At 51.4% G+C, this 65,699-nt stretch overlaps 26 protein-coding genes across 26 annotated transcripts; 12 read left to right on the top strand and 14 right to left on the bottom strand.

Moving 5' to 3' along the window:
- Positions 1–1,033: 1,033 nt before the first annotated feature.
- On the bottom strand, positions 1,034–3,023 carry KD926_009869 (cytochrome P450; the record flags this gene model as incomplete). Its single annotated transcript, XM_053102359.1, has 5 exons — positions 1,034–1,108; positions 1,188–2,167; positions 2,238–2,424; positions 2,543–2,796; positions 2,846–3,023. The coding sequence occupies 5 exons, from the start codon at positions 3,021–3,023 to the stop codon at positions 1,034–1,036; spliced, it is 1,674 nt and encodes a 557-aa protein (XP_052954101.1).
- A 787-nt stretch (positions 3,024–3,810) lies between these two features.
- On the top strand, positions 3,811–6,101 carry KD926_009870 (cytochrome P450; the record flags this gene model as incomplete). The annotated part of the gene is made up of 10 exons (XM_053102360.1): positions 3,811–3,936; positions 3,993–4,031; positions 4,084–4,173; positions 4,398–4,509; positions 4,589–4,713; positions 4,810–4,940; positions 5,026–5,134; positions 5,212–5,351; positions 5,410–5,882; positions 5,968–6,101. 10 exons carry the CDS (start codon positions 3,811–3,813, stop codon positions 6,099–6,101), a joined length of 1,479 nt encoding a protein of 492 aa, XP_052954102.1.
- A 2,047-nt stretch (positions 6,102–8,148) lies between these two features.
- On the bottom strand, positions 8,149–9,537 carry KD926_009871 (FAD-dependent oxidoreductase; the record flags this gene model as incomplete). The annotated part of the gene is made up of 4 exons (XM_053102361.1): positions 8,149–8,441; positions 8,485–8,647; positions 8,947–9,402; positions 9,445–9,537. The coding sequence occupies 4 exons, from the start codon at positions 9,535–9,537 to the stop codon at positions 8,149–8,151; spliced, it is 1,005 nt and encodes a 334-aa protein (XP_052954103.1).
- Positions 9,538–9,711: 174 nt separating this feature from the next.
- Positions 9,712–11,092, top strand: KD926_009872 (benzoate 4-monooxygenase cytochrome P450; the record flags this gene model as incomplete). Its single annotated transcript, XM_053102363.1, has 3 exons — positions 9,712–9,769; positions 9,829–10,101; positions 10,464–11,092. 3 exons carry the CDS (start codon positions 9,712–9,714, stop codon positions 11,090–11,092), a joined length of 960 nt encoding a protein of 319 aa, XP_052954104.1.
- A 3,506-nt stretch (positions 11,093–14,598) lies between these two features.
- KD926_009873 (uncharacterized protein) lies at positions 14,599–15,764 on the bottom strand (the record flags this gene model as incomplete). The annotated part of the gene is made up of 4 exons (XM_053102364.1): positions 14,599–14,890; positions 14,953–15,051; positions 15,117–15,297; positions 15,365–15,764. The coding sequence occupies 4 exons, from the start codon at positions 15,762–15,764 to the stop codon at positions 14,599–14,601; spliced, it is 972 nt and encodes a 323-aa protein (XP_052954105.1).
- Positions 15,765–16,114: 350 nt separating this feature from the next.
- KD926_009874 (uncharacterized protein) lies at positions 16,115–17,803 on the top strand (the record flags this gene model as incomplete). The annotated part of the gene is made up of 5 exons (XM_053102365.1): positions 16,115–16,201; positions 16,291–16,540; positions 16,631–17,048; positions 17,102–17,647; positions 17,704–17,803. 5 exons carry the CDS (start codon positions 16,115–16,117, stop codon positions 17,801–17,803), a joined length of 1,401 nt encoding a protein of 466 aa, XP_052954106.1.
- A 78-nt stretch (positions 17,804–17,881) lies between these two features.
- KD926_009875 (cytochrome oxidase assembly protein SHY1) lies at positions 17,882–19,086 on the bottom strand (the record flags this gene model as incomplete). The annotated part of the gene is made up of 4 exons (XM_053102366.1): positions 17,882–17,981; positions 18,034–18,139; positions 18,212–18,724; positions 18,831–19,086. The coding sequence occupies 4 exons, from the start codon at positions 19,084–19,086 to the stop codon at positions 17,882–17,884; spliced, it is 975 nt and encodes a 324-aa protein (XP_052954107.1).
- Positions 19,087–19,143: 57 nt separating this feature from the next.
- On the top strand, positions 19,144–21,079 carry KD926_009876 (UBX domain protein; the record flags this gene model as incomplete). The annotated part of the gene is made up of 5 exons (XM_053102367.1): positions 19,144–19,426; positions 19,572–19,624; positions 19,685–19,803; positions 19,892–20,969; positions 21,032–21,079. The coding sequence occupies 5 exons, from the start codon at positions 19,144–19,146 to the stop codon at positions 21,077–21,079; spliced, it is 1,581 nt and encodes a 526-aa protein (XP_052954108.1).
- Positions 21,080–22,019: 940 nt separating this feature from the next.
- On the bottom strand, positions 22,020–22,744 carry KD926_009877 (coiled-coil-helix-coiled-coil-helix domain-containing protein; the record flags this gene model as incomplete). The annotated part of the gene is made up of 3 exons (XM_053102368.1): positions 22,020–22,052; positions 22,166–22,421; positions 22,506–22,744. 3 exons carry the CDS (start codon positions 22,742–22,744, stop codon positions 22,020–22,022), a joined length of 528 nt encoding a protein of 175 aa, XP_052954109.1.
- Positions 22,745–23,400: 656 nt separating this feature from the next.
- KD926_009878 (Sas10/Utp3/C1D family protein) lies at positions 23,401–24,566 on the bottom strand (the record flags this gene model as incomplete). Its single annotated transcript, XM_053102369.1, has 5 exons — positions 23,401–23,568; positions 23,625–23,682; positions 23,732–24,102; positions 24,159–24,325; positions 24,386–24,566. 5 exons carry the CDS (start codon positions 24,564–24,566, stop codon positions 23,401–23,403), a joined length of 945 nt encoding a protein of 314 aa, XP_052954110.1.
- A 422-nt stretch (positions 24,567–24,988) lies between these two features.
- On the top strand, positions 24,989–26,209 carry KD926_009879 (ketopantoate reductase family protein; the record flags this gene model as incomplete). The annotated part of the gene is made up of 1 exon (XM_053102370.1): positions 24,989–26,209. The coding sequence occupies one exon, from the start codon at positions 24,989–24,991 to the stop codon at positions 26,207–26,209; it is 1,221 nt and encodes a 406-aa protein (XP_052954111.1).
- A 94-nt stretch (positions 26,210–26,303) lies between these two features.
- On the bottom strand, positions 26,304–27,865 carry KD926_009880 (uncharacterized protein; the record flags this gene model as incomplete). Its single annotated transcript, XM_053102371.1, has 6 exons — positions 26,304–26,613; positions 26,666–26,777; positions 26,825–26,887; positions 26,954–27,008; positions 27,092–27,664; positions 27,725–27,865. 6 exons carry the CDS (start codon positions 27,863–27,865, stop codon positions 26,304–26,306), a joined length of 1,254 nt encoding a protein of 417 aa, XP_052954112.1.
- An 88-nt stretch (positions 27,866–27,953) lies between these two features.
- coq4 (ubiquinone biosynthesis protein COQ4) lies at positions 27,954–29,175 on the top strand (the record flags this gene model as incomplete). Its single annotated transcript, XM_053102372.1, has 2 exons — positions 27,954–28,434; positions 28,535–29,175. The coding sequence occupies 2 exons, from the start codon at positions 27,954–27,956 to the stop codon at positions 29,173–29,175; spliced, it is 1,122 nt and encodes a 373-aa protein (XP_052954113.1).
- A 444-nt stretch (positions 29,176–29,619) lies between these two features.
- On the bottom strand, positions 29,620–30,293 carry KD926_009882 (DNA-binding protein; the record flags this gene model as incomplete). Its single annotated transcript, XM_053102374.1, has 4 exons — positions 29,620–29,906; positions 29,969–29,979; positions 30,045–30,130; positions 30,270–30,293. The coding sequence occupies 4 exons, from the start codon at positions 30,291–30,293 to the stop codon at positions 29,620–29,622; spliced, it is 408 nt and encodes a 135-aa protein (XP_052954114.1).
- Positions 30,294–32,136: 1,843 nt separating this feature from the next.
- KD926_009883 (guanine nucleotide exchange factor SEC2) lies at positions 32,137–34,269 on the top strand (the record flags this gene model as incomplete). The annotated part of the gene is made up of 2 exons (XM_053102375.1): positions 32,137–32,718; positions 32,779–34,269. The coding sequence occupies 2 exons, from the start codon at positions 32,137–32,139 to the stop codon at positions 34,267–34,269; spliced, it is 2,073 nt and encodes a 690-aa protein (XP_052954115.1).
- A 1,103-nt stretch (positions 34,270–35,372) lies between these two features.
- KD926_009884 (putative pre-mRNA splicing factor) lies at positions 35,373–37,091 on the bottom strand (the record flags this gene model as incomplete). The annotated part of the gene is made up of 3 exons (XM_053102376.1): positions 35,373–36,823; positions 36,886–36,939; positions 36,998–37,091. 3 exons carry the CDS (start codon positions 37,089–37,091, stop codon positions 35,373–35,375), a joined length of 1,599 nt encoding a protein of 532 aa, XP_052954116.1.
- Positions 37,092–38,653: 1,562 nt separating this feature from the next.
- On the bottom strand, positions 38,654–39,343 carry KD926_009885 (uncharacterized protein; the record flags this gene model as incomplete). Its single annotated transcript, XM_053102377.1, has 1 exon — positions 38,654–39,343. One exon carries the CDS (start codon positions 39,341–39,343, stop codon positions 38,654–38,656), a length of 690 nt encoding a protein of 229 aa, XP_052954117.1.
- A 786-nt stretch (positions 39,344–40,129) lies between these two features.
- Positions 40,130–43,230, top strand: pmt1 (protein mannosyltransferase 1; the record flags this gene model as incomplete). Its single annotated transcript, XM_053102378.1, has 5 exons — positions 40,130–40,392; positions 40,457–40,746; positions 40,800–41,083; positions 41,157–42,617; positions 42,694–43,230. The coding sequence occupies 5 exons, from the start codon at positions 40,130–40,132 to the stop codon at positions 43,228–43,230; spliced, it is 2,835 nt and encodes a 944-aa protein (XP_052954118.1).
- A 455-nt stretch (positions 43,231–43,685) lies between these two features.
- KD926_009887 (uncharacterized protein) lies at positions 43,686–44,481 on the bottom strand (the record flags this gene model as incomplete). The annotated part of the gene is made up of 4 exons (XM_053102379.1): positions 43,686–43,736; positions 43,849–44,047; positions 44,213–44,256; positions 44,314–44,481. The coding sequence occupies 4 exons, from the start codon at positions 44,479–44,481 to the stop codon at positions 43,686–43,688; spliced, it is 462 nt and encodes a 153-aa protein (XP_052954119.1).
- An 806-nt stretch (positions 44,482–45,287) lies between these two features.
- Positions 45,288–47,260, top strand: erf2 (palmitoyltransferase ERF2; the record flags this gene model as incomplete). Its single annotated transcript, XM_053102380.1, has 3 exons — positions 45,288–46,294; positions 46,348–46,456; positions 46,517–47,260. The coding sequence occupies 3 exons, from the start codon at positions 45,288–45,290 to the stop codon at positions 47,258–47,260; spliced, it is 1,860 nt and encodes a 619-aa protein (XP_052954120.1).
- Positions 47,261–48,395: 1,135 nt separating this feature from the next.
- Positions 48,396–51,056, top strand: KD926_009889 (putative histone-lysine N-methyltransferase (Ash1); the record flags this gene model as incomplete). Its single annotated transcript, XM_053102381.1, has 4 exons — positions 48,396–49,596; positions 49,653–50,026; positions 50,080–50,279; positions 50,336–51,056. The coding sequence occupies 4 exons, from the start codon at positions 48,396–48,398 to the stop codon at positions 51,054–51,056; spliced, it is 2,496 nt and encodes an 831-aa protein (XP_052954121.1).
- Positions 51,057–52,636: 1,580 nt separating this feature from the next.
- On the bottom strand, positions 52,637–54,130 carry KD926_009890 (uncharacterized protein; the record flags this gene model as incomplete). The annotated part of the gene is made up of 4 exons (XM_053102382.1): positions 52,637–52,972; positions 53,079–53,376; positions 53,425–53,606; positions 53,675–54,130. 4 exons carry the CDS (start codon positions 54,128–54,130, stop codon positions 52,637–52,639), a joined length of 1,272 nt encoding a protein of 423 aa, XP_052954122.1.
- A 953-nt stretch (positions 54,131–55,083) lies between these two features.
- KD926_009891 (uncharacterized protein) lies at positions 55,084–59,073 on the bottom strand (the record flags this gene model as incomplete). Its single annotated transcript, XM_053102383.1, has 6 exons — positions 55,084–57,786; positions 58,149–58,170; positions 58,486–58,535; positions 58,600–58,662; positions 58,764–58,928; positions 59,023–59,073. The coding sequence occupies 6 exons, from the start codon at positions 59,071–59,073 to the stop codon at positions 55,084–55,086; spliced, it is 3,054 nt and encodes a 1,017-aa protein (XP_052954123.1).
- A 634-nt stretch (positions 59,074–59,707) lies between these two features.
- Positions 59,708–60,613, top strand: KD926_009892 (uncharacterized protein; the record flags this gene model as incomplete). Its single annotated transcript, XM_053102385.1, has 3 exons — positions 59,708–59,911; positions 59,977–60,074; positions 60,151–60,613. 3 exons carry the CDS (start codon positions 59,708–59,710, stop codon positions 60,611–60,613), a joined length of 765 nt encoding a protein of 254 aa, XP_052954124.1.
- A 1,004-nt stretch (positions 60,614–61,617) lies between these two features.
- On the bottom strand, positions 61,618–63,297 carry KD926_009893 (putative MFS transporter; the record flags this gene model as incomplete). The annotated part of the gene is made up of 4 exons (XM_053102386.1): positions 61,618–62,250; positions 62,308–62,849; positions 62,912–63,020; positions 63,082–63,297. The coding sequence occupies 4 exons, from the start codon at positions 63,295–63,297 to the stop codon at positions 61,618–61,620; spliced, it is 1,500 nt and encodes a 499-aa protein (XP_052954125.1).
- Positions 63,298–64,104: 807 nt separating this feature from the next.
- KD926_009894 (uncharacterized protein) lies at positions 64,105–65,612 on the top strand (the record flags this gene model as incomplete). The annotated part of the gene is made up of 4 exons (XM_053102387.1): positions 64,105–64,281; positions 64,571–64,762; positions 64,820–65,119; positions 65,298–65,612. 4 exons carry the CDS (start codon positions 64,105–64,107, stop codon positions 65,610–65,612), a joined length of 984 nt encoding a protein of 327 aa, XP_052954126.1.
- Positions 65,613–65,699: the final 87 nt, after the last annotated feature.

Here is a 65,699-nt window from a genome sequence, read left to right on the forward strand (position 1 = left end):
AGTTTCTTCTTCGATTACTGTTAATTTATGACTATTGGCGCGTGTCTCCGATCGTGGTTGTATACCATTGATTCGCTCGCGTAGGGTAGTTTCTGTGACCTCCTGAAGTTAGGGAACTTCCCGGTGTGGAGGAACGTTCCAGAGGAACATTCCGGTTAGTTAGTATAGGATCTAGGGACCCTCCGGTAGGCATCCAGGAACCTTCCTGGATGCTCTGCAGGCCTTCCTGCCTGAGGCAGAGCCTCGGGCAGTATATAGAGCCCCTACATCCTCCCTTCTAGATAGCCTTTCTTCCCCATGGGAAAATTCCTTGACTACGAGTCATAAACAAACTTGTCTTTTACCAAGCTCCTTTGTAGACCGTCACAAATACTAGATCCAAACATATCGAACATATCGCTTCCGCTATGTCCGCTATGTCCGCTATGTTCGTTATGTTCGCTATGTCGTGCGGATTAACCTTCTCCATCATGATGCTGTGACCAGTCGTCATCTCACCTCTTCGTAAGGTAAGTCAGATCTATTGGTTGCATCCCGCGCTCAGCGTGATTTCCTGACAGTCGTGAACCCTGTTAGTGGCCATGTGACTAGAAAAGAGAGGGTTCAAACAAGCTAGGCTACAATGAGAAAGCGCCTATTTATACCCAATAACCCTATAGTCCATAAAGGTTTGATCTAGCGGTCGGGAAACTATTCGGCCAAGTGCCGAGGAGTCAGGTAGTTTCCAAGCTCCATTCCAGGAAACCCTACTTCAGTACAGGGACAGCGAGTCCGTTGTCGGTTTATAATTTATTATTTCGAGGCCTTAAACAAGCAATCAACCTCGGTAATGAATATGTTGCGTTATTGGTATCCTAGTGTTTCTAAATTATTGGCAAGATTATGCACCGCTTGCCCAGCACTGTGGGCAACTCTACCTGATATATATTTCGAACATCCAATTTATACCAGCCTGTTGGATACCTCCCTGGGCTGTAGAGACTCGTTAAGAATAGGCCACGCCTTATACCGGGAGACTTTGACCATAACACATTTACACTAAACCATCCCTAGCAAACGCAACCGTCATCCTCATCCCATCCACCGGCTTCGCTGTAACCTGCATAATCTATCCCGAACAAAGAATTAGCGTTCCAAGGTCGTTGAAAATCCCTCTTAGAACCTGAATACCATGATAGGTAACTCACATTAAACACCTCACTCTTAACCTTAAACTGTCCATGTTCACCCAAAACACCCTCCCTATCCTCACCACGCACGACCTCACCAAGCCCCACCTTGAAAAGCTCATACCGTCGCACCACACACGCAAGGATAACCCGGATCTGCAGGTTGGCGAGTTCCTGCCCAATGCAGCTTCGCGGGCCGCGCTCGAAGGGGCGCCATGCAGTCGCCGGGATCGAGGTTGAGTTCCCGGTCCCTTCGAGCCAGCGCTCGGGGGTAAATATGTTGCTGCTGGGACCGTAAACGGCCGAGTCCCGATGGATGATTGTTTCGCAATTATATATGACTAGCCCGTCGAGACATACGCTCTGTCCGTCGTCCATCTGCACGCAGAATCCCGTGCCGGGGGGCGTATACCGCGCGGTGCCCGAGGGCGGGTAGAGGCGGAGCGTCTCCCGGATTACAGCCGACGTGTAGACCATTTTACGTATGAGTTCCTCGCTGTGGGCTGAAAGGAGCTTTTCATGCACGGAATCAGACTCGGTCCCGAAGATACTATTGAGCTCATCCCGGATAGCTCTAAGCGCCCGTGGTGTGCGGCTCAGCTCGTAGATGGCCCACTGCAGCACCGTACTCGTTGTATCGTGTCCTGCGAAGAGGAATGTCTTAAGCTGGTCGCTGGTTTGTTGGAGGAGGTTGTTGTCTAATTTATCAAGGCCATGCAAGCTCAGGCCGAGGATACTCCGCGACGAAGCTGGCGAGGTCGGTATCTTGCGGGTCTGCTGCTGGGCCGCGAATGTTCGCTGGATATGCTCTTTTAATAAGGTATCCAGCTTCCGGGACAATCTCTCTCGTCGGTGCGAACGTGTTAGTCGCGAGAGCTCCCAGGTGTGATACTCGTCGCTGCGGTAGGAACGAATAAGCCCGCGGAAGGCTTTGACGATTTCGCTTTGTGTGTCTGGATTGGACTGTGCGTGGAGGTCCGCGTCCATTGTTACCGCCCCTAGACTAATATCAGCTCCTGTCTGTCGATCTAGCATAGAAGGTGGGGAAAGAGAAAAAGAATCAAATACCAATAACATCAAGAGTAAGACTAACGCACAAATCACCGAATGCAAACTCCTCCCCAGAGACCGCATACCCATCCAACGCGCGATGGAATTGCTCTACCTTTCCCAGAATCCGCGGGAGGAGGCTCACGAGGTGTCGGTGCGAGAACCCGGGGTTGAAGCGCTGCCGGAGGGTTTTCCATTGTTTGCTCTGGAGATTCATACAGGAATAAGATCAGCTACTATAATTTGCATTCGATTTGTTTATTACTTCTCGAACCAGACCTGTTCGGGCGCGCTGATCATGGTTACTCATGTAGCCAACGTACCTCGACTGAAACAATCGATGTGGCACCCAACAACGGCCGGAGAACATGGGATGCGCCTGGTGCCTTGGGTGTACTGAACGGAAATTTTGCGGATACCCCCGCGACCTGATCTGCGATGTCGTGCCGGCAGACGACGCAGAGAGCAGGCGATTGTACCGGGCGAGTGTCGAGCAGGAATAGTGGCGGGTGATTCAGCTCTTTGTTGATATCACTGAAAACAGAGTCTGATTCTTTGTTAATTTTACCCTGCCTTCCTGAGTGTGCATAAGTCCCTGGGGATTTCCTGACGAAATTGGAACGTACCGATGTGTCTATCCCGCTTGCCACGGAGCACAAATTCGTGAAGGGCTTTTAAATGACCCCATACAAGGCTTGGTGGGAGTTGTGGGAAGGCAGCGAACTGTTTTTTTCGATGATACACGAGTCGTGTGTAGAGGAGCCAGGCCAGTCCTGGCAGGAGACCCCAAACTACGATGAGCATGTCTTATCCGCAATGGCTGTTCGTAACTAACACTTGGGGATCTAGCTAAGTAATTTAGTGGTTGGTGCATATATATCATGACGGACCAGGACATTTTCGTTCACCCTTAGACTGATCGGAGTAACTTGGGACTGCAACCAGCATACCTGTCACTCGCCCCTCCCTAAAAAAAGAAACTAAGGTGAGGTGAGCTGGCAACCCGGTCATGCAGATCATCCGCAGATCATCCGCAGGTCTTCCGCAGATCATCTCGCGTTCCCGACTCTTGGGACAGTTGAAACTAGCACTGGTAAATGACGAATAGGATTAGGACAATCCTGACAAGGCAAAGTCATTCCTGACGGTCATATATGTATGACAGAAATCCTGTCACGTAAATAACAAACTTAAATAACAATAGTGCTAGTTGATATGCTAAAAATAAGGTGTCGAACACACTAGCGGGGTGACTCCTAGCCGTACGAAGTAAGGAGTTTGTAGGACGATCCATCGTACAATGAACGGGAAAATGAATGTGGACTATGCAACTTTGCTGATAGCCGCGTAGATCGAACTCAAATTTTGTTTCTTCTTTTTCCAGTGGGTTTCTATTTAGAAGCAGATACTCACCGTGGTTCGGCCGAAGATGTAATGAGAAGTGATATATATCCTTATCTCCTCTGGGCGTCAGTGTTGCTTGCGTATGAATCGCTTGTCCGATTGTTTGTGGGAAATTGGATTTGCAGATTTTGAGGCGTATAACCCACTGCCCTTCATTTTTTTCTGCAGACAACCTCTGTTCGGCGAGATGGCGCTCTACATGGGAACGGGTTTCCTGCCCAGCTACGGAATGAGCGCGACCCTTCAGCTGTTCGCTTTAATCTCGTTTATCACGGGGGGACTATTTTATATCCGTCGCTCCAAGTCATCCACTGTACGAGGGTCCTCACCCTAAAACTGCTCCCGAAGCCGCTAACCTTAACCGATAAGATTCCCAAATCGGCACTCCCAAAGTTTGTCGCATTCACAGTGAGCACCTGGATAAGAACGAGACTTTAATCTAGTGACTGACATGTCATAGGACGAGCAAATGCGAAAAGATCCATGGGAGGCGTATCGGCATGGTCTTGAGATCCACGGGGGAGTCATTGCCACGACTAGAGCGGGGAGGGTATGCATGCCTTGTCGCCTATCCTACTCCTTAGACGGTTTAAGACTAAAATATATCTAGACAGAATATATAACATCGAACGAATACACCGAACGGATCGTGAAAGAAAGTTCATCATTCAGTTTCGAGGCGGGACTTACATACGTACATACCATACCTCCCAACCCCATTTCCTCAAATTTACGCCGTACTTTAGCTCACTCTATTTATCTTTTTACTTGAAGCTCCTCAACCTCTACCTCCTCCCGATGATTTGCGGCGAGAGCGTATTCCGTGATCTTGCTACGACGACTTCCCAGCTCATGAGCAGGGACCTGCCGGCTGTTTTGCGGAAGAGTGAGTCCTACCTACCCTCCCGGGCTCCCTGGCCAGATCTGTGCATGGGTTGTCAAACTAAATCTACTCATGTATGAAGTAACTCCAATGTTCCAAGCAAACGCAAAGAACCTCATCTCCGCTGGGCCTGGCACCCCGGTAGACCCAGTGCCCATAACTAGACGATTAGTATGCAATGCGGCAATTACGGTGATGCTTGGGGAGGTACGTACACCCCACACAAGAGATCTCGGCGCACTCTGCCAAATCTATCGATCTATACCGAACCGGGTGTCAAGCTAAGGCCTGGGGGGAGAACAGGAGTTCCTCAGCGATGCAAACCACGAAGCCGTCATGAACACCGTTGAGGCGATTGCTGAGTTAACGGGTCTGGTAAATGAGCCACCGTTCCTTGCGAGGCTTTGTCCTGCGCTCTGGCGGGTTGTTGTCTCGTACGTACACCTAGCTAGTCAAACTTGAGATCTGCGCAGCAGTTGACTATGCGTCTAGCTAACCAGGGTTCATACTCTGATGTAGGTTTAAAGTTGCCGTGTTTCGAATTGGACTCGGGTTTGGCAGTACGCTGGGCGTTCACCTGTGGAGAGAGATGTCTGCTCTGCTACAGGAGCGTCCGGATAAGAAGAATGTATGTACCATCACGCTTACCACGCAAGCATTTCTGCGCCCGTCGCAGAGCAAGAATATGGCTAATCTTTCGCTTAGATACACAAAAGGACCGTCCTCTCCGGGTTAGTCCACCAGCAAATCCAGAGCCAAAACGGTGATTTGTCACTATCATTCAGGTCCCGGATCCGAATCATCATCCTCATAATTGGCATGTTCTTTGCAGCGATCCATCAGACGTACGCCACCTCTACTGATTATTATGAACAAATAGCGCTGACTTCTTAATAACCCCAGCGGAGCAATAATGGTCTGGATGCTCTACGGCCTCGCAATGCAACCTGAAAGCCAGGCGCAAATCCGCGCGGAGGCGTTGCGGACTATCAACCTAGACCCACATCCACATCTTAACCCAGATTCAGATGACAAGAATAACTTAAACGCAACAATCAACTACATCCTCAACCCATCCACATACCTCGACTCCTTCGTCCGCGAAGTCCTCCGCATGAAAGGCGACATCCTCTCCGTAGTCCGAATGACGACGAGGGACGTGCAGGTGGGACAGTATATCATCCCAAAAGGCAAACTCGTCCTTCCTGGCGTCCGCTTCTCCAATCTCTCCGCCAGCTACAACGGCGAGCTCCCCAACGAATTCCGGGCTGATCGCTGGTTCGGTGGGAAGCGGTCTGCCGTTACGACGGGTCCCGGGTTCCTTGTATTTGGAATGGGAAAGTGGGCGTGTCCGGGGAGGTTTCTGGCTGTTGCAGGTATGTGATCTTACATATACTGCGTACGGAGGGGTAAAGTAGGCCTTGACAGTAACGGAATTTACTGACCGCTTCGGTAAAATAGAAATGAAGCTGTTAATACTCACATTAATTAAGGCTGCGGCAGTTGGCGTTGCGGACGGGGTGAATGTGGTTTCGGATGATATGACTGCATCGTGGTCGCCACCGCAGGGGAAGTTGTGTTTGACGCCTCTTTAGAAGTAGATGCCAGTATGCATTATATACTGTTGCCCTAAGTTTACGAGGAGGTGGCGCGGTAATTGGTTGTGCGACTGGAGATATGCTGTGGGAGATGGACGGACGCGTCCATTTTGCTCCGAGATGCCATCAAACCAACTTCATCTAATCCCTTTGTTCCTCACTTTTCGCCGATTTGAAATTAATTAACCCTCAGACAAAATGCCCTGAGAGCCTTACTGTTTGTTCTCCTGCGGTTCTTTCATCTTCTCATCGTTCAGGCAATCGCACCTCGCAATTCAACCCACGACCATAACAGCAACCAAAACCTCCCTCTACCACCTAGGCAACCTCGTCATCGGCAAGCCCATAAACCCCTCTGACACAACCGTACCCCGCCACAAAATAACCACAACAGAGTAAGCCCTACACGCAGGCATTTACACCACCCGCCATCTCGTCCACGGCTTCGCCCCCCTCCTCGACACACCATGAGGGAAAACCGACATAACCTAACAACACCACCGTGTCCTATGAAGATAGTTATTTGATTGCTAGTACAATAGATACCAGTAATTTTCTCCGTCTCGTTAAAATCTTAATTAGTTATGTGGTTCTTGTAAAACAATGCGTTGAAATTGAGCATTTTTAGAGTAGATGGGCGAAATGATATCTAATTAGGCCGTCCGATTTTTGTCTTCAGAACTAAACCCTTTTTTATCAAAATCCTCAATTATATCTGGGGCTGGCTGGGGAGGGTGCTGTGGCTCAGTGGGAGAGACATCTCTACGTTTAAATAGTCAAAAGGATATTAGCCTCTAACACGCAATATCTGAGGTAAAAAGTTGCAGCCAATGAGCAGTGAGCACTCTTCCTGGTAATTATCTCAAGAACTAATTATAGTTTCCTAAGATCTATACATATCTGACTAGGTATGATTTAATGTCAGTAGACCCTGCACAATATTCGGCGTTCCATACATGTCACTTATTCCAATACATGTAGTTCATATTGGTTGGCAGGCTGCGTATTCCCGAGAGGTTTCCAGGCCACTCACTATCTTGTCCCTAATGAAAGACTGGTCAAATGCCCAATAGAGCTTCTGATATGAAGTTCATGCTGATAGACTCAATGCTCCCTTGTATACGCTATAGTTGTCAAGCCTAATTAGGAGTACCAGTTAACCACTGCACAGCATGTTTATTTCTCAGCCCTCTCTCTATTGCCAATTGATATTCCTGAATGCGAAAGTGAAACGAGCAATAAAAATCAACTTTAAGTGGCATTTCCCCATCTAGTCAACATACTGTAGCGGAACAGTGATATTATAGGTAACGTTAGTTTCACTTTGTGCTCTAAAGATTTCTGGTCCTACTCTTACGATACCCAGGGTTGTTCCTGTGAACTATGTGTCGCCCATGTAGATACTTACCCAGTCAGTGATGTGCGATCATCGCAGGATTTTCCGAACGGGGAAAATGAAGGGGTAATCGCATTTCATCCCTCTGGAGGGGTCATAACATGATTAACGTTTATTCGTCATTTCTGTGATGGGAGTGGCGGGCAAAAGTAGGCTACGAGTGGAGAGACAGTCATGAGATTCTTGTGACCTCCTGAAATCAGGGAGTTTACCGGTGCGGAGGAACGTTCCGGAGGAACGTTCTGGTTAGTTAGTATAGGATCGAGGGACCCTCCGGTAGGCATCCGGGAACCTTCCTGGATGCTCTGCAGGCATTCCTGCCTGAGGCAAAGCCTCGGGCAGTATATAGAGGCTCTAGATCCTCCCTCCTAGATAGCCTTTCCTCTCCATGGGAAAATTCCTTGACTACGAGTCATAAACAAACTTGTCTTATATCAAGCTCCTTTGTAGACCGTCACAGAGATTATATGGAATCTTTCAGCGCATGCTCTCTTTTAGCCGTGATTGTGCTTATATCGTTATCTACTGAGTTCTAATTCCGTTCTACTGTTGAACAACATTAAAAGATATTACTAGAAACCGAATAATATCCAGGCTTGATGTGCATGAAACATGAGATACAACAGGTATTCCTAAGCTACATTATATCTAAGCATCAGTAGCATCCCCCGGCTGCGTCCCCTCATGTCTTCCAGAATCATGTCCATCCATTGGTTTGAAACCTTTCGTAAATACCGCGCTCTCTCGCACTTTCTTCCAATCATGTAGCATGTACCCGTTCTCAACCGAGCAAGTGACCTCCTCCCTACCCCGTGGGACCATTTCTTTCTCATAGGCGGTGATCACATGGCTGAAGACCGACTTGCCATCAACTACATTCTGTAGACCTTCTAAAAGATTCGACACGTCACAGATACAGTGATTCAAGCCCTGTCCGCGGTCTACATTGTCAGGTTGGCACGCCTGGTCAATGGGGAGACTTACAAGGAGGCATTGGATGCGCCGCATCCCTAACCAGCGTTATTCTCCCATCTCTGTTATCCCACGGCTGGCTGACCCAGAAACTGATATCCGCTTTATTGGCTCGCGTATCATCCGGAAGCCAAGTGAATGCGGACCGAGCAGGCTCGGCTAAAGTCTGGGCTCTCTAACGGATTAGATGTAGTCTTTCCGCGTAGGACGACGGTTCGTCTACATCGGTAAACCAGGCTATGGCGAAATGGAAGACCTACGAGGCAGGGCTATCCGGCCCATCGGGAATGCTCGAGACTACTTGCATTAGACGATTGCCAAAAAGCCACGAAGAGATATACTAGACTGAAAAGCGTGAAACGACCGGTCGCTTAACGCTAAATAGCTCGTCGGAAACCGCTTCCGTAAGAACTGTGCTTTATCGGCGTCGAAAGATGCCGTCATATTGGTATAGAAGATAGGGAATCTGCTTACGGCCGCCTTTTTTACACTTTTCATGGCGAACTCGCGCACCGTCGACCGAGGTCCATCCGCGCCTATAAAAATCGTTCCGGATTCTATTGTGCCGTCTTCAAAGAAGGCCATCATGCCACCTCTCTCGGCAAATGCAACGTCGATCAATTTCTTCCCGTATTGAACTAGTATGCCCTCTGCGTATAGTGCGCGCATTCTACTGCGCGGAACTCTCAGCTCTTTTTCGTAGAGAACGGCGGCCAGAATGCTCCCGGTCTCTCCATGAATAACTGGATATCGCCCGCCTGCGTCGATGGGAATGGCAGGGTTGCAGGAGACCTCATTCAGAGCTCGATACCCCTCCTCAGGGAGCAAGGCCTGCAGACGATCCAGGGCCCAGTGGATGGCCATGGTCCACTCATTGCTGCGATAGTTCAGGGCGATTTCTTTCTCGAAGATGGAGTAGCGGATTCCGGCCTATTGCTTCTTAGTATGGCTCGCCATGTCAGAGAAACGTACCTTTCTGAGTGATTGTGCCAGAATTAGATCAGTAATTCCGGCGCCAATGATTAGTACATGGACTTCTGGATTTGTGACCATATTGAATCGCATGTCTGGATAAGGTAATCAAGCTCTGTCTGTCTCAATTCTGCCCTTATCTGCCATCTTTCGTGGTTGTCTGATTTTACTCGGGGCTCGGATTCCGAGCACGCGGCGCTCTAAACCCTACATCCTCCTATGCCGATATCTTTCCTTTTGCTACCGGGGAATTACCATCCACTCAATATGCAGATCGCCCAGATGGACCTCTGTCCGTGGACTCTAGTCATTGTCGCTACAGTACGTGTCTTTCTCTTTGTCAGACGTAGCTAACCTTCCAGCCATGCGCTCTACTGCTCTAAGGACTCTACAACATATACCTCTACCCGCTGCGAGGGTATCCCGGTCCGGCCTTCTGGGCAGCTAGTCGTCTTCCCTGGTACTGGTACCAGTTCCACGGGACCCTGAACCAGAGGCTTCTTCACTTGTACCGGCAATATAGTCAGACTATTCGAGTTATCCCGAATGAATTGTCATTCACGACTGCCGCTGCCTGGAAGGCTATCTACGGCTCACGCTTTGATGAGATATCCAAAGACCCGATATTCTCTCTGCTAATACCTACCGGTGCGCCAAGTAAGCTTCTTTCTCTTTTCTGCGCAGTACTATAGGACTGATTTAATTGTCTTCAGATATACTGACAGCCGATCGAGCCACCTATACCAGACAATGACGTCTCCTCTCGTACGCGTTCTCCGAGAAGGCCTTCCGCGAGCAGAGCGACATCATTGAAGGCTATATGAATCGGCTGATGGCGCATTTCTCAAGTCTCGCAGATATAGAATCTATCAATCTCTCCGCATGGTTTACCTATTTTGGTACGTTCACTCCATGCCAACCCAACCAGCCCCAGGTCCATTAAGGCTATACAGCATACGACGTAATCCGGGACCTCTCCTTCGGCAAACCCTGCAGGTGCACGGAAACTGGCATACCAGATACGTTCGTCTCTTCGCTGCCCGCGATATCCAAAGAGCTCATTTTATTCCAAATGCTCAAGTACTACAATTTCACCTGGCTATATCGTTTCTTCATGCCGCGACCCGTTTCCGGTGCGTGCGCCCGAAATATCAGCCGAGTAGTAGATACCGTTACCAGACGCATCGAGCGCCGTATAAATCGCAAGGATTTCCTAAATTATATTCTTGCAGCCATGCAGGGCGATAAAGGCATGACTCGCGACGAAATCAACGTGAACGCGTTCTCGTTCAGTATTGCCAGGTCAGAGGCTACAGCTACCGCGCTTGCCGTATTCGTGTTTTACATTTGCATTCATCCGCGCATATATCGGATTCTTGTGGCAGAGATTCGAAGCAGGTTTGAGGATAAGGGCCAGATTGGAATGAGTACTGTTAATTACCTTTCGTATTTTAATGCCGTCTTTACTGAAGTCTTCCGCATGCATCTCCCAGTCGCGATTACCCTTCCTCGTGTAGTTCCTTGTGCGGGCGTCTTCATTGATGGCCGATTCTTTCCGCCAGGTACTTCCGTCGGGGTCAACCATTTCTCGACATATCGTGACCCCTGTAATTTCTTTCGTCCGGATAACTTTGTTCCTGAGCGATAGTTATTCGGGAGGCCGATTGAGTATAAGACTGACTGTCGGGATACTTTTCAGCCGTTTTCGTTTGGGCCGAAGAATTGTCTAGGGAAAAACCTGGCATGGGCGGAAATGCGCATGGTTACTGTAAGACTGTTATTTCGGTTTGATTTGTCCTTGGTTAATTTTGAGCGGTGGGATGACCAGATGATTTGAGATTTTTGGGTTAAGAGGTCGTTGTGGGTGGAAATGTTTAGGGTTTCTAGTAAAGTGGAATGATCTGATATGCCAACTGTTTTCGACTGTATTCTAATTTCTTTACTGGTGGTTAACGACTTAACAATATGTAGGATATATATAGTTTAACAGCTAACTGCTCTTTCAAGTCAAAACCGAGTCTTTCCTCCGAAGTATGCTAAAGAATCATTACTTTCAGTGAAGTTAAATTTCTTTATCAGCATAGGATATAAAAGAAGAGCAAACTAATAAAACAAAATACAGAGGGAAAAAATATAAAACGTAAGGCATATACATTTAGAGTACAGACAGCAAAATAGAAATTACATCGTTTCGCTGCTCAGCCAAACCCCTCGCTAAGGTCAAATATATCGTTTCCTAGCTACTCTCGCCTCCCTGTGTGACCCTCACCTGACGAGCATACCAGACCCTAAAATCCTTAACTGCATAACCGACAAAGTTGACCAAGAAAACAATCCCACAAAACCAGTAAAACGAAATATTCCAGCATTTCTGATGCAGAGAAAGGTAACTGCATAAATGGTAGTAAAATATGCTCAAGGCGAGAGAAGAGAGCACAAATCTAATCGTTAGCAATTAATACAGGTAACTTTGGGATCTCTGTATCGATAAAATTACTTAATTGGATGCACAAAAATGGTCCAGCGCGTAACGAATCTGAGAATGCCGGTGCAGCATTGTCGAATTGGGTTTTGTTCTGGACGGCCAGGGCTCGGGCGAGATATAGACAAGGATATAGGACCATATTGGTTAAGATTTGGGTCCTGTTTCATTTCTTCCATTGTAGCTTTCATGGACAAATTATTGGAAATTAGCAGGGCAGTAAGAACAGACAAATAAGGCACGTAACGGAGAGATAGTTTTACTTTTAAGATCACGCTTCTTATTTTTCTAATCAAGTGGGTAATCGATCTTAGCTTCTAGGCTTAGCATCTTGGCATTCTGGCTATAAGGATGTTTATTGGCTTTAAATGGGCATATTTCCTGAACTAGCTCCGGGGCAAATTTTCGTTGCGAGCCGAATAGTATGGCGTAGCGCTAAAACAATTGAATGCAACGTATTGCCACTTTTTTCCTGCAACTAATATAAATATAATGCCGCCAAACTATTAAGGCTTCCAGGGTCGTATTCATTAATACCATACTCCGTAAGTTAGTAGTTCCATAGAAAGATGGTGCGTCTATTGCTTTCCTAGCTTACTTTCATAACGAGAATAAGCGAATGATTATATATAGACAAGTGGTGCCTGTCTCATTTGCAAGCTTACTATAGTTATACCACGAACGCAGCTAGATAGCAAGTACCATTCAGGGAAGAGAAAAAGCGTAATAGCTCTTATCAACGGAACGCTAACAGAGCTATATAGCATAGCGCAGCAACATCAGCTAAGTTTTTGCAGCCGCCGGGCAAAGGAATGGCTAGGAAACGAATCCAGGCACAAATGTTTTCATTAGCCTTTCCGAGGCTCAAAGTTGGCCCTAGTGAAGTGGTACATGTAAGATCTAGAAAACCGATATAGCGATAGTAGATACCTGAATATTGCCGTTAGATATAACACGTCAGCGCATTAATTCAGGCAAGCTACCAACTAATTAGGGTTATAATGATATAAGCGGTCACAGGTATCTGTTAAAGTAACCTTTTTGATTCAGAATACAGCTCCCAACTTGGAGCCACGGATATACCGGGCATTCTCCCGTACCGTCTATAAATTCTGTAAGAATGAATGAAACAAACAAAATAAAGATTTACTGCGTTTATACCGAATACACTTACCATATGTCACGAACCGTGACCTGCCTCCGAAGACGTCCCTTCGCGATGCCCTATGACCTAACTATCTGATCGGGACTAGCGTCAGAGCTGTCCCACACATATCGTGATCAGCTCCTGAATAGCTTCACAACCTAGCTTAGTTTCTTCGTTAAATGCCTATCCTACATTCTTGCGATTCCCTATCGTTTGCGTAGCCGTTCGTTACACCATACGCAATAAACACTAAAGGTTTGTCTAAAATAAAGGCCCGGAACTGGCACTAGAAGCGATAATCAAGTACAGTAAAGTATATCGAACTGCTAATTATATTCTAACATATTCCAAAAGATTTCTCTTCCGACAGGCCATTGATAAAAATTTTGAAAGTAACTGGAACTTTTCATTTGAGAGGGACTGATCGAGAATGCTAGATTAGAGTGCCCTTTGCGAGTTTAAATAGTCTCAATGCATTATCTTTCTATTTCAGAGGTTTTGTTTACAAATCAGTAAGTTCTGTTCAGGGAGTTCGAGGTTCTAGAGACTAACAAGGATCCCAAGAGCCAGTTTGGGTTTTCTAAGATCTACGATTCCTCTATAGTACCATATGTAAGCTATAATAACATTCAGTGCTTTCCGTGCGAATTTTTGGTATAACATCTACTGACACATGTACTACATATAGATTATTATGCCAGCAATATCTACAGATTGCTTAGACAGAAAAGAATAGGGCCCTATATATGGAATTTAATTCGATTAGAATGAATCTGTTATAACTTTATACTATAGATATCAGATCAGGATACCTACAGAAAATCAACACAACGTCCTATTCTTTGAATTTTATTCTTTTAATCAGTATTATAAATCTTCAGTATTATACATTTTAATAGGGGAACATTGGCATGTCATTCTACCGCATAAGTAATCAGGATCCAAATCCAGAGAATATCTATAATAGACTAATACTAATTGGTATTCCGAGAATTTCTTGACTTTTAGGATATCTAGGGCCGCTCTTATAAATATCTAAGCTTGTACTGTCTTTCGACAGGAAAAACCCGGACAAATGTTAACTATATTGATGTAACGCAATAGTACAGCATTTCCTCCTGAAAAAAAGGCCGTAGGTATCAGAAGAAAAAATAGCTTCTCTGATTCGTTATTTTGTGATGGCAGTGCTGAGTTTTTCAGAGAATGTAACAAACAAAAGTGAACTTAGAATGAAAAAACGGGCAAAGGAAAGATCGCTAGTTAGGATACAGTTTATTGAGATTACTCATTTAGGGCACTCAGTTTTCCGTTTATCTCGTGTTTAGTGATTGCCTCAGGCTGCTCAGGGCGTGCTCAAGTCTACTCAGTGAGCAAAAAGCGGCGAGGGGTGAGCACTAAAACGGAAAGGGAAAGCCTTCGACCTGGCGAGAAAATCAAGTACGTATGTATATGGGTACTATAATAGCTACGAACCTCCCAACGCCAATACAAAAACTTTTACTCTAACATAAAAATAAGAATGCAATCAGAACACCAGCAGCTGGATCCCCTTCTGCTTGGCACCGTACCGTTCCCGCAGCTCAGGTTTCGTGAGTAATTGCAGCAGAGGCAGATGGGTCTCCTTCATGTCGAAGATACCGCGCTGTTTTTGGTCCACGTAGGATCCGTCGATGATGATGGTTTTGAGCTCGTCGAGTTTCAAAGATCCTTTTGCTTGGTTAGTTGGGTTGATACTGAGAGAGTAAGGGTTGAGGGGGGTGGTACCGGAATCGATTAGGTCGGATATACGGGCTGGGGTACCGGCGCCGATGGCCACTCTGTTCGGTACGGTTAGCTAGATGCACTATAGATGTGTCGGTTGTTGGGGTGGACATCATACCGAGCACGCTGAAGAAACTGCTTGGCTTCTTCAAGCTTGATGTGTTTGGCGAAGAGCTTGCCAATGGGCGATTCTTTGGTTTGGAATGTGCGAAGAGCTCTGGATAAACCGTTTAGTTATTCAATTGTTTGAGACTTTTCTGTGCAGGATATAGTAGAGCATACCTCACTACATCAGCAGCTCGAAGTGCCGCTGACGAAATCACCAGGGTGTGCGGCGTGCCCTTCTCCTCCGATGCTTTGGACGGATCCGAGCCCTTGGTCGGGTTGAATGCCTTGATAAAGGCGGGTAATTGACTGAGCTCTCGAGCTCCGCCAAACGAAGACGTATCCAGGAATGCGGTATCTAATGTCTGAATTAGCATAGGTCCCATCTAGCTATATTCTCTGAGGCAAACGAATGAATAACATACCCGGAACACTCAGATCGCTCAACTCCACCGCCGTAAGCTCCTTATTATGTCTCTTGGCCTTCTGAATGAAATGGTCCGCCAGTAGCCGGCCATCCATTTTGCCAATGGCCTCGTCCACGCTGCCCTTCACCTCGGTTTCCTTCGAATTGGGGTTAGGCTTGGGCTTGGGCTTGTCGGTCTCTTGGTCATCGCTCTTGGACTTGTTGTCTTTCTTGCCCTTTCCTTTGCCCTTCTTCTTGTCATTCTTAGGCTTCTTCTTGCTCGGTCCATCGGCTTTCTCAGTGGGCGCAGACTCCGCCTTGTTCTCCTTCGAGGAAGAGTCCTCGGCCTGGCGCTTGCGCTTCTTGTCGACCTTGGCGGCGAGGCCGGAGGGGTTGGGGGTGGTTGGCTCTGCAGACATAGTTTCGGAGATCGGATATATCACGATCAATGGGATATAGGGAACACAAACTGCGAGGGACAGGAAATGAGAGCTTGTCGCATTCGTCGCATCGGACTCGGAGTCTTCGCCGTGACAACTTTTTATGCTGAGTCAGCGGATCCTTATCGATAAGAGGGTCCCGGGTGCGGTGCGTGATCCACCGCCGCTCAACTTCCCCGACGCGCCCGCTTCGTCTCTCCTTCAACTATCGTCGGGAGAGTGCCATTCCCTCCGTCCAATTTATTGGTCCTGATTGTTTGATTGTATTATCTCTAGTCTGGTGCACATGCGTACTCAGTCATTTGATACCTGAATAGACACAATTGTCAATGTCTACAACCCCCAACCCGCGCAGTCGCGGGTCGCCCGCCGCGGAATCCACCCCCGTCGGAGACAGAGACACCACGCTAACGGGGGTATGTACCCGCCTCCCCCTCCCCCTGGATATTCTTCGATATAATTTGCCCTTTGGGTACATGTCAATTGCTAACGTGGGATAAATCAGCTTCAACGTCTACCCCTCCACTCCCGTAACCCCATCACCCCCAGCCGTCTCGCGACATCGACAACTCCCTCAGGCAATCGCTCCGTGTCGCGTCGGACGCCGCGAAACAGAGGCGCAGGGGCTCCGTCAACACCGCATGGACTGCGTGCGATGCAGCGCCGGGCGGCGAACACGCCGGCCCGGGATCGACGCAAGAGCGTGAAGGTGCAGCGAGAGACGACGTTTGATATTTTGCGGAATCTGGGACGGGGTGAGTTTATCATCTCAGCATTTTCTCCTTATGCTATTGCATTCTTCCTGCAGGTATGTGGAATAATGGTTATCGCTAACCATTAATTAGCTCTGGCGCCTGTATCTCAGCCTATTCAATCATCACCGCATGTACCGGAGCCGGTGCCGGAGCCGGAGATCGATGAGATCGAGGAGCTAGATAACGAGCCGGAGGTGGAACGGCCGCGTCTTTCTTTGCCGTTAGAAGATGCAGCGGAGGAGGACGGTGAAGATGATGCCAGCCCCCCGCCGCGTCCGCCGAGGCTTTCGCTGGCGTTCGAGGAGGAAGATATCACGGTTGAGTATCCGCGTCGGGCTCATGATAAAGGTCGACTATCGATGATGAGTTTTGGTGGGTCTCGGCTGAGTGAGAACTTCGGCGAGGCTGGGTTGGAGAGCGAAGATGAGGATGGCGATGATACGGGGATTGCGGATGACGATGAAAACCCTGACGAGACGGTCATCAGCCAAGGGGCTTTTGATAGGGGGTAAGTCTACAATCTTGGTCTTTGTATAAACCCAAGCTAATGTGCACCTATAGCGGAGAGACGGAAGACCTGGGAAAGTTCAACCTCGACTTTAACTTCCCGTCGCCCGTCCCGGTTGACTTGGATCCGGATCCGGCCATGAACGATGACGACGGGTTCGAGCTTCCGGCCGTGGGTTTACCGGAAGATACAGGATTTCCGTCGGACAGTGATGATGGCAACGAGCCTCTTGCTGACTTCGGCATGGACGCGAATCCCTCGCCTCGCTGGTCCCCGGCACCGATGAGTGAAAGCCCCGGGGTGGTTGGGGGAGGACTGCGTGAAGAAGACACGATCATTCAGGGCTCCAAGCAGAAGAAGCTCTCCCGCCATGGCATCCCCGTTCCCAACATGCCCGCCGGAGTCATCAAGAAGCTGGCTACACGGTTTGCGCCGGCACGGGCTGGGTCCAAAACCAAGATCAACAAGGCCACCTTGGCGGCAATCGAGCAGGCCTCTTCGTGGTACTTCGAGCAAGTGAGCGAAGATCTGGCTGCCTACTCAAAACATGCGGGACGGAAGACGATCGACGAAAGTGATGTAGCCGCTCTCATCAGAAGGTGAGATTTGAGTCTTTCCCTATCGTATCTTGTCGGACCAAAGCTGATCATTCTAGACAACGTCATACGAACAATGCGACTACTATGTTCTCGCTGGCACAAAAGCATCTACCCAAGGAGCTCTTGCAAGACATGAGGCTGTCGATGCCGCCGTGAAATATACATGTTATACAGAATCTTTCCTAGCTAACGAACCCGAACGCCCGCAACGACCACGAATCTGAGAAAAGGAGTTTACCAGTTCCGGTTTGCGCGCACCCGACGTGCGGCCTCGTTGGGTCTCTTCCGGATAATCATTCCCAGCATGATCGACGTTGCCAGAGACAGACCGTACCTGCGAGAGTCAGTCAGGGGTTGCTAGAGTACTAGCGTTCTGAAGAACCCACCATGTGAAGATGTACTGGCTGTGGTTGTTTCTCAGGTTCACCTCCGCCGCACGACCGATAGGAATACCCTTGGCCGTCCGATCATAGAATTCCACCATATCCTGAACTGTCAGGTTCATTCACGTCAGTACACACCGCACGTCACATAGAATATGCATATAGCTTAGCTTAGACTCACCCATCGTCTGTTCAATCCACACCGGCTGACTGCCAGTCAATTCCGCCATCTGCTCCACATCCGGAAAGTAGAACTCTCCCTTCTCCGGCTTATTCTCCGGCGTAAACATATTCTTCTGCCACGGCTCGCGGAGCAACCCCTCCACGACCACCTCCTCCTGAGGCAGCCCGCCGGCCCGATCCTTTTGATTCTTCATCTTCTTGGAGATCCAGCCCCGGTTGACCAGCACGGTGCTTTGTCCCTCGCCGCGCTCCAACGGCGTCACCACAATGTATCCATCCTCGCCTTCCCTCATGCGCGGCCCGATCAGCATCTCCTGGTCGTGTCGCAGGCGACCTGTAGCGTAGACTCTCCGATAATCAAACTCCGAGATAGCTTCGGGATCGATCTGTGGTGGCAGCGGAAGCGGCGCTTTCACGAGACGGTCTTCATATTTGGCGATGATTTTGGTCTTCCAGTCTAGACGCTGGATCTGCCAGGTTCCGAGGGCGAAGGAAATGATCGGGATCAAAGCTAGAGAGGATCAAATGTCAATACCCGTTCTTATATATCCACCCACATCTTCCCCTTTCAATCGATAGAACAAAAAGAGAAGAGAGACAGAGAAGGACGTAAATACCTAAGATAATCAACCCCGGTCCATGCTTATTCCCCGTCCGCACAATCTGCGCCGGATTATCCACCACCGATAACCAGCGCGGATCATCGCCCAATTGCCGCCCCTGGCTGTTAAATCGAACTTGCTGGCGCCGACATCTCGCGCAGATCGAGTCGAGCTTGAACGTCGCGCGAGGACCGCGGAGGGCGGAGGCGATCGGGGGCTGCTTCCAGGCCGTCGTTGCGGTCCGTTGGAGGACCTCAAATACGGACCTCATGGGCTATGTCGGTATCGAAATCGGGGATGTTTCGTTCCAGGCAATTGCAATCAGTTCATGGGCAGGAAGTCGCGGTTGTTGGTGATAGGTAAGTCCTGGGGAGGTGACGCAGCGACGGCAACGGAAATCTTTGGTCGGACGGATTCCCGAGGGGCTCTCGTGATCGGCGGGTTCCATGCTTTCCCCGATCCCTCCGACCCCAGCTTTCCTGTCTGTCACCGTATCTACTTCCCATCCGGCCTTCCCGAGTCCATCGCCATCATGTTTTATTCTGGAAGTTTGCAGGAGGGTATTGCTGAGGCTGTTGGCCAGGCGAAAGCCGTGGTTTGCTTTGTTCGAGGTATTTTCTCTTCCCATTTGCCTTCGTATTAGCTGGAGCTGTGCCTATGCGCCAGCCGCCAGCCCAGCTCCACCCTTCTCCGTTTGGCATTGCTGGACCTACTTGTTATCATACGCAGACACGGGCTGACAATCTCATTCGATAGATGACAGCGAGACGAGCTCAACGTGGGAGAATGACTATTTCACGGATAGCGAGGTAATCAAACAATCCTCTTGATCAGCCTGGAACCTCCGCCAACATGTTCATTATCTACAGTTCCTGCAACTCCTCGAATCGAAATCTGTCCTGTTGCAACTCACAAAGGATAGTCAGGAAGCGGGCTTCTTGACTTCTTTCTGCCCCGTTACGAAGTTTCCCGCTGTCGTGGTCATCAAGTATGTCATCATCGATACCCGCGATCTTGGGGATGGATGGGTTGGATACGGTTTAAGTTAGGGGGTTGTTGACTGACGTTCTGCGTAGGCATGGAACCCTGCGAGAGTATATCATTCCGGATATAGAGAAAGAGGGCTTTCAGGGGCGGTTGAGGGTTGCGATTGAGGATGCTCAGCCTCAGGCGCCGGCGCCGGCGCAGTCGATAGGACAGAGTAGTTCTGCGGCAACGACACATACGGCTGCGCCGGTTCCTGAATCCGAACCGATGACGGCATCTACATCGGCGCCTGTCTCTCCTGCTCCGGTGTCAGCGGCACCTCGGCCTCAACCCGTCGAGTCACCAAAATCGCCCCAGCAGAAGGGAGACGAGGCAACGGCGGGAAACAAGACGCAGAAACAAGAGCCGTCTCAATCACCTTCGACAAAAAGGACAAAGAAACCTGTACCTCTACCCCAGAAGAAGGAATCTGCACCCGCTCCCAAGATCACTGTCAAGAAGCATGACAAACCCACAACATCCTCACAAAGCCTAAGCGTCGACATGCCAACCTCTCCTCCCCCAAAGCCAGAGACGGAGCAAGAGCCCGCACCTAAACCCCAGCCAACGCCCCCACGACAGTACCGTCTCCAAGTCCGACTCTTCGACGGAAGTTCCGTGCGCTCAAGCTTCACTCCTTCGCAGACCATTCGCGGAGACGTACGCCCCTGGGTCGACAGCCAGCTGGAGGAGAAACGCCCCTACAACCTCAAACACATCCTCACCCCTCTCCCAAACCGAACCCTCACCATCGCCGAAGAGGAGCAAACGCTCGCGGAACTGGGTCTTGGCTCGACAGCGAATCTCGTCATGGTTCCGATCAACACATACACGGAAGCGTATTCAACCTCCGGGGCTAGTCTCCCTGTCCGCGCCGTCTCGTCCGCCTACGGGCTTGTGTCATCTGTTGTCGGGACCGCCACAGGCCTCGTCGGATCCTTGCTTGGCTACGGCCAGCCAACACCAGCACCTCAGACGGCGCCGTCGACCGGATCTGCTCAGCCCGGGACTTCGACCCCGACAGGCGCAGCGAGACCGCGCCCAACCGGGTCCGGGGGGCTTAATATCCGGACATTACACGACCAGCGTGACGAGCGGGATGACAGCCAGTTGTACAACGGGAATCAGGTACGTCTTCCCTAGGGACCAATCGGTATGGTTGCTCCATTGCACGGACTAATATCGTATAGCTTAATTTCCAGCCTCGACGGGATGAAAACGGACGACCCTTGCAATAACTGTACTTGATTCGAATACGAATAAGGACTTACCTAGCTTTACCTACCTCCTTGCTTACCTTTACTTGTTGTGGCGTTCAGGATTCGATTGGCTGAGGATCCTACTTCTTTATCCATTGATTGATTGCTACTCGCAGGCATCCGTTCGTTCTGTTTTGTTCTGTTCTAGTATCTTCTACCGTGAATTCTTTATTATTGTCTGCTCGATCTGTCTGGTTGTGTTCTTTTCAATAGCGATAGCATCTATTATGTGATCCTCGTTTCTCTTCCAGTATGATGATCTAAAGTTGTTGGTATCACCGAAGTGTTCTTCTGTCTTCCTCAATCTATATTCTATCAATCATGTATACGAAATGTACTCTAACATGTACGCCATCAGTCCCATCCCAAGATAAGCCAATTCTGAAGTTGAACTGAAGAGTGGAATATTTCTTTTTTTTTTTTCCTTTTCTTGTTTGAGTTTGATATCGTTCTGTTCTGTTCCGTTCCTCAACCCATTCATCATCCATACAGTATAGATAAATCTGAAGATAGATAGATCTATAGATGTTGTAACATGGGAGAAGAGATATCCAGAATTTAGAAACAAGTTAGAAAAACCAGCTCCAGCGTAGACCGGCCGATCTGATCTGCTTGAATGGAGTAGGTAATTCAAGGTGGTAGGTGTTATACAGTAATGAGAAAGTAGGTAGGTAGGTAGGTATAGGGAGGAAGATACGCCGCTATGCAAACACAATCCACGACGACGGGGGTACAGAAGTCCGTCCACCTACATAGCTAAGTAGGTGGGTAAACTGAGCCCGCACGAGGCCGTGTATTTTCCCGTAGATCAAAAGATAGAGAGAACAAGAGAACACACATAACGATACATTAAGAAACAGTACCTAGATCAGATACTTTGTAGATAGGGGGTAGATCGGTAAAGGGGAATTAAAAGCATTTAGTAAGGCTTAGCAGCGGCCTGGCAAGCTTTCTATAGAAGTAGTCAGTATCAATCCATCCACTTTTTATCATATCGCCATGTCAAGATCTCCCCAATCCACAAGGGATAGAAAGCAAAGCAGGGAAGATAAGGAGAAAACATACCAGCTGATCCAAATACCATCCACAGATAGTCAAATCACCCTTGTTCTCATCCATGCAGCTCCGGAAGTTCTTCACGTCCGTGGCACAGGCGGGGTTCTCCCACGAGGTGTTGGCGGCGCTGCTCTGCCACAGACCGTTGTCCATGGGCTGGGCATCGGCAGGAGGAGCGGCCGGCTGAGACTCAGCGGGGGCGCTGGAACCGCCGCCGAAGAAACCACCGATGGCGTGGCCGATGGAGGATCCGACTGCGACACCACTGTTTACGACAGTTGATTAGTACGGGCGGTGTTTTGTTGTTTGGGCCCCGGTTTCCGCGGGAAGGGTTCAAGGCTTGACTTACGCAGCGGTCGAGGCCATCTGGCCGAAGAGACCCGGTCCCTGGCTCTGCTGCACAGGGGCAGGAGCGGCGGCCGGGGGAGGAGCGTGCTGCTGCTGGGGCTGGTGGGCAGAGGTTGAGTGAGGCTGGGAGTGCTGGGCTTGCGGAGCAGCGGCCGGTCTGGCGGGAGCGGCGGTAGGTCTGGTAGGGGCGCTGCGCGCAGGGGTAGGGGCGGGAGCGGCACCACGGCGTTGACGAGGCATTTTGATGGGATGTGGAAGTTGAAGGTTGGTTGAAAGGTTGAAGATGGGTGTTGTGGCTTGACGGGGAAAGATGGGAGATGAGATCGGGGAAAACGGTCGGTTATATAGAAAGAAACAGAATGTCGGCGGAGAAGAGCGAAAACTCCGACGGCAGCTGGTTAATTTACGGGCGCTGATTGGTGGAGGGTGCCTGATGAGGTCAGCAAGAGGGCGGTGACCGGGAATTACATGTTCTGCCGTATTTGGGGCTATCTGCCCGCCAAAGTCCGTCTCCATGCGGTATCGTCACGTATCATACCCCACGTGGTCTGAGGTGTCGATGTAGTATACCCTACCTACTACATAGATAACGAGGTAGACAGTGATGCCTTCTGTTTATACTACATCACCTTTGCTTACAATATATCTCTATGCGTCATAAAATCTAGTATGTATTGTTATGGCCAATGCCTCTATATGCTGCCCAGTAATGACTCACTTCATCCCGATCCACATCACTCGGCTGACAGAAGGCTCTCAATGCCCTAAAAATGGACCGGAGTTAAGAGTCGCCACTTCGGCCTCGTCGCCAGGACAAACCCGATGACTATACACCGCATTAATGCGTGGCGAGGCATTGCGCCTGTAAAGTACTGTATCCAGTGGTGATGGTGACCTCAAACTCCTCCCGGTGTTCCTGCGTTAGTGATGCGACTGCTGTTAGGTATCCAAATCTTCATGCGCACTCCAGCCGGCGCTGCAACGCAGAAGTCCAACATGAACTGAAGAACAGCAATCTGTTGAGAGCGAACGTATGCAATTGCCGTCTTGGCCATCGCATCCCGCTGCCTGAATGTATCCTCTTGATGCAATAAACAAGACTAGAACAGATCAGACTAACGTCAAGTCTGACGATCGGATCCAGTCGACCAAGCTCGCGAGATTTACCCTCGCTAGTCCTAGAGAGAAGTGTTGCTTAGTTTGACCCTCTTGTCGCTTCTCTATGACTGCCTTGCCTTCCGAGTTTCCTTCTTCTTCTGTCTCCGCTCTTTCTTCTCTTCGGTTCGTCCTTCTTTGCTGCGCTTGTCCTTCTTTTTAGATTTCTTCTCGCCGTCACCCTTCCCCTTCTTGCTCTTCTTCTTCTTCTCGTGTCCAGCGGACTTGGTGGTTTTCGTCGACTGCTTGGTAGTAGTTTCGGCTTTCGGTTCGTCGTCTGCGCCGGAGTCGGACTCGGAATCCGAGGCATGCGTAGGGTCCTTAGATGCTTTCTCGCCCGCGCCAGCCTCCTTCTTAGCCAGTAGCGATGCCTTGAATTGCGCGCGCGCCTTTTCCTTGGCCTCTCTTTCCTTGCGCTCCATGTCGTATTTATCGTTCCCGGCCTGGTAACAATTAGTGATCCTGTAAATTTTGTCCTAGGAAGAGGGGAGGAACATACAAGACCGTGCTTGATGAATCGACCCGCAGCCTCCTTGTCCAGGGTCATGGTGCGCTGCTCTGGCTCTGTCTCGAGCGCCTTGATCTTGGCGAAGTATTGTTTGACGCGGGTCAGTTCGCGGAAGACCGGGTGGTCTTTGGCGTTGACGCCGTGAAGGCGCAAGTAAGCTATCACCTATTAGCAAGAAGAGCGAAATATCAGACTAGATTCAACGATGTCAGACGTACAGAAAAGAAGTGATTCCAAAGCGTACGTGACCAAGACATGGTATTTCGCCTTATCCATAACAGGCAGTTTCTTCGAGGTCTCGGTGACGGCGGTGTTCAGGAGCGGCGCAAGCGCCTCTTCCAAATCATCAACATTATCATCCAGCTGGTCGACCAGCGGCAACAAATCGACGGGGTCCATGATGAGCAAGTGAGTCGAGAATGCAGACAAAGAGACAGTCGAGCGATGGGAAAAGAGAAATAATGTCGATTTTTTATCTCCGGGCGGTGAGACAGGCGGTGGGGAGCTTTGAACGGCACTCTTTCTTCTCCGCCCGGCGATTGTTGCGAGTTCGCGACCTCCAAATCTTGGACTTGGTCGAGTCGTATGATTTCTCGTGACCCTTCCTACTTATAAGTTCCGTGTCAGAATGCGGAATTGACGACTTCCCTGACTGTCGATTCGACTGCCTTCTTTCTCTCTTGCCTACCGGCTGCGGCTGTGCCTCGCACCACTCTTTCAAAGTGTTGTACATACTAGGACGCCGTCCGCTTCTGCGGGCCGGCATTTCGGACTTGTGTCGCTGTACGCGCAGTAACGCTCAATGGGACTCTTACCGTCGCATGATGTCGACGTGGATGCAGGATGCAGATGAAGCGTCTCTGGACAGCGGGAAACGTCGACTATCCGGTCGCATACATATCCTCGGACTCGGCAATGTCGGCACATTCGTTGCTCACTCTTTGGCGAGTCGACCGTCTCCGCCACCCATTACACTCCTGCTGCACAATCTAGGGCTCTATCGGACCTGGGTGAAGAGGAAGAAGTGCCTGTCACTTAACTCCAACGGACTCGACGATGTGAAAACGGGCTTCGACATCAACGTTCTAGGGGAAAAGTCCTGGCTTTCCATACCCTACTGGAAGGAGGACGGTACGCCGAACGAGAGCATCAAAGGCGAGGAGAAAGATGCCGAGGATGACGGCCCTATCGAATGTTTAATCGTCGCTGTCAAGGCCCAGATGACCACACGGGCCCTGGAGCCTGTCCGTCACCGTCTGACGCCCGAGTCCACGATCCTGTTTCTCCAGAACGGCATGGGCGTCATCGACGAGATCAACGAGACGGTCTTTCCGGACCCACACACTCGGCCTCACTACATGCAGGGTATCATTTCTCACGGCCTGGCGCGACTAACCCCGTCTCGTTTCTCAGTCGCGCATACCGGCGTTGGCACAACCGTCTTGGGCGTGGTGCCGCCGGCTGGTACCATGCCTCTCTCCAAGGCGGCCGACGCGGACTGGGCACCAAGTACCAAATATCTTCTCCGCACGCTGACCCTGACGCCGCCGCTTGTTGCGATCGCCGAAACCCCGTCCGCGCTCATGCTCTACCAACTCGAGAAGCTTGCCATGAACTCGGTGATCAACCCCCTCACGGCTATTATGGGCTGCCCAAACGGCGATATTCTCTACAACTACAGTATGACCCGTATCATGCGTCTGCTTCTCATGGAGATCTCCGGCGTGATCTGCGCGCTGCCGGAAGTGCAGGGCATCCCCGGGGCTGAAAATCGGTTCTCCCCCGAACGGCTGCGCCGGCTGGTGACGCAGCTGGCCGACCAAACGGCTAAGAACAACAGCTCCATGCTACAAGATGTCCGGGGCAGGAAGACGACCGAGATTGAGTACCTGAACGGGTATATTGTGCGCAAGGGGGAAGAGCAGGGCGTGAAGTGCGTGGTGAATTATATGATGAAGCATTTAGTGATAGGCAAGAAGGAACTCAACAAGCTGAAAGAGGAACGTAATATTCCGGTGGACTTGATCGATGCGCCCATCTAATTGGAACCGTTTTGTATTATATCGCTCATCCACTCGGCCATTCGAATTGACCGGATGATATCTTCCAGAAATTATACCCAGGAGTTTCCTCTTTCTAACACGAAACTGTCTCGAGGGCTTGGCCACAGAGGATTTGGATTTGTTTCCACCGCTTCAGCAGTAGTTTGACCTTTTCTTGATCCTTGAGGTCTACCCTTACGTTCTCCAATGATGTGATCGTCGTGTCTGCCTCGTGAGCATACGTCTTGATCCAGTCTCGGATTATAACCTCTGACTTTTGAGCATCAAAGCCCTTGGTAGAGTAGCCAAGGGAATAGTTGCGCCAGTCCTCAACCGCCATGTATTTCATACAAGCAGCGATTTCGGTACGATAGCATACACCATCTGCGGTTAATTGGTAATTTCTAGCTATTGATCAGCGCAGTCCTGCATCTCATTAGTTGTAGATAAACCTACCCGTAGTATTGTTGAAATTCCAATTCCTCCTGCAGCGTCTTGTCAAGGTCTCGGAATATGATATCGTCCAGATACAGTGTTTCGGAGTCATTATGGTCAAGAAAGAAACCGTCTATTGCAGTCAGCATAGTCCATGAGATAGTTTCTCAAGGGTCTCACATTCTGTCAGTAGAAAATCACTCGGATGAGGCCCGTAACTCATGTATATCTCCTCTCCTTCATCTGTAACTCGTCATCAGCCCTGTCCTCGCTCGACTCGATCTAATCTGCAAGAACAACTAAACTCACCATAATGCTTCGCCGCACGGAAGACATAGTTCCGGCCATCGAATTTTACATTGCACTGCAGAGCCACGTCAACTTAGATCCCCAACACCAAACCCCAATTTCAACCCAAAAGACAACCACATCAAAAGGAAGACATACAGCCACATCCGAATGATTAAAATAATCCGCAAACGGAAGCAACGCCATCGCATCGTTCCGATCCTCAGGCGCCTCGTCGCCCGGCATGAGAAAGAAAAAGCTCCTCGTGTTGACAATCAGCCAGTGATACGAGAATCTCTCCCAGTCGGTTTCAGGGAAGACAGACACCACGACGTCCCAGGCGTTCTGGAGTCGTGATTCCTGCTGAACAAGCAGGTTCTGGTGCGTGGTTTCGTAGTCGCATTCATGTTTTCCTTTGGCGATGCTGGTCCACGAGCCGGATATTGATGGCGGGAGGAAGGATCTTGCGGCAGGGGAGTTGTCTTGCTTGGAGGGTCCGCGGAGAGATGAGGGCCAGAGAAGTGGCATGCCGTCTTCGAAGTCTTGACGGGTGGGCCAGGTCTTTCGCCAGGGTTCGTAGGACTGTAGGTCTGAGGGGTCCCCGTTGGTGAAGAATGCGGCGTATAGTGCGTGGACGGGTGCTTCGTCTGGGAACTTGTTGGTGAATGAAGAGGGGATTGAATTGGGGGTGAACATTGCTGTCAATGGCACTGTGACAATTGCTTCGCCTTCCTGTTGTATGTTAGTGGATGTGGATTAGAGCATGACGGGGGCATTTATAGGGCTGTGTACTTCGATACTCCGCATGGCTATCATGCCTAAGCCGCGGCCTGGAAATCGAGCTGGATAGACCCCATTTACGAGGATCCCTTGAGCAATGGCCCAGTCAGTGAACTGTTCATGGTCCTCTCCGGGCCACCAGTCTGGCTTCATTTTTTCCAGATTGGTTGATGGCGGGGGATGTGTTGGTTGACGATGTGTGTAGACTAGCCCCGGAAATGGAGATAGATGTCACAGCCCCATGAACCTAGCAGCGGTCACCAAATTGCTGAATCTCAAACATCATGCGCAACGGCACCTGGACGAGAAGAAGAGGATCTACAAGAAAAAGCGCGATAAGTCCGATAACCAACTAAGCTTATCGACCGCTTATCAGTACGGGAGGGCATTCCCGCCACTCGCGCCGCCCGGAGATCCTCCCCGAACCGACGTCGTACCACCCGATCTACTCTCCATCGACTTTCTTCGCTCCGGTCATGTTCACACTGGCCCGATGCCCATCGGACTCAACATGTCGGTCCTAAGGAGGCGCACCGTGACACTCGTTGCGCACGAGTCAAGTTTCCTCCCCCCCATCTCGGTATCCTGTCGCACGCGACACTTCTCGCTCTTCAGTCGCCCGTCGCCGCAGTATCCCGGCCATGTGCCGTTGAACGTTCTCGAGCGCGGAGCTCTCGCCTTTGGCTCTGCGTTCGGGGCGCTGATGAACCCTCGTCGAGCGGGTATGCAACCCCACTATCTTCCATTTCTCACTCCTATGCGCTACAGAATCTACACAAAATCATGAAAAAAGGCAGTCCTGCTAACACTTCCATACAACAGACCTCATCGCAGCCTGCGGCGAAGCCACCGCAACCCCATATTTCATCTACCGGCTACGCGACGCCATGCTCTCGGACCCAACGGGGCGACAAATCCTCCGCGAACGACCCCGCATGACCTCCACGACCCTCCCACTGCCCTACCTGCGCTCTCTCCCCGAGAACTCCGTCGGCCGGACCTACGCCGTCTGGCTGGACCGCGAAGGCGTGTCCCCCGATACGCGCGACAACGTACAGTACATCGACGACGAGGAGTGCGCGTACGTGATGCAGCGGTACCGCGAGTGTCACGACTTCTACCACGCGCTGACGGGCCTGCCGACGTTCGTGGAGGGCGAGTTGGCGCTGAAGGCGCTGGAGTTTTTGAATACGTTGATTCCCATGACGGGGTTGAGTATGGCTGCGGCGGTGCGGTTGAAGCCCGCGGAGAGGGAGCGGTTGGTGTCGTTGTGGTTGCCGTGGGCGGTGCGGAGTGGACTGTCGAGTAAGGAGTTGATTAATGTCTACTGGGAGAAGATTTTGGAGAAGGATGTTGATGAGTTGCGTGGGGAGTTGGGTATCGAGAGACCGCCGGATATGAGGGAGATTCGGCGCATGATTAGAGAGCAGAAGAAGAGGGAGAAGCAGAAGTTGGAGCAGTAGTAGGCTGCGTAGGGTGGGGCTGTATGGCCGTGTACAAGATTTATGTATAGTATCTTTTTTTTTTTCTTAATTCCCTTGCGGTGGTCTGGTTATGATCATGAGCAAAATAGAGTGTATATTTTTGCGCCCTGCTAGAAGCTCCGGAGCAAGGACTGGACTGCAGCTGCAGCGTGTCGTAATTAGATTGACAGAGGCGATCAAGCTCCCAATAACAGGAAACATACTCTCTCGATCGGGTCACATTATTATGGAAGCAGAGGTGCTGTGCAGGTCAAGAAATCAACTGCCCCATAATCAGTCGTAAAGGCATAGGACTCTCCCTAGGAGCAGGAAGAAGCCGGTGGTATCAGGAATCAAGACGGCGAATTTGCCAAAAAAAAAAGCCAAAATACCGAGCTAAATCATTTTCACACATAGATCACGATTGATATTCTTCTTTTCCTTTCACAGATCCAAAAGATCATCATCGTCATCGTCCCATCCGCCTTTGCGCCGGCTGATCACAATCTTGTGTTCCTCTTCGTCCTTCCTTTGGTTCTCTGCAACGGCGTTCAGCAACTGCTTGAGCTGATCCTCGTTGACCTTCTGGCGGAGCTGGCCCGTTTGCGCCAACATGATGAGTCGGTTTTCGATATCCATGGCGCGCGACTCCTTGACGAGACGAATCCGGCCGAGACGATCGGCAGCATCGGGCTCGAGGATCTGGCTTAGGATAGCGGAGCGACGCTCGGCTAAGGGGAACGGGATGGTGAGTAACGCGGGCTGTGGTAGGGGGATGATTATCGCGGCTTACTTTCAGCTTGCCTTGAGGGTGGTTGTTAGCATATTTTTTCTATGAGGGTCAGTACTAGTTAAACTATTGAACTTACTTTCTCTGTTCCTCCTGGTTGTCGGGACCCCCTCCTCGTGGGGCGCCCTGTTGTTGCTGGAGCTGCGCGAGACGGGCGCGTCTGATCTGTTTATTTTGCGAGTCAGTATTTTCGTTCAAGATGTGGCGGACAAGTAGAATGATATGGTTGAGATTTCGCGCAGGAGAAGACAAAAGGCGTGGCCAGAGGAAAAGAGCGAGCAAGATTTCAACGGTATAGACTAACCTCCTCCAATTCAGCGTCGGCCATGGTGAGTGGATGGCGTGTTCAATGGATGGAATATGCGGATTTGATGAGAGAATCAGGTAGGAAGCGAGAATCGATGCTTTGCTAGCCCTCAGGCGTGATGAAGAAGCCAAAAATTGATGGTGACGCGGGGGATCAACGATGAGGATGGAGTGATGCCATTTGATCTCGAGGAAGTTTCAAACCCCACTTCAAGGTTGCCTGAGGCACTAAGGCCGTAATAACGGTGGGGCGCCATGAGGCATCGATCTACCCGAATCGGGTAGGTCTGGATACGGCCGACCGCCTTTCCCAGAAGAGATCCATTCTGCTATCAATCACGTGAGATGTGGAGAAACGAACGATCAGCTGACTTCCCACCAGCCTGTGCCCAGTGCGCAGGAAGCTGTCCTGATCGTCATTCCCGAGAACTCTGGTAGCTTCACTTCCCACTTCCCACGACCAAGTAACACAACGGTAACACAACGGAATATCACCCCGGAGACTGGACACCTATGGCAACGACGGTGCAACCGGGAACAGCAGAGCAGGCAGACAGCAATACACCGCAATTACTGGGGACGCGCCGACCGACGGAATCGCGGTGGCACCCGGCCGCAGATAGATAAGGCAGCTCGCCCCAAAGGGCCGTCGCGATGTCTCAGAAACCAATCGATAATCCCTTGTTTGCTGCGAGTGTCGTCATCGGGTGCCAAGCCATGAGTCGTCCTCCTCCACTCCGCAACTATTTTGAGATGGTCTAACTTCCGACCCGGCAGCGTCGGGGGGTGGCAGTGAGCCGATCGCACGGTCTTCCGTTGTTTCCAAATTGATTATTATTAGTAGTACCACTTATTGACGAAATTTGCCATTGGCATTGGGGTTCCTAGATCCAAGCGAACGGATCATATTCTCCATTTGAAGGGTTTCGACCAACAATTGGTGTGCGAAGATTTCAGAGGACCATCAGCCGGCCGTCTCAGATTCAAAGGGTGATCTTCCTAGTTGGCCGTAGCGAGAAGCTACTCCTCTTCTCTGTACGGAGTAAACACTTAACACCAGGAACCGAGGGACTATCACGGGATACACCCGTGACTGGCGTGTCCCAAAGCAGGGCTGACTAAGGCACCTTGCCTCCCAGCCTCTTCCTCTAACAGAGTCTTCCAGTAGACTACCAGGACAGTAGGACTACTCCGTAGACTAACGGGACCTAATCTCCTGCCTTTCCTCTCTGGCTCTCTCTCTCCCACCCGCGATCCCCGATTCCTTAAGCGCCTGCCTGCTTGCCTTACTCGCCATCCTGCAACGAAAGAGGGGCTCCTCCGTCTCTCTCCCCTTCTTTCGTCACCTCTCTTCTCTCTCTTCATCAACTCCCTCTCTCTCCCGCTCCCTTTCCCTCCCCCTTCCGTCTATCTTTTCAACTTCCCATTCCCTCCTTTATCCCCCCCTTCTGATTTATCTCCGCTCGCTCTCGTTCCGCCTTCCGCCCGATCCTAGCCCCGATTCATTCTTCAATGCTTCGCATCCCGCCCGGCTAGTCACTTCTCCCAGTCGGCGCACTGGCGGGGACGGTGCAATACTTTGCCCCCTACTTTCGCTGCTGCATGCATCTACCCTCCAACGCTCTTTTTACTCGCCGCAATTGTCGCATGCGAAGACTATATACGTGGTTGTGATACCCACCGTTGGTCACCGCGCGTTCCATACTTGCTGAACTTCGTTATCAGCCTTCTTTCGTCATCATGGCCGAGTGCGTTCCTCCTTTCCGGAATATTCCCTTCCCTCGCAACACGTACTGATCTTCTTGGGCAGTTTAATCGCATTCCATTCCTACTATTCTCGGCATAGCCTTCTTTCGCCGTCCACCATGATTCCGCGACCCAGCAGTCACAAGCGCTCCCTCTCGTCCGAAAATCGATCTCTCTCCCCCGATCGAACTCTCACCAAGGCTCGGTCCGCAAATGATCTCGCTATCGTCGGGACCGATAAACCCCCGGCCACCCGCTCGACCAGCGTCGGGAATCTCCCCGAGAGTGGCTTCAGCACCTTGAAGGACCCCCGTCTCGGAGGCACACCAGAGGTCTCGGAAGAGTCACCGTCACCGTCGCATCATCCGGACCTCAGTAATGAGGTCGCTGCTTTGAGTGTCAAACTGGTTCAAGCCATCAACAACCAAACCACCCTCGACGATAATTTAGTCGCCACCCGCCAAGAATTAGAACAGGCCCAAACTCGGGTCCGTACCCTCGAGTCCGAAAATGAAAAATATAAACGAGATATCGACCAGGAGGTCGTCATCAAGAAATCCGATGTGGATTACGAGATTTTACGTCTCAAGGCCGCCTTGGCCGACGAAAAGGCGCAGCGTGCGCTAGTTGAGAAAGAAAAGAAGGGCATTGAACAAGAGCTCGAGACTCTGACGGCGGCCCTTTTCGAAGAAGCGAACAAGGTGGGTTCTCGCCGGACATGGGATGGAACAATTGTAATTGACTAATTCTCATTTTCTTAGATGGTGGCTGCGGCTAAACTCGAGCGCGAGGCGGTGGAGAAAAAAAACGAACAACTTCGCTCCCAAGTGAAGGATACCGAATCACTCCTTGCCTCGCATCAAGAACAATTGGCCGAGCTCAAGTCTGTTCTGCAGGGGATGAATATCACCAAGGACGATATTGATGCTCGCACAATCATGTCAACGGCTCCGTCTTCTCCCACTGGCCCCCAGCAGCCGCTGGAGATTACCAAAAACCACGCGGAAGCGTCCGCCCTCCCGGAACTGACTTGCCACGAGGAATTACTTCCTGGGCCTTCTACTAGTTTCCCGCAGTTTATCAAATCTGTATGCCGGACTGATGTACCGGCGTTCGAAGACTTTCGGGATCTGTTCCAATTATCCACAGCTGCTTCCAAACCGCCGAGTCGGGCAACTAGTGGGTCTTACACTGGCTTAAATGTCATGAGCTTGGCCAGTTTTGGTGGTGGAGCATTTGGATCGTCGGTCTCTTCGCCTGCCAAATCGCAAACCCACTCCCCAAACGGAAGTCTATCCTCGCCGCAGCCTTCCGTTTCTCACATTCCTCTCAAGGAGACCCGATTTTACAAGCGCGTTCTCAACGAAGATATCGAACCGACGTTAAGGCTTGATGCAGCCCCCGGGATTTCTTGGTTGACGCGACGCTCGGTCTTGAGTGGCATCTGTGAAGGAAGCCTCCTGGTGGAACCAATGCCGCCAGCGACGAGGAAGTACGAGTTTCCCTGTTCACTTTGTGGCGAGCGCCGTCCTGGGGATGTCAATGAGCGAACCCATCGTTTCCGAACGTCGGATAGTGAGACTGCGCAGCGGTATCCCCTGTGCGCTCTCTGTCTGGAGAAAGTACGCTCTGCCTGCGAAATTACCGGATATCTTCGCCTCATTCTGGACGGACATATTCGTGCCGGTGATGCCGAAGAGGAGAAGGAGTTCTGGGAAGAAACCATCCGTCTGAGGGAAAGAATGTTCTGGTCCCGAGTGGGTGCCGGAATTCTCCCGATATTCACCCAGACCACCGCCGGTGCGCAGGATTTCAGCCCGGAGGCACAGGAGGCTATCGCAGATGCCACCATTATCGAAACCATCGAGAACCACCCAGGGCTGGAATATCAGCCATCCGAGAGCACCGATGCGCAAAGCCAGTATTCGGTTGACGATCACCAGCAGGACAACGATGGCGAGCGCCATAGATTGTCTCTGAGCGAAGATCCATTTGTCTCCGCTCCTTCGGAATCGCCTGTCAGCAGTACAGCTGTTTCCCCGTTAGATGTCAACAATTCTAAGGTGGACATCAGCGAGCACGATGAGACCTCCGAGAAGACTGTCGGTGGTGTGAGCATTACTCTGGAGCCTCCTGTCGATAAGCCTACTACCGTGGACGAGAGAGATGCATCGAAAACTCCAGTGCACATTGAGGATTCCACCGCTGAGACTACGGTCAAAAGCGGCGACAAGGAGTTTGAACGAAACTAAAGCCGACAGCCGCGAGCGGCACCGGCTCGATCATTGAGTCAATAACGTCTTCTCTTCCCTGTTACCATTGCTATATCATATTTAATTACCTTCTTGCATGGCTGCCAGACTAATATTCTTCTCTTCTCTTTACTCCTCTTTATCATCTTTTTTTCTCATATCTTTCTTATCACTGCATCCTTTTTTATTCACCAAGCAGCCTGCAACCCTATATTAATATCGTCGCTTATAATATGTTCTTCATGTACATTTACCGTTGTTGTCATGCTTTTTGTTTGGTCATCTGCAATTCTTTGAGCGCAATCCGGTCACCCTGGCTTTCCCCCCATTTTTGTACAGATGGTGTCTCATCTCACCCATGGGCATCGCTTTCCTACTGCATGTGGAGACATCAGCGTGTCTTCCTACTCGCTTGCTTTCTTACGCTCCCAAAATTGCTTGCTGGCGTTTCATCTTGCTTGTTTGATCTATGGATCTCTGCCATATTGCTTTATTGTTGCCTCGATCCTATGCGAGATACGTGTCGGCAACATCGGATTTTAATGTATTTACTGAATGATGCTGGCGCAGGTTTTATATTCATGGCTATGGTTTTTCTTGCGTTTTTCTCATAGATATACTGCTAATTTATGATTTATCAGACTTACTATCTTGCTTGGTTCATAGAGTAGAATGTAGACTTTGGTAGGTTGTTCATTCATAGCTCAAAGGTAGTATCAGTCTACTTTAAAACTCCCGCTTCGGTATACCGGTATTAATTAATACGTAAAGAGCATAGAGCTAGAGCCCCAAAACAAGGTAAAGAGTGATAAAGAAAGCTGTTATGTTATTTTACAACCGAAGCGGATATACGTCTGACAGAATGAAGGGGAAAGAAATAAAGATATCAATGTTTCCAACGACCGTTTGGTAAAAAGTAAAGAAAAATTAAAAAATAAACTCCAGATGAGTGGTAAAGCAACGCCCATGACAAGTGAACAGAGTTAGAAAAACAAGCATAGAATTTTGCGCAACAGCTGCAACCCCCACCCGCAAAAGAAATGGTTTAGTTTTGTGACATAGAAAAGAAGGTCCGTGATTTGGTTTGATTTGACGTGATTTGATCATTGCTTGGCCCGTTCGCGAATGTGTCGGATTTGTTCCTCGATCGTCATACTTTGAGGATTGAGCGGACCACCTGAAGGGCCGACCATGGGTGGCGTGGGACCGACGCCCCCGGCAGAGGCATCGTAGGCCATGCGTTTCTTGCGGGCTTCTTCTTCGGGGTCCCCAGCGCCGGGGAGGACGCTGGAGTCGAAGACGTCGCTGCGCTGGCTGGCGAGACGCTTGAGGTTGTTGACGACGTCGGCGGTCGACAGGTTGGTCGTGGCGCTGCGGGATTCGGCCTTGGCGCGCTGTTCCTTCCAGCGGGGATCGAGCAGCTCGATACGCATGTGTTGCTCGAGTTCTGCGACGGGAATCTGTTGGTGGCAGTTGGGGCAGAGAGCCGTGGGGCCGGTCTGGTTGAGGCGGCGGGCCTGGGCGCGAGGGACGTAGTCGGACCGGATGCGCATCGGTTGCTGGCCCGGCGCAGCTCGTGCGGCGGCTTGCGCCGCGGCGGCTTGATCGCGGGCTTCGGTGCGTTCGCGGATGCGTTGCTCTTCCTCCTGCGCGGCGGCGGAGTATGCGGCTTGCGGGGCGGCGGGGATGGGCTGGGGAGGTAGGCCCTGGGGGTAGGATGGTCCTGCGGGTTGGGCCATGGGTTCGGGCTGGGCTGGGTAGGCGTTGTAGTAGGTGGGCATCTCCTCGTCGGTGGGCATGGCTTCTTCGATGCGGAGAGGGTTGAGGGACATGGCGGCCTTTTGTTCCAGGGAGGCGGATTGGAGGTCACCAAGCGAGGTGGGCGGGGGGAGTTCGTCGGACTGGTCGTCGGTTTCGTTGAAGAGAACGGTCTCCACGACCACGAAGTCATGCCAGTCGATTTGCGCGTAGTTGATCTTCTCCTGCTCGTCCTCCACCTCTTTCTTCTGCTTCTGCTGTTCCTGGAACTTGACCCATTCGGCCCGTTGCTTGGCCCGATCCAGGATATGGAACTTGTTCTTCACGTTCGATTCCAGCTCCGCCAGACGCTTCTTCTCTGTGGTGGCGTCGTCGATTCCTTCCGTTCGCAGGAGAATGGTGTATTGGTCTACCAGCCGCGTGAAGAACTGGTAGAGACTGTGTTGTGGCCGCAGGAAGTCGAACTGGAAATTCCGAGTCTCGCGTTGCGATAGCGCCGTCATGAACGCTTTCCCCCTCTTGGCGACGAACAGAGCCGTGAGCTTAACGACCTCCAGATCTTGCGCGTTGATGATGGGCATGCGTGCCGAGAAATGGAACTCTGGAGGCTCCTCAGGTCCCTGGGGTACTTCGGGCTCAGGTTCCGCTGCTTGTTCCCCCGGTCGACCTGCAGACACCGCGGTGCCTCTCCCTTCCTTGATCTCCGTCAGGCGCCACTGGTAGAAGGTTCCGTAAGGGTCGTCGGGGTTGAGGAAAGAAAACTTCGGGTTGTTGCGTTCCTTTTCGCGGACGCGATCTGCACATCCATCGTCAACAACCAAACAAAACCGAAAGAGTAGGGGGGAAATTGTTACGTACCTTCAAAGACGTGACCATTTCGAGCGACATAACCGGCCGTTTTCTCCACAATAGCTATCTAGCATGTCAGCGCATTCTTTCCTCTTTTTTGTCGGGAGGTGTAGAAACTGACCTCGGATGTCCTTAGGTGGCAAAACCACTCCCTCGGGGGGCTTATTCGCCTCCTCGGGCAGGGCGGGAGTATTTGCATTGCTCACAGATGCCATGGTCGAGACACAAAACCCGAGCAACGACGGGCTGGGGCAAAGATGCTGGGGGAGGAAGCTGATCCGAAGTCTAGGCGGGCAATCCTCACATTGCCCGTTTTGGCCTGCCTTACCTCATCCTTGGCGGCGGCTACGGGCGGCAATTCCAGCCGCGCGCATAATGGAGCTGGGAAGACCAACTTACCGGAAGAGGGAAAGACTGGAACTGTTATTGTACGGGGCACTCCGGAGTAGTCATTGATGATTACGATGATGATTGCAATATACCCAAATATCAGCTCCCTGATGGGCTCTACTCAGGTCACTGATGGCTAGTACGCCGCGGCAGGACTAAATGAAGCAGAGAATAAACCATACAAATGCGCCGTTCAACTTGTTCCCACACCTATAATATATCTTCGATCTTCGCCATCTTGCTCACTTCAGTTACCCCCAATTGACCTCTAGCTGCTTCATCTCATCATTCAGGAGAATCTCAATAAATTAATCAAAGAAACGCCCCTGTACAACTTCATATGATCGATTGCCTAGGTGGACACCAGATATTCGATTCCTATCGCAGGGCTTTCATAGGGACAGAATAGGCATTTCTTCATGCCTTTGCTCGAGAATCTGGTTGAATTGTCCTTGGACGCCGGTTTCGTCTCCAACGACGACATGCTCATGGCTGATATGGTACTCATGAGTCTCCCGTGGCGCATGCGCTAAGGCTGACCGGTGTCCAGCCCAATTCATCGTCTGACTGAAATTATTGTCGTCCTATTCGAATGTCGCCCACGTGTCTGCTGGACACAACGACAGAAGCGGCCGGGTCAAGTTGAGAGTTTGTTACTGTGTTCCAGAAGCCACTGCATCCGTATGATGCCTGGGCCTCGTCAAGAAGTATCACGGTACCTTCAGGAACCGATTCCCATGTCTCATCGAATTCAGGGTAAAACTGTTTCAGGCGCAAGCCGAATGTAGTCCAGGTGTCTCCGCTTTCGTGATTCAATGATGGCGATGCATCTGTCGAGTAACAACACTGGTCGATTTTTGATTTGGCCCTGAAGTTCTTGCGGTAACACCGTTGAAACACCGGACTCGCCGGACTCGGCCCTGATGTGGCTGGGCCGTCTTATTTGACATCTGTCTCTGTCGGGCTCCTGGCCTCTGGTGGCGCTTCGAGTTTGTCTGTCGGTTGCGGGCGGCTCTGGACGCCTTCCGCTTCCTCTGGAACGGCCACGGCTGCGACGAGAAGTCATTATGTTCAGACAGGAACGTTTTGCCACTGGCTGGCGTTCCACATACCAGAATAACATTTTGAGGATCAAGAACGGCTGCAATCTTTGGTATTGTATCCTGGCGTGCGTGTCTCCCTTTCCCGCGAAGTCAAGTTGCTTTGTTGTGTTGAAGCCGGATGTGTTTATGAGTACGGAGGACTTTAAGGGCGAACGGTAAATGCTCATTTTTATAGGAATCTTGGGAATACGAAACCCCATTGCATGGAGCCTACAGAATCAGGTTACAGGGTATCTTGAAGGACCGCCTTTTTCCAGAAGCTCGTATCTCCTTCCGACGGCGAATCATGTGAATTTAAAACGCATAGTGTGTAGCAGGCGAGCGTCAGCCTCATGATAGCCAGCTGCGATCCAGACAAATAGATGCCACCGTAAACGGGCCATTAAGCCCCAGTCCTGAGGAATGATGAAATTGTACATGGATGCGTACTCGAAGGTAACAGGGTAAAAGCCAGCCAAATCCCAGTCAAGGAGTGAAAGCTGACCAGAAGGAGAAACTATCAGGTTGCGTGGCGCAAGATCATGATGAGTCAAGACAAATTGCTCAATACTCATTGGCACCCCCACAGTGATTTCTGATGAGTCTGGTACTTGAGGTTGCTTTGCTGCTTGCATCGCTCGCCGTATGGACGTAAAGTTCGTCCAGAATCGGAAGAAGTGGGCGATTTCGGATGGACCAGAATTCGCTGGAAGACCGTAACGATCTTCTAGAAAGAAAGACCTGCATTCGCCTGTCGCAAGCGATCCAGCGGTTGGTGAGGTAACAGATCTGAGGATTTTCACGAAGCGGCAAAGCTGCAGACCAAGCTTAACCGTCATGAACCAGCCCAGTTCCTTCCAGACGACATCCAACCTAGCTCCCTCGGTCCGATCCATGATAATGCAAGTATCCCTTTGATCCCTAGAAGGACCTCGGATCCCAGGCTGGCTGGCTACTTTGGTAGCCTTCAAAGCATCTTCGACCTCTGAAGACATATAATGCTTGACTATGAGATTTGGGGAGAGGTGAATACCCACCAGGTATTCGCGCACATCGGCGAGGACGCAATGTGATCAGCCAGTTCCGAGTCCGTGTACCTCTCTAGTCGCTTTTCATGGAAGACTAACGTCATGGCCTCGAGATATGGAAAAGGGGTTAGTGAAGTCGCTCATGTTGCGATGAAAGCGGGAAGTGTTCACGACAGACTCGATTGCCGATCCTGAGATTCAAGAGAGCCGGAATATTCAATATTACCATAGTTCCGAGAGAACTATCTTAATCTCAGTAAGTATACTGATGAAGCAGATGGAATACTCCGTAACTACTCCGTAACAGATGGGAAACACCGGCTTAGTCAACTCCCGCGGGCACGCTAACTGCGTAGGGAGACCCTGGGAACTAAAGTCGTCCCACACGTGTTGTCTTGTCTTGTCTTGCCTCCGTCTTACTGCCTGGTCGTCGATGTGTCCCCTTTGAGCTCTTCTTGGTTTTGTCATGGCGCCTCTCGTCTCAATCCCTTCCACTCGTTGAAATCTTTTTTCCTATAGTCTATTTCCTATCGGCCTTGCTGTTCTGGGTCGTTGAAGAGCTCCCTCCGGAGTCGGGGCATTCTTCTTCTCCCACCTTGTCCTTGGCTGCGTCCTCGCTATACTCGCGACATTTTTCTATGATATCAATCCTCATCTCTTTATTTCTGATTCTCTGATCCCAATTCCTTGATCACTATCTCGCATTCCTTTATAATCTCGGGACCTGACTCGGACTGAGTCCCCTTTCCAACCATGTCGCCCAAATCCAAGGACTCCCTAGAGGTTCAGCCTCGTTCCAAATCCGGTCGCTCCCCTAGCCGCTCCCCCAAACCGAAGAATCGCAAGAAGGCGCCGGTGGACAGTTCGAACTATGGATCGGACGGCGTTTCGGATAACAATATCTTCAATCTTCCCGGCTCCGATTACAAGACCCTTGTTCTGGTCACCCTGATCGCTGCGGCTGTTCGCCTGTTCCGGATCTACCAGCCCTCCAGCGTCGTCTTTGATGAAGTCCAGTATGTGCCCCGTCGATCGCGTTAAATGAATTACGCGCGTGTACTGATAATCTTTGCCTGCTAGCTTTGGTGGCTTCGCGACGAAATACATCAAGGGCCGCTTTTTCATGGACGTCCACCCTCCTCTCGCCAAGCTTCTTATTACACTCGCCGGCTGGCTGGCCGGATTCGACGGCAATTTTGATTTCAAAGACATTGGCAAGGATTATCTCGAGCCTAAGGTCCCCTATGTCGCGATGCGTATGCTTCCTGCTGTTCTGGGTATCCTGACGGTTCCCCTGATGTTCTTGACTCTCAAGGCGTCGGGATGTCGCACTCTGGCTGCTGTCTTGGGAGCCGGCGTGGTGATCTTTGGTATAGTTCCATGGCTATCTGGATATAGAGCGCGTAAAGCTGACGGATTGCAGAAAACGGACTTATCACTCAGTCGCGTTTGATCCTTTTGGATTCGCCGCTGGTATTCTTCACTGCGCTCACAGCCCTGGCATTCACCTGTTTCACGAACCAGCACGAGCTGGGACCGTCTCATGCCTTCCGTGCGCCCTGGTGGTTTTGGTTGGCGGCGACCGGTCTCTCTCTGGGTGCCACCCTCAGCGTTAAATGGGTTGGCCTGTTCACCGTCGCCTGGGTTGGCTCTCTGACCATCCTCCAATTGTGGGTGCTGCTTGGTGACAGCAAGACCGTTACCTCGGTATGACCCCTCCAGGCCTTCTGATTGCCCTGCCGTACCTGATACTGATCATTGCTAACATCTGGCTATGTAGCGCCTGTGGTTCAAACACTTTTTCGCTAGAGTCTTTTGTCTTATCATCATCCCGCTGGGATTCTACTGTGGAATGTTCGCTATCCATTTCCTCTGCTTGGTCAACCCCGGAGAAGGCGACGGATTTATGTCCTCGGAGTTCCAGGCGACATTGAACTCGAAGTCGATGCAGGATGTGCCCGCCGACGTCGCATTTGGCTCTCGCGTCAGCATTCGTCACTTTAACACCCAGGGTGGCTATCTCCACTCCCACAACCACATGTACCCCACCGGAAGCAAGCAGCAACAGATCACTCTCTACCCTCACAAGGATGAGAACAACATTTTCGTCCTCGAAAACCAGACGCAGCCCCTGGGTCCCCACGGCGAAGTGGAGGGTCCTCTTGCCTGGGACAACATCACTACGGATTACATCGAAGATGGCGCCGTCGTCCGGCTGAACCATTTGATCACGCACAGACGAATTCACTCCCACGATGAACGACCTCCTGTGACCGATGTTGATTGGCAATTCGAGGTCTCCGCTTACGGCTACGAGGGCTTTCCTGGCGATGCGAACGATTTCTTCCGAGTGGAGATTGTCAAGTCCATGTCCGACGGCGAAGAATCGAAGAAGCGCCTGCGAACCATCCAATCCAAGTTCCGTTTGGTCCATGTCATGACTGGCTGCGTCTTGTTTTCCCACAAGGTGAAGCTCCCTGACTGGGGATTTGACCAACAGGAAGTTACATGCGCTCGAGGCGGTACTCTGCCCAACAGTGTCTGGTACATCGAAGCCAATTCTCATCCTATGTTGCCTGAGGATTCGGAGAAGGTCAACTACCGTCACCCGGGATTCCTTGGTAAATTCTGGGAACTTCAGAAGGTCATGTGGAAGACCAACGCCGGTTTGACCGAGTCCCATGCCTGGGATTCGCGCCCCCCTTCGTGGCCCACTCTGCTTCGCGGTATCAACTTCTGGGGTAAAGACCACCGCCAGGTCTACCTCCTTGGAAACCCATTCATTTGGTGGTCCTCGACGGTGGCGATCGGTATCTACCTCCTGTTCAAGGGTGTGTCTATTCTCCGCTGGCAGCGAAGCTGCGGTGACTATCGCAATGTCAACTTCAAGAGATTCGACTACGAAATTGGCAGCAGCGTGCTGGGATGGGCTTTCCACTACTTCCCCTTCTACCTCATGGCTCGCCAACTGTTCCTGCATCACTACTTCCCGGCTCTTTACTTTGCCCTTATCGCTCTCTGCCAGGAGTTTGACTTCCTCACAGGCCGTATCCAGAGTCTCGGCCTCCCGTCTCGACCGGTTATCGGCAAAGGATTGGCTGGAATCTTCCTCGCCGCAAGCATCTTCGCTTTCACTCTCTACTCGCCTCTTGTCTATGGCAACCCCTGGACGCAGGATGCCTGCCGCAAGGTTAAGCTCTTGGATTCCTGGGATTTCGATTGTAACACTTTCCACACCGACGTAAGTGTTCCAAAATGGCAGCCCCCGCGGCGAGGATATTGAAACGCACCGCATCATGACGACTGACTGGCACTAGCTTGGCCAATATGTGACCGAATTCCTGCACCGAGGCTCTGCCGTTCCCACCACGGAGGCCGTTCTGCCGCACGAGCAACTTCAAATTCCCGTGGCGCAGCCACCCCAGGAGAAGCAGGAGGCTCAGCAAGGCGAGGCTGAGGCCGAGGCCGGGGGTCAAGAAGCTCAAGAGGCAAATGTGACCGCGGAGCCCGAGAAGCCTCGTTCGAAAGCCCGCGTGGAGTACCGCGACCAAGACGGAAACGTGTTGGACGAGAATATGGTCGCTTCCTTGGCAAAGGAGGGCAAGGTTTCATTTGAGACCCGCCATGAGACCCGGACTCGCTTGGCCAACGGCCACGAGATGGATATGGTCGACGGTCAAGTTGCTCCGCCGCACCCGGACGTGGAGGGCCAAAACCCCGAAACGCAGGGCAAGCCGGAGGCGCAAGCTGAAGAGAGCCCTGCTTCGGCCGCTGGAGAGGGCAGCTCGGTTGAGGAGCAAAACTCCCCCGAGCCGAAGCCCGCCAGCGAGGGCCAAGAGGCTACCAAACTCTAAGAATGGGCGGAGATATTTCAATGGTGCTTTTTTGGCATCTCTCCTATACCTTCAATCTTTGGACCGATTAACCTTCTTCTGTATCTCTTTCTACCAATAATCTTGTTTACCACACTTTATTTTTATCCTTTACCTTTTCTTCCCTGATCTAACGAAATGTGAACTTGTACATGACTATACATTTGCTCGAGTTAACGGCCTCCCGTGTTTTTGACTTGTTGTTTGGCAACCTGGTCATAATAGCAGAACAATAAAACAGTCTTCAATTGATTCCTGTCCAAAAAGATATAAACTATGCACAGAACTCTTATAACGACAATCGCACCCCCATACTTCTAGAGTAGTCTTCGGTAATTTTAGAATACAGCGGTCTTCAACTCCACTCCGGATGGCCTGCTTCTCGGCTGCGTGTACAGTCCAGTCTGTACTGCGTAGAGACACGAGATAAGAGACATTTAGTAGTCCCACTCCTCCTTGCCGTACTTGTTGAAGCGCTCGTGGAGGTCCTAGATGGAAATGCCAAGTCAGTAATCCGGCTGCATGCATGGATCGGATCATACGATCCGACCCGACCGAGCAAAGAGAGCTACAAAGCCCCCAGGGATGACGAAAACATACCTCGGGGAGGGTGACGTTGGGAACAATGACGGTGTTCAGAGCGCTGGGGGCGTTGCGCAGAGGCTGGCTCTTGTCACCGTGAGGGTGATACTGGTACTTGTAGACCTTGCCGTCGTCCTCACGTTCCCAGGGCATGGAGCTGTCAGGGATGCGCACGTTGCTCTCGGAGGTGACGGAGGTGGGCTTCTTGCCGAAGTACCTAAAAATCAGACGATTTCGATTAGCATTCGTTTCGATATCTGAGAGTATATGCAATTGGCTGTCGTGGGGGAATATTTTTCGTTTTTATTTTTTTTTACCCGCTTCCTCGCGGTCGGTCGGGTGATAGATAAGTCGGTATAGGATAAGGGTAGAGGGTATTTACCATCCAGCAATCAGGAAAGCACCAGACATGACACCGAGCAGAACCTATTTGGCGGTTAGAAAAAAATATAACCCATTGGCGGATGTTCAATTGGCTTGAACAGAAGAGCGAGAGAGGGAGGTCCGTACGTAGAGCTCGGGGTCACGCTTAGGAGCCTTGTCGAGACCAGCCTCCTCGACCTTGGAGCTGTAGGCACGGCGCGCGGGGGCGCGGAAAAGAGACTGACGGGCAAAGGCCCGGCGGGAGGCCATGGCGGCAATTGACGACATGTTGGGTATGGGTCGGGTTTGTGGTGAAGGTGGACGGGGAGAAGAGGATGATCTTGAGGGGCGAGTGGTGCGGATTCGTGGGAGTCGGACGATGATGTTGCCGGCGCATCATCACCTGACATCCGATTTGGCCCTGCAGCCGTCGGGTGATTACTCAGCGCTCCCTCGAAGTAGACTAGTTCCTCCTGCCCGACTCGATGCGCCGTTCGACTCTCACTGGACGTTCGCTTCTTTCTGCTCCTGCAAGCGCCGGGCTTCGTTCTTTTGCTGTTGCTTTTGCAGTTGCAGTGCAGTATGGTCGATTAAACACCGCGTCCCTCCTCCGTGATGTGACCTGCTGGCCATTCCTTGTGATTCTCATTTTAATTTATACTCACAACCTTCGCAACTCACGATCCTTCAAGGTTGGTCCATGCCCTTTCCTCCATCAGGGGGGTTGCGTCCTTGTGCCTGGCGGAGGGGTGCGACACCCTTGACCCTTGACTCGATTTTCAGACAACACTAACTCGGTGTCTCCTTTCCCTAGGTTGCTGTCGCTCATTCTTGGTCGACTTACTACTTCACGGCTTTTTCCAGTATTCCTTTTCTTATTTATCCCTTTCGTTGTCATTCCTTTGACGGGACTCGACTCGCCGAATCGACCGTTTCTCCCATTTTGATACCCGCGCATAGATATACAGACAGTTTATTTCCCACAACTCCTTGGGTTATAGCGCGCCTGAAACCGCTTCATAGTCGACTGATCACAACATGAGAATTGGCGAATATTTTTAACAACGAATATCCCACTCAATACCGTCGATACCATGAACCCTCCGCAAACCCCTGATAGCGATGCGCCGAGTCCTCCCTCCGCGCAACATGCGCTCGGCATCCCTCGCCCTCCTTCTGTCGGTGGAATCTCGTCCCGAGTGACGGATATGTCGGACGATGGAGAGAACTCGCAGACTTGGACCGGGGGATCGCAGACATACACCGGAGGTGCACCGTCGCAACCGCCTCGCTCGCTACCGTCTGTCTCTCGACGAGCACCACCCCCTGCGAGAAGCTCGGTCATCACGTCGATCAGCCAGGCAACCACCAATCGACCAGAAAGCTCCGGCAGCAGATTGAGCCGGACCCATATCCCGTCATTGGCTGCGCAGGGCTTTTTCCGACCTATGTCCTCCCAGCGTCTTCAAGCCCACCGAGGTCGCCCTGTCACAAAAGGTGCCACGGAGTCATCAGCAGGGGACTGGGACGACGATGCAACGCAGAATAGAACGAGTATGGTGTCTACTAGCACGATTCCGCAAAGCCCCATCCCGCAGGAGGCCCCGCCGTCTCGAGGAACTGAATTCACCGACCCCATCATTCCAGACCGAAATACGTCCAATGCCAGTCCGACCGGCAATACCACCGCCAGGAGCCTGGGCGAGAGTGCGAGACTGCTGCATGAGCGAGAGCGAGCGAATCGGCCGACTCCGGCACATCTCAATCTAAACCTAGCAGCCAACTATAACAATTCGAATAACCATGAGACTCCGCCCAGATCCTCCCTGTCATTTCTCTCCTTGCAGAACAGAAGCCTGAGGCCAGAGCATCGTGATGGGCGAGCTCATGAACGACTGTCTTCGGCTGGCTCGTCGCCTGGGTCTCTCGACAAACAGAACCGAACGGTAAACAAGGGCAGCCAGGGCAAGAACTACGAATATTTCACCGGCAACACCCTCTTCTGCGGTGGTGGAAGACTTCAGAATTCTCGTGATAAACCGGTGAATATTGCAACCGGCATTTTTGTGGTTGCGCCTTCAGCGCTGTTCTTCGCATTTTCGTGAGTGTTTTCCTGCTTTGGTCGTGTCTCGTCTCAAATCTAACCCTGCGCAGGGCCCCTTGGCTTTGGCATCACATTTCTCCGGCTATCCCTATCTTATTCGCTTATCTGTTTTTCGTGTGCTTCTCGTCCTTCATCCACGCTTCCGTCGTTGATCCTGGTGTAAGTATCCCTCTTGAATCAGCACGACTTCTCATGTTCATACCTCTAACGATGTGATAGATTGTTCCGCGGAACCTGCAGCCAATGCCTTCGTCGGAGTCGGATGACCCGTTGATGATAGGTCCTCCGACGAACGACTGGGTGATGGTTAAGCTGGCAACGTCCGAGGTCGCGGCGATGGACGTCCCGGTGAAATACTGCAAAACTTGCAGCATCTGGCGTCCTCCTCGTTGCTACCACTGCCGTGTTTGCGATAACTGTGTCGAGACTCTGGACCATCACTGCGTCTGGCTCAACAACTGTGTCGGTCGCCGGAACTACCGATACTTCTTCACTTTTGTCAGCGCGTCCACGCTGCTTGCCCTCTTCTTGCTCGGTGCTAGTCTGGCCCATGTCCTTGTTTACCGGTCGCAGGAGGCCATCTCCTTTGGCTCAGCAATCAACAAATTGAGGGTTCCGTGGGCAATGGTCATTTACGGGGCGGTCGCTGCGCCGTATCCGGCCTCTCTCTGGGCCTATCATTTCTTCCTGGTTGGTCGTGGCGAGACTACGAGGGAGTATCTCAATTCTCATAAATTCGCCAAAGCTGACCGGCATCGGCCCTTCACGCAAGGCAACGTCCTCGCCAATTGGATCGCGGTCTTTGCTAGACCTCGTCCGCCCACGTACATGCAGTTCAAGAAACCATATACCGAAGGGGACCAGCGTCTGAGCACCATGAAACGGAAATATCTTCCTCGAGACGTGGAGGCTCAGGCCGACATAGAAATGCAACATGTGCCTTCTAGCCAGCAGCAGAATTAGCCAGCTGGTGGAGGGTTGTTCTGTTGCAGGTATCATATCAAAAAAAAAAAAAAAAAAAAATCTCTCAAAACCAAAAAAGCCCAACAATAATAATCAAGTGTTATACTGACATAGTTTTACTCTTTTATTCTAAGCGTCGTCCTCTCATTACTTACTACTTCTCAAGATACCTTGTCCTTTTGAAGGTCATATTCTTTAGTTATCATCCTTAATCTGCTTTCGCTCACAACTTCTCTTCTGACGCATATGTACATGCATCCCCCTTTTTTTTTCTTCCATACTGACTCATTTTCCAACGGACATTGTTTACGTTCACTTCACGATCCAGCTTTTTCTTTTTCTTTGTTTCCACGAGCGTGATTGCCTACCAACGGGCGCTGTTTGACACCGTTGGTCCGATCTCAGCCTTACGCAACATGAGGAACACATGTATGATATCTGGCCTCAAATCTACCGATAGACAATGAATAATCTACTCCAGACGGAACTTACAAAGTAGACAAGGGAGGATCACCATGAGTGAATCCCAAATGTGGCGTTGAGGGTGTAGATATAAGACCGTAGAGTGAAGCAGCGAGAGGACCAGAGACAAAAACGTAGTTATGGAATGCGAAGGGCAAAAGAGCGAGCGCAAAGACAAAGCCGGAGCAAAGAGCAGCTGCAACGAAGGTGCGACTGGACGTGGGGCGCCCAAGAGGACTGGAAGTCTAGTCGATCTCGCTACAGTTTTTCGGTCTGCATTCCGTCCCTGGCGGAGGATACGGACTGCCCTCGTCCACCTCCGCACCCTCTTCCTCTCTCCCATTCCTTTCCCCCATCACCGCGTCCGCCCCCATCTCGTCCCTCTCGCCACCTCCTTCCTGTCCGTTGTCGTGCCGTTATGATCGTTTCGCTCGGCTTCTGACTCGGCTGCCTACAAGGGCCCCCCCTGATCACTTGGATCTCCTGATAAGAGGAGAGGGAGAGAGAAAGAGCGCCTAACCACCCCCCCGTTCCCATTCCAGATCAGTGCTTCTCCCCCACGTGCGACCATAAACGCATCGAAAAATAAGAGATCCAGGACTCTTATCTCGTGATTTTTACCCTCTTTCTCTTAACTCACCGCAATCCTTCTCGGAGGTATCCTTTCGAGGAGATGGAAACCCGAACTAGATTCTCCGGCGCGTCGACCGCAACTCCCGCAACCCTTTCAGACCTCACCAAGCACACGCTCGCCCCCGCCGACGACACAATGGCCCTCGACTACCCCGAACAACTCCTCACACCCGAGAACAGCCGCTCCGAGACGTCCAGCAACAATGAAAACGCGTCGACCGAGGAGAAGCCCATCCTCCGCCGCCGATCTACACGTGCAGCACGCGCCTCTTTGCGAGGCGCCGCACAACTCCCCGTCGACCTGGAGAGAGATTCGTCTAAAATACTGTCTCCGGCATCTGAAATTGAATCCTTAGCGCTGGGTGCGGCGGGCGAGGAGCCGGCCCTGGTTAAGACTGTCGCGGAGACTAAGCGATCCCAGGTCTCGCACCTCCGGCACAGCATTGCGGTCATGGAACAGTCTATGTGGAGCGAGACGGCCCTCGCGCTGAATACTATGGAGCTTGATGATCACCCAATGGCGCCGGATACGCCGGTTTCGAAGTCTTCCCAGGAGCCGCAGTCGGGCGACATGAGCACGTCACTACAACAGCGCACTTTGCGGAAGCGGGTCGAGCGGGTGTTGACGGAGGAGCAACCCACAAGCAAAGGGAAGGATACCGAAACTACAAAATCGCAGGCCCAGGAGCCACGGAGACGCTCGTCCCGCTTGAGTATCTTAGAGAAGGCGTCGGGTCTTATGGACCGCGCCAGCAGCGTCTTGGGGAAACGGTCGCGGGATGTGATGGAAAAGGGGAAGGATCTGGGCCGACGGGCCAGTTTACGGCCTAGACAGCCTGCCATTCCCAAGGAGGAACCTACCATCTCGAAACCAACCGAGCCTCCTGCGGCGAAGAAGCGCCGTGTGTCTGAGAGCGACCTTCCGGCCAAGGCGGAGGAGAATGAAGATGCGGCGCAAGAAGTGCCCGTCACGACCCTTCCGCGCAGGACCAAGCGCTGGCTGGCTCATGGATTGTACTCGGGGCAGGAACAGACGAATGCTGCTCGTCCTTTGCAAGGCCGAAATAAAGCCGCGAGAAGGAGGAGTCAAGTCACCGGCCAACGAAAATTGCTGCCAATGCCTATGTTTGCCGGAGATCGGTTGTTGCAGCAAGGACGGGACTTCCAGCTGCCATTCGATATTTTCTCGCCCCTGCCTCCCGGTCAACCTAAGCCTAATGAATGGCGGAAGACCAACAAGAGTATGTGTGAACCTTTGCGCATCTGCGACCACGAAAAGCTAATGTTTGCATCAAAGACGTCTTCGTCGGCGAGGCTTCCAGTATCTGGAGAGCGAACAAAGAAGAGGAACTTTCTAAATGTCTCTGCACGGAAGACACGGGCTGCGACGACGACTGTCAAAACCGCTACATGTTCTATGAATGCGACGAAGGCAACTGCGGGCTGGGTCCGGAATGTGGTAATCGAAGCTTTGACGAGCTCAAATACCGAACAAGAGCTGGGGGCAAGTATAACATTGGTGTCGAGGTCATCAAGACCACGGATCGCGGATATGGCGTCCGCAGCAACCGCACCTTCGAGCCGAATCAAATTATCGTGGAATACACTGGAGAGATCCTCACACAAACGGAGTGTGAGAAACGGATGAGGTCGGTCTATAAGAATAACGAGGTATGTTGCGGTGTTCTTCATGGTTCTGCTTCTCAGGCACTGACCGGATACAGTGTTATTACTTGATGTACTTCGACCAGAACATGATCATCGACGCCACGCGAGGCTCCATCGCTCGATTCGTGAATCACTCCTGCGAGCCCAATTGCCGCATGGAAAAATGGACTGTCGCCGGAAAGCCGCGCATGGCGCTTTTTGCCGGCGACCGTGGGATCACAACGGGACAGGAACTGACCTACGACTACAATTTTGAGTGAGTGTTTTTGCCAGTACCAGTCTCTTGAAACACCATATTGACATGCCAAACAGCCCGTATTCGCAAAAGAACGTTCAACAGTGTCGATGTGGCTCGTCCAATTGTCGTGGTATTCTCGGGCCGCGTCCCAAAGAAAAGGATCAACGTTCGAAGGAAAGGGACGCGAAGGCCGAAACCCAGAAGAAATCCCGCTCGACTACGAGCAAAGCCAGCAAGAAAGTTACGAACGCGAAACGCAGAATTGGCAAGGCATTGGAAGGGTCCACCTCGCGCCTCAATAAGCGGAAGCTCCTAGGCTCCCAGTCGCTCAAGGCGGGTGTCAAGAAGGCTGTCTCCAAGGCGACCTCGAGATCTCCTGCAAAGACAACGTCAAAGACGGCGAAGAATGCTTCCAAGTCACCCTTGCCCAGGAAGCGCCCCGTCAAGAAAGAAGAAACCAAGTCTGCCAAGAATGTCAAATTGCCCAAGGTGAAAGCCACGACCAAGGCCAAGACGGCGGTTCGCGTCACGAAACCAGTAGGGTCAAGACAAGCTCAGACCAAAGCAAAGGCTTCATCAACAACCAAACTCAGTCGTCCATCGGAAGCGACAAAAGCCAAGATCATTGCCGCAGCCAAAGGCACAAACGCAAGGAGTCGCACGAGTCAGAAAACCAACAATAATACCAAGGCATCCCCCAAAAAGGTCACCAAGGGATCTCCTACCAAGGCAGTTGGTAAGGCAAGTCCACGGACGAAGGCGACCACAGCCAGAAAGGCAAACAACAAGAAATAAATGAGCGTCAACCTGCTTCGACTAACACCAGATGTTTCGTTTCAGCTCTCGACAGCAACCCACCCGATGTCTGTGCGATCGGCCGATTACTAACTAACAGGCGTCTTCAATATTGAAGGCGTTATAACTCCTATACTTCTCTCCGAGCTTTAATCCCCTGAACCCCCTACCACCTAACCCCCTTGATCCTTCTTGTGTCCTCGTCTCCCCTAGCCTCCACACCCTGACTGTCCTAGTCAATTGATTATTCACACCTCGTCCGTTTCTGTATTCGATCCCCCCTTTTCTTCTGTTTTCCTCGGCATATGTTGAACGTTGGATGCTTGCTGCAGTGAACTGAATTGAATTGAATTATTGGTCTGGCTTGTGATGGCGTCTTCTTTGTTTCCCCCTTTTTTGCTTCAACTTTCCCCTGTCCTTATTCTATATTCCTTCTCTCGGCCCAATTCCGTCCTGTCCTGTCTCGTGTCTTGTCTAGAGCCAGTTTGGCTCGAGGTGACTTGATTGACTTGACTTGGCATCGATATCTCATGGGCCTTTCTACCTATTATTATTTTGTTCCCATTACATCTTGATCTGATCGTAAACGATTTCGAAACTAGTTTGAGGATTTTTCTTTCTTTTATCTCTGGGCTGACGTGACGAGACCTCTTCTTTATCAAGTTTGATGATTTTTTTTTTGACTTGCTTTTTCATGTTATTATTTAGTTAGTTATTTGAGATAGCTTACTTAATTCATTGGAGAATAGTTCCTGTCTTTTTACAATGTCTATTTCCTTCCCTTTCTCTTCTTTCCCCCTTCAAGCAATCAGAGTTAGTTGTCTTTTTTAAGAGTGAAAAAATATAGATACATATGGACCCTGTTTTTCTACGATAGTGCAGATTCTTTGTATCCCGTCTCGCTGAGCGACGCCTTCACCAGTGCCCACGCCAGATCAATCATCTCTACTTTCGACAGCATTGGCAATTGCATTGAAACTTTTGTGTAATGGCTGCCTGGTCTGGTTTAGCGTGTATAGGACCCACAGTGGGTTTCGTGTAGTGGTACTTCAAGCATCTTTCTCCACAATCCGAGGCACGTTGAAAGGTCTCTATATAGTAATACCCTAGCTCAACAAGTCTGTCGGACAGCTGCGTGGCCTAGAAATGACGCACATGTGTCAAGATTGTCTCGTTACAATCCTAAAGCCCCTGCAATTATATCAATATAGAATAGATAGAAATTAAATCTTTATCTATTTTGGATCAAGATCATAACTATCAACCAAGCCCCGAACTGCAAAACTGGTCAAGAAGCCCCCGGGGCCATGGCAAACTGACTGGCGTCAGCACGGTAACAGCCTATCAGGCCTTCATTACTCTCGGGGTTATAGGTAGAAAGATAAGACTGCGGGCTTGATCAGTCTATGCCTAAGAGAAGCGAATTACTACGTGTCTCGCTAGGGGGGTTTTTTTTTAGCTATTGATTACAAGAGGATTTCCCAGCGGTCAAATTGCAACCAGGGATAATATCTTCCTTCCGGATATAATCTGGAGATATGTTCATTAAGGCGATTATAATCCCGAGGTAACTTGATAAATTACGCGCGTCTGAAGACTACGAAATCAATTTCCTCCTTGCCGTGGACCGTCGTGTTCACGGAAATCTGACCTCCTCCCGGAAAATCATGCTCTGTGGAGTGTCCCCGGGAGGTAAACACAGTCCAGATGCCCGATGGAAGGTTCTTAACGTCGAAGGCGATATCAGCCCCCCGACCTGTCCACTCACGGACAGTGAGGATCAAATCACCACGCTGCTGGTCCCATAAACCTCGCAAACAGTCGACGCCTTGCGATAAATCAAGCCCATCCACATACGGCCAATCAGCCAGGATATCTTTCGTCCACGGGCCGTCAAACAATTTCTTCTGGCCGTCCTAGACGTTCAATCGCGCGTAGCCGATCGCAGCGTTGCCTGAGAAAGGGTCCATATGTGTCCAGCGACCCTCGTCGTCCGTTGCTTGATCATTGCGCGGATAGTACAGTTCGCCGTTTTCCCAACTCCGAGAGCCACTGGACGACATATCCGAAGGTCGGCTCGTTGTAGGGGAACTTGATTCTTGAGCGATTTGCTTTGTAGAATTCCCGAGCGTCCTGCAAAATCTGCGACGGGTCTTTGAGATCCGTCCCCCCCCGAGCGAGAGTGGCCCCGTAGGCACCGGCAACCATGGGATTCTGGAGCTCGATTTGACCGTCAATGTTCGTAATGAATCCAGTGGCGTGGTTGGTGAAGCCGACACGAACAAATTCGGGGTTCCAGGAGTTTATGAATGCAGCGGCCCTAGAGTGCATTAGAAAGATATCTAGGAACGGGATGCACCCCTCTTACCACGCGGTAAATCCCACACTTTTCGCAGTCACCACTTGACTCTGCTTCAACATAAGCCAGTCTTTGTAGAGGTCGTTTCGAGAGATCATTCCGTGCTTTTCTAACGCGGACTTATATTTCTCAAGAACCTCGTCCAACACGTTCGTACCATCACGCACATCATTCATGCGGATAGCAATGATCTGTCATTATCAATCATCAGTTTCGCTACCAGGGAAAATATACTCAGTCAAGGGCAAAACAAACATACCGGAAACTGATTACACGCCACGAACACCAAATTCGGCTCACAGCACACCCCCACCCATTCATTCCGCTTCATCTCCTCCAGCACAGCTTTTTGCAAACTCCGATTATCATACTCGAACATCTTCGGCCCCATCCCCCAGAGCAGGGTATTCCATCGAAAGCTCAAACTCCCCGCCCTCTCAAATTCATCGTCATCGAACAGCATCGCATAGAGACTCGTCATGAGCAGCAGATGACCACTATACATGATGTTTTCCCTCACGACCGGATTCGCCCACGGCCTGCGGAGCTCCTTCAGGCTCGGGTCGACCATGATCCCGGACTGGGAGGTGAGGTACCAGTATGACCACATGTCGCGGTGGAGCATCTTGTGCACTAGACGGCGGAGTAATGGCTTGAAGAGGCCTCGAAGGGCAGGGAGGCGGTGGTAGTGCGTTAGGGCTGAGGCGTAGGTCATTGTGGCTAGTTGGTGGCGGTATGCGTCGAGGAACTCTTGTGCGGGCTCCTGGGAGCTCGTGTGAGGCCAGTCGCCATCAGGGACAGAGCTGAGGTTGTAGAAGTGGCGGAGGTGGCCTACTTGGTCGAGGGATAGCTTGGGGTATTGCGAGATATCGAATGGCAGTGAGATGTCGCCATCGTCAACGGCAGGGGACACTCACTAGGTGGGCGGAGTATGTGGTTAGTCAGTACTGACAGGAATCTAGGGTAGGTTTTTATACAACCTAGAAGGCTACTTGAAGTGGCTCCCTCTACCCCCGTACGGTGTGTATACTCCGTAGTTGAATACTAACCAGCAAGTCACCCCCACTTCGTATTGCGAGTCAATGTCACTTTTTTATGCTTCAATACTGCCATAAATATAAGCACTAAACTCCATACTCTATACTACAGGTCGTTGACCCTCCTTCCGCTAGATAAGCGGGAGGGAAGTGGACTACCTGCACACATTTGCCTTTAATAGAAGGCGGTTTACCTTATATCATTATAGATATCGTATGATCTTGAATGAAATAGACTTCTTCCATATTAGGAAAGTATTGTGCAGGTAGTCCACGGCAAGTAATGGCGGACAATACACGCATAATTCAAGGATTGACTCCGTAGGCAGGTCCGTAGTAGCCGGGGGCAGCTCACTTACAATGAAAGAACAATATGACGTTACCAGACTAGAAGAAGAGGAACGGATAAGATGAAGCATGTATGTATTTCAAAGGCCCTTCCTTCAAACACAAGCCAACTAAATGGCATCAAACCAAACCAACAAAACCTGCGCCCGTCTCTTTTGAAAAGATAGAAACTAAGTAAGAAATCCAATAATCGCTCGTCGTACTTGACTTGAATAAATACACATGAGTGAATCAGGAACAAGGAAAAAGGAAAAAATACATCTAGATCTAGATCTAGCTGGTTCTAAGAAGCCTCGTCATTTGCAGACGGAGCCGAGGGATCTGGAACTGTAGCAGCGGAGACCGGTGCTGCCGTTGTCTCGCTCTCTTCTTGCTTGGTCTCGGGCTTTGGTTCCTCAGCCTCGGGCTCAGATTTCGGTTCCTGCTTCTGTTCCTGCTTCTGTTCCTGCTCCTCCTCCTTTTGCGTCTCCTGTTCCGGGACGGCTTCTGGAGTTGGGTTCTTGGGTGTAGCTTCAGCAGCAGCGGGTGCGGGTGCGGGTGCGGGCTCATTGGCCTCGGTGGAAGCAGGCTTGGTATCTTCGACGGCTTCTTCGACGGCTGCCGAGATAGGTGGAGAAGAGGTCTTGGGGGCTTCGGTAGCGGCAGGTTCCTGTGGAGCGTCTGCTGGTACATCAGACTGGGGAGGTAGTTCCTCTGGCTGAACACCAGACCGTTCTTCTGCTGGCTGTAATGGTTGTTCTGAGGGCTGCTCGGGTTGCGATTCGGTTGTTGGTTCTTCTTTTGACGGTTCTGCCGACTGCTCCTCTGCGGAAAGAGCCTCTGCCGATGGAGAAGCCTCAGCTGGTGCTGGCTCTGCGGCTGGTTGCGGTGCTTGTTCAATGGATGGCTCCTCAGTCGGAGGTTCAAGCTGTTCCTCGATCTTTTCCGTGACTGGCTCGGTAGGCTGGGGCTTGGGGTCTTGAGTATTCGGCTCTGTGAGTTGCTCTGAGGATGATTCTGTAGCCGGGATCTCGGTGGGTTGCTGAACGGTTTCTTCAGCGGGGTTTTCGGGCTGCTCCTGAGAGATTGGCTCTGCCGTTGGTGCCTCAGGTGCCACCGCTGTTGTTTGGTCCTTGTTTTCAGCCGAAGGTTCCTCTGATTTGAGTACTTCAGCGGTTTCTGGTTGAGCAGACTCATCTTTGACAGGGGTCTCCTCGACCTGCTTCTCAGGCTGCGACTCGCTCGGTTCATCCGTTCGACCTTGATCGGCGGAGTTGCCTAGGCTGGCCTCTAAGCTGCCCAGAAGGTCAATGTCACTGTCTACTTGTTTCTCGCTCGGCTGGGCATCTGTCTGTTCTGGCACAAACTCCTCCTGGGCACGTTCGGGCTGTGGTGCTTGCGTAGGGCCTGTCGGGATCTCCGTAGTCTGCTGCTCAGTCCGTTCAGGCTCTTGTGCCACCGAGTCACTCTGATCGGCCATGACTACATCTTCGGGCTCCTTTGCTTCAGCGACGGCAGGCTGTTCAGTGTTTTGGCCCTCGGGAAGTTGCATGGGCTCTGAAGTCTGGAAAGTCTCCTGGGTATTTTCCTGAGGTGGTGCCGTAGCAGGTTGTTCCGATGTAGTTCTCATATCTGTTGAAGCGGGTTCGGGTTGATCGTCGGTCATCTCGACATCCTCTGCGGGTTCCGTCTGGTGTGTGAGCTTTTCAGGCGCAGCAGGTGTTGCCGATTCAGGATGCGACTGTGAGTGAGCTTCGGGCGCCTGGGGTAGTGAAGGCTCGGCTGGGGACTGTGAAGGCAACTCCGAGGACGGCGCTGAAGTAGCAGCTGGGACTTCAGTAACCGTCTGCGGAGCGGCATCTGATTCCGCAGGCGCTGCTACAGGCGCGGGGACCTGTTCAGCGACCGGAGGCTCGGAATCAGGAGCAGGCGTGGGCTCAGGTTCGGCGCTGGTCTGCGGCAGTGGGGTTTCGGGAGTCTTCGCATCGAGCATGGACTCATCGCCCTCACCATCCTCGCTGTCATCACCCTCATCACCGTCGTCATCATCATCATCCTGACCAGCCTGCTCGCCCCGAGACGCGTCTGTGTCCTCTTCCTTGCGACCAGGCTGCGCAGTACCGCCCGCAGCACCGGATTCGGCCCCGTGCACCGTGGCGGCATCGGCCCCATCCCCAGGAGCAAACATGACCTTCTTCCTCCTACCTTTTCCAAAACCCTTGGCCTTGCGCTTAGGAGGAGGAGGGCGTCTCTTCGGCGGAGTCATGACCGACACCGAGCCTGCCTCGGCAACTACCACGCCTTCAGCATTGACCACACCGACGCCTTCGATAACTGTACCCGGGGCGGGCGCTTCAGGGGTAATCGTGACTTCGGTATTTTCGACCGCCAACTGGGTATCGTCTGTGACTTCGCCTTCGATCCGATGTCCTTCAGGGACCCAGGCTTCGTAGATCGAGATATTCCCACTCGCGGAGTCAACCTTCCTGAAGCGGGTCCTGCGCATCGGGGTAGGATTGCTAGTCGAATCAGTGCCCGCGGCCGTCGCACCGTATAGCGAAGGCAAGCCGGCGCGTCGCTTAGCGAGGAACTCGACCTCCGCCGCCTCCAGATGCCTCGGGACTGCCGCCCACTTGCGAGCGACAAAGCTGCGCTCGGCACTCTGAATCAGCGGCTGTTCCTCCACGTCGGTGACTTCCTTCTCCTCGTCTTCGGAATCCTTGTTGGCCGGTCGGATGTAGACGCAGCCGGCGCGAGCGGCGCGGAGCAGAGCCCGACTCATCGGGGTCAAGAGGTGACTGTCCCTAGGCATGGGGTGTTCGGGTAGTGAGGTTTTTCCACCGGGACCTTGCACAAGGGGATCGGCGTCATCCAGCTTCGGCACCTGCGAGATGGTCTGGGATTGGCGCGTCCATCGTCGGACGGGGAGGCCCTCGAACACGTCGTGATCGATCTTCGAACGGTTGGCATTCTCGCCGAATTGGCGGCCGGAGCGCGACGATCGGAACTGTAGAGGGTCAATCAAGTCAGATCCATGCAAATAAAGCTACTTGTTCATTGACAAGTCCAGTCGCGGGCAGTGCATTGGTGAATATTGGCGAATGGACTGAGCGCGGAGGAACGTACAGTGGGTGGCATGGTGCTACTGTCGTCCCTCTAGGGGCATCGAGAAGAACCGTGGGAAAATAGAGAATTTAATGGAGCCGAACGCAGCGACAGTGAAAGTCCCGCGAATGCAGCGGCAAAAGAGAAAGAAGGCAGTGGCCGACAAGCCTGACTGGGCGGAGAGTTGACGGAGAGTCGCCGTTGCGATGCGAAGCGCGGCTGCTCCGTCGGCGGTGCCACGTGACCAACACCGCGATTGCTCACCAACAGAGGAACTTCTCCAGGTCTACAGCAGGGCTACAAGCAGTTCTACCAGGCAGCAGTCGCCAGATGAGCGAAGAATTTTCATTGCAAGGGATAAGGATCAGTGCTACCAACAATGTAAATGGGTTCATTAAAAATACAGAGAGCACCCCAAGTCTAAAAGATTCGAATCACTCCGAACGTGGCGCTATCTTCCTCGTACTCCTTTTTGCCAATACCAAAATAACACCCACCCCCTCAGTATCAGTAGATCGACAATTTAGTCCCAGCTATAGAGCCCGTTAGAAGAACTGTACTATAGTTGAAAACATCAACGGAGGGCCAGAGGGAAACTCACCCGGTATCCTTCTGACGGACAATATCACCTTCTCCGCCGGTTTGCTTTCCCTATTGCCAGTCGTCAGTCCAGGGTTCTAATATAAGCGTCGTGCATGAATCATTGCCAACTAACCGTCTTTTGGCCTTCGACCACAAGCTTGTCAAACTGGTAGAACTGACTGATTATAGTTTGCCTCTAATCCCGACGTCAGCAATCCATTGAAATTGTATGTTGCAAGTTGCAAGTTATTCCCAACGCTATCCGTGTCCGGCAGGGTGGGAAAATTGGAGACCGACCTTCATCATGCGCAAGTTCTGCAGACCATCCTGAATCTGCTCCTGGACCTTCCTAGCCTCCGTTTCGTTCTGGTGCTCCCGGAAAGCGTCCTTCGTCCTCCGACGGGCGTACTCGCGAAAGTTGAAGCTGGAGAATTGGGACGATTGGCGCAGCAGCGATCGGAACTATAATTGAAAGGGCACGAGCGACCGAAGTTAGTCTGTCTGTGGACGTGAACGCGTGGGGAGTCGAAGCTTTCGAGAGGAGACATGAACATACCAAAGATCGCACCTGGAAGGCAGTGTCTCGCTGTAATGTGGGCACCGACATGATGGATGGATTGAAAAAGCACGAGGGGTGGAGACGATGTATATTGGAGAGGAATATATCGTCGGAAAAGGTGGAAGTAGCAAGGTGAAAAGCGATCGCCTGGCAGAAGTCCGATGGCCGACTAGAGTACTCCGTTGCCTCCGACTTTCCCGGTTTTAGATCAGCGTTGTCGCAACGCAGTGAGATATGACGAGCGAAAAGGTCGGATCTGTCTCGTAATCGCTTCGACTCCTGGTTTCCGCGAAAATATTCACAGAGCGCCGGATCGGAATATTCGAGGTCGCAAAGCACGAGTGGCGTCCAGCCGAGAGAAGCTGCGCTAACGAAAGGGCGCGGGGAGGCTGAATAATGCAGACCTCCGAGCAACAGATTCCTAGATCTTGACTATCGTACAAGAAATAGAACAGATGAAATCAAAGGAAGTCACTTGTTGATGGGGAGGGGACGGTATGCAAGAAGATAGAAGGGGGAGGAAGCGATGACGGTTTGCGCGGGAAATTCTTTTTATCGACGGAGTTATCGGGCTGCTCGGCCGACCTTCGCCTTTCTCCATCTCCATCTCCAACTTCCTCGCCGCCTGCTCGTCTCGGTCGTATCGCATTTCTCGCGTCACCGTCCCAAGTATTCTCTCTCCATGGCACAGATCCCCACGCCGCCTGCATCCCGGCCAGGCTCAGAAGCCCCCGAGGTCGAGCTCAAGGAAGCTCCGGTCTCTGACTCCTCCGCGGACTCTCCCGCGGACCTGCTGCAGTCGCTCGACTCGCTGTTGGAAAAGTACCTCGACCTTCTCGACCAGCACCAGAAACTCCAGACACAGTTGGCGTCCCGCATCTCCTCGGTATGAAGGACATGTATCTCAATCGATCATCCTGCAACCCTCACTAAAGGAGTTGGGGATATTAGGGATTCTTCTCACTCGCCCAGGCCAACTATACCTGTCCCCCGGGTCGGAGGTATGGCGCCGACTACTATGACGAGCGGATGAAGGCCACTCGAAGAGTGTGAGTGTATATCAATAGACTAGTTCAGCCGCTTTGGTCACTGTCGGAATACACGTTAACCAAGCTGCATTCTTAGAGCTCTGCAATCTCCTCTAGACCCGACAAACGATGCCACCGTGACCGATCGCGAAGACCCGACCGGAAAAGATGAATCGAAGACCATCTTCACAATTGAACCAGTTACGAACGAAAGTTCCGAGACCCTTTCTGAGACGAAACCAGACGACAGTCCGAAAGAAGCGCCCGACACGAATGTCGAGGATTCAGAGTCCACAGAATCGCCCGGAGAGACCGATGCAGACTCGACAGCTGCACCGAAGCCTGAACCCGTGAAAAAGAAACCCTGCTCCTCGGACCCTATCCGGTGGTTCGGCGTCCTGGTCTCTCCTCATCTCCGCAACGCTCAGAAATCATTCACCGATGTGTTAGAAAGCCCTGTGCCACAATTGACAAGCACGGCGTTCGAGATGCGAGCGCTGGAAAGCGAAATCAATCGCGTAAGGAGCATGTTAGGGCCAGCAGGAAGTGACGACAAGTAGACCTGCGCGCTTTCCAAATGTATATTTCCATGTCATTGATGGACGTGATTCCTTTTCGGCCGGCCATTTACGGAAGGGAGATAATTCTTCTATCCTCGGATCTCATAAACAAATGAATCGTATGATCGTAGAGATCTGCTCCATAACTTAATCCCAACAATTCGATCCACAAATAAGTGACGTATCCAAGATGATTTTACTCTGTGCATGGTAGAATAAACAACAACGACGCATTTGAATTATTTATTTATTTATTCTCTTTCCTCCAACGAGCCCACCGTGCGCTACGGAGTATAACTACCTTACAGAACATCCACTTCCGTCCCAGCAGCAGGAAACTGTTGTTTTACATAAAGCCAAGCCCACTTCGATATGAAATCCCACAGGATATATGAAGATTCCCCTTTAATTCCCTCGAGTTGAACACATACCAGGTAATCAGATCAATTAGGTAAAGGTACACCGAGACACTAGCACTCAGTAGTGCTGTAACCTAAGCTGAAGGATGTACATTAACTCCTTACTACGAAGTACATACTACTCCAAGAGGATTCTCATGAATTAAAATAATGGATACGTAATACTAATAAGGGTTAGATCCGGCAGGCAGGCACTGGCCGGGCTCTGATCCTGAGGCCCCCATTCCTTGCCCTAAACACTCCCTACTTTAGTTGACGGCGATGTGGAACCGGTTCAGTCGGAATCCGTGCTCGGGTTCCTCGGGTTCCTTCAAATGGTGCAATGGATAGTCTAACTTTATTCAATTAATCTTACCAACATTCGCAGGTTCCCGAGGATCTACTTCCTGGGAAGTTGTGAATCCTGGAGCGGTTCGATTTGGATGCTTGGGGCTTCCTTCTATGATCGTCTATGCCTGCTAGATCTAGACAGTAAGGAAGGAGCTGAATACTCGTATGTCAGAGGCCAAAGTATCACAGTTAAGTAACTATCTTGCAAATTGTTACCAATAACTAACTAGTAGGAGACTACTACCAACATGCCTATCAATACACATAGCGGAAACTCTTATTCTCCTTGTCAGTAAGACCAACCCAAGCCGTCTCATCCCCGACCGTCTCCCCTCCCTGCTGCCCGGCCTGAGCACGATCCCTGCGCTTATTCTCCCAGACGTAGTACTGCCACAGCACGACGGACAGAACACCCGCGGCCGCCTGAGTAGCAAGCACTGCGATCTTAGCCGGCCGGTAATCCGGGGCGTCACGGGCCTGGAAGGTCTGAGGGCCGATGATGTTACCGATGGAAAAGGAACCGGCCACCAGGGCGCTGGTGAAGGCGCGCTTGGTGTATCCGGCGCAGTTGGCCGCCGTCCAGTGGTAGATGACGGGCAAGGGCGCGACGATGGAGTTAACGAGGTAGATGCCGATCAACACGCCGGCGCGGTTGGTCTTCGGCAGGAAGGACAGGAGGCCGCCGCCGATGATGCCCGGGATGCAGCAGAGGAAGATCCAGGCCCATCGGTTGGCGGCCTTGCGGATGCCGATGCCTACGAGCAGGGTGAAGAATATGCTGACGATGCCCGAGGGGGTATTAAGCAGAGCAGAAACGGGGCCGGAGAAGCCGAAGGAGGCGATCAAGGTGGATGAGTAGGTGGTTACTACGCCGCTGGAAACGGATTGCTAGGAGGAAGATGTGTTAGCAGGTGTACGGGTCTTGATAAACGGGATGAAGCTTACCAAAACAACCTGCAAAGTCAACAGCCAGACCTGCACGTCGAAAACGGATTCGATGATGTGCTTGTAGTTGAACTTGGTGTTGTGGATGCCAGTTTGGTTGACACTGACATGCTTGAGGATGGAGATCTTCTCGTCGTCCGATAGGAACTTCGCCTTCATCGGGGTGTCGGGGATGAAGAAGAAAGTGGCAACACCCACAATCACGGTGATCAGACCCATTACCAGGAACATGATCCTCCAGCCCTCGAACGAGTTATGGACATGCTGGAAGCCAAAAGAGATGATTCCTCCGATGATCTGAGCCACACCCAGACCCAGGTACCAGAAGGTAAAGCGAGGGGCTTGTTCTTGCTTCGTATAGTACTGGCTGCTCAGAAGCATCAGGGAGGGCCCGACAGTGGCCTCGAATATACCGAGGAAGATTCGGGACGTGAGAAGAGTCGGGTAGTCTTTGGCACCGGCAGCGGCGGCCGCAGCGACACCCCAGAGAGCGACGTTGATTCCCAACCACTTGGCCGGTGGAACCTTTTGCAGCAAATATACTGTCGAGCCGTTAGTTCTGTTGCTAGTAGGACGTCCAGTGGTGGACAGGGGAGGAGTTCACCATTGGGAACCTCAGCCACTAGATAGGCAATGAAGAAAGCACTGGCAGCATCGCTGAAGTTGTTTCCCTTCAGTCCCAGATCGATTTTCATGCCCATGACGGCAGCATACTATGGGGATAGCCGGTTTAGCCGGAACACCCTCGTCTGTGGTAGTACGAAGGGAACTCACGTTGTACATGACCTTGTCGATGAACTGCAAGAAATAACAGCAGAACATGAACGGCATGATGCGTAGATCAATCTTGCGCCGAGTTGCTGCCAGATCAATATGATCGGTATTTTGGTTATCGGCATGGCTGGCCAGATACTCCCAGGCCTGGTCGACCTTGGCCGGGGCTACCGGTTTGGCACCGACATCAGGTTGCTTGGAATCGACTTCCGACATGGTTGAATATCCTCGCTGACTTGAAACCGTCAGAATCAAAGAGGAGCTATAGTTTGGTAGTATCAGGAAGAGAAAATGCCAGCCAGGGGCCAAACTGTATGTATATAAGGAATGTAGGAAGTGCTAGTAGACTCACCAAGGATAGGCAGGCCAAGAAAAAGAAATAAGTAGGACGAGGGGCAAGAGCCAGAAGGCAAAAGCAAAGCAGAGAAAAAAAGGAGATGAAAAGTTCGAATTGCCGGACAAGAGGCAACAGAAAGATAGGCTAATATGAAATGATTCCCAAGTGTGGTACTCTCGCCGAAGCCCCCCCGGTCTAGGCCACCGATAGGTGGCAGTAGTCGATGAACGTGCAATGGTGATATTGCCTTGGTGCATTAGCCCATCAGCACTTTGACTGGGTCAATTTCGACCCTGATCCACGCAGAGTTCAGGGTGGAGAGTTGTGTTACCAATGGCCTTGTTCAAAGTCACACAGGATCAGATCCCTGTGTCTCGTTGACCACTTGCCTTCTTCATCTAGATTAATTCCACGCAGAAGAGAAGAAGAAGGATGGAAAGAGTGCTGGATGGAAAAATAAATCAATAAATAAAATTAAAAAATAAAGCATACGAAAAAGAGGAAAAGGAAAAAGGAGAGAAAAAAAGCAAAGGATTGGCCAGGGTTCCGTGGGATTGGGACGATGCAGGCAGACCGCATCGAAGCCCTTGATATACGTAGGGTTCTCACGATCTTGATATCCCTTGCGGAATTTTGATCCCACTGCTGGTTCTGCGTCTATACGCCGATCCTTCTTGCTATTCACGATGGGCTGGGTTCACAATGCCACCCCGGAGGTGAACGCACAGTCGAATTATCCTACGATATTGGGAGTATGTTTCTCTCTCACCGGGGCCATGATGGTCGTCGTGTGTCTTCGTCTCTATATCCGGATTCGATCTCGTCGTATGGCCGTCGATGACTACGTGATGATTGTCACGATGGTGAGTTCCAGTCCCATCTGCGTTTGTTCGTGTCTAATCGCCATTCCCGCCATGTTCAGATATTCAGTATCATCTATAACTGTCTCTGCGTGGCTCGTAAGACCTCATTTCTTACCACTTCGCCCCGATCGCGTTCCTCGTCCTGACCGATTTGATGTTAGAAAGTCGATATGGTTTAGGGCTTCCGCTGGTTCTTCGGCCCAAGGCCAATCTCGGATACTACATGAAGGTGGGAAGGTTCGGGTCTCTTGATATGCTTTCCTCGCTGAGACTTGATCCAATCATCTAGTTGAATTTCGCCGGTCGACCGTTCTATCAGATGGGCATAGCTGGATTCAAGGCGGCGCTATGCCTCAGCTATCTGCGTCTCTTGTCGGGCACATCGAAGAAACTATACCGGGCCGTGATCTGGGCTGTTTTGATTATCTCCACGTTGGGACACTTTGCTGCGACACTGGTTCTCATTTTTAACTGTCGTCCGGTCGGGAATTCTCTCTTCTGTCTCTCTTTCCTTGAATTGAAGCTGATATAAAAACAGGTTCAAAAATCGTGGGATCCGACCACCGAAGGAACATGTCTTCCCTTCGGAGCCACCAACTACGCTCTCGTGGCGTGGACGATACTCTGCGACGTGGTCATCATCTTCCTGCCCATTCCACTCTTGCTGGAACTAAACGTCAAGCCGGCGCAGAAGGCGGGTCTGCTGTGTTTGTTCCTTCTGGGGCTGTTCACCACCGTCTGTTCAATTCTCCGACTCACCCAGATCAGCGTGATCGCCTACGGGGACGGAAATTCCACGATGCTCGTGCTCTGGGGCACGATCGAGTTCAATGTCGGCGTACGTGATGATCCTGATCCAATTCATTTCCACCGTCTCAGCCCGATCCTCGCACTAAATCAACACTAAACCCTTCGGCCCCTCAGGGTGCCATTCCCCGCCAATCAAGGCCTGGCGGATGCCTCCCGAACGGCCGAAGGAAAAGAAGCTTAGATGAAGTCACTAACGGACCTTTAAGAATATTATTACGTGCTTACCTTTCCTCGGCCCTCTACTCAAAGGGTTCGTCAGCGATTTTCAGTCCCGAAGCGCCTCCAAAGGAAAATACCGCACCGACTCGCACTACGTCCTGCAGTCCTACTCAAAGGATGACCGGCTGCACGGTACCAACGTCTCCAACGTCTCTCAGATCGCGTCCTCAAAACCGAAACGGACTCCCAGTGAGGAACTGATCCTAGACAACGGCAGCGATTCCGAGACCACCGGCAACAACGGCGCCATCAAAATGACAGTGGAGTATCGCGTCTCCATTGATCGAGAGGAGAGCCGTTGAAGTCTGGACTGCACGACGCCTTGAAAAGAATTAGTCATATACAGTTTAATCTTGCTAGTCCGCTAGCCCGGCAGGCTAGGAAACACT

This window comes from Aspergillus affinis (assembly GCF_023601865.1).
Source record: "Aspergillus affinis strain CMG 70 chromosome Unknown NODE_73_length_178438_cov_86_647956, whole genome shotgun sequence".
NCBI lineage: Eukaryota > Fungi > Ascomycota > Eurotiomycetes > Eurotiales > Aspergillaceae > Aspergillus > Aspergillus affinis.